The sequence below is a fragment of the Mastomys coucha genome, unplaced genomic scaffold (genome assembly GCF_008632895.1).
Source record: "Mastomys coucha isolate ucsf_1 unplaced genomic scaffold, UCSF_Mcou_1 pScaffold4, whole genome shotgun sequence".
NCBI lineage: Eukaryota > Metazoa > Chordata > Mammalia > Rodentia > Muridae > Mastomys > Mastomys coucha.
Genome location: NW_022196910.1, coordinates 37,822,102 through 37,894,190, shown reverse-complemented (window position 1 = coordinate 37,894,190; position 72,089 = coordinate 37,822,102). Strand labels below are relative to the sequence as shown.

Sequence of the window (72,089 nt, the reverse complement as noted above, 5' to 3'; positions counted from 1 at the left end):
TACAAAACAATCCTGTTTGAGTTTCCTCGGTCAGGTCCAGTAATGGCGTCATTTCTGTGTCTCTGGGACACTCACAGTGCTGAGTTACATGAAGGCGCAGTCTGCTACACTTATCTTGGAGACAGGAGGATCAATCACAACCAAGACTAACCCCAAAGGGGTATATTTCTCCTGATCTGCTTGCTGCTGCTGCCCTAAAGAGATGACTTATTCCTAAATTCTGCTTTGTGTTTGCCTTTAACATCCGTACCACAGACGACTGTAGGCAAGGAGAGTTAACTTGTTCTTTGGCTTCTTCTATTTTGTCTTCTCCTTACGCACCTCCCACCTGTGCCAGCTCTATGAGTCCCCACCCAGTAAGTGCCACTTCATGGCTAATGCCGACCAAGCACTCTAGTGTGTTTCCTCTTAGCGTCTTCTGTAATAGACTTCGCAATGCAATCATTAAGAGTGCTGGCTATTCACTCAGGCAAACTTGCTCTTACTCTGCGTTTTTAAGTATCAAATAAAATCCCCACGGTTCCTCTTGGGTCTGGCCAATATGGTTATAATTTGACTTTCAAGTTCATGAAAATCTTCTGTAACATTAAATTGTACCCCAGTGCACTGTTTTTTACTTGACTAAATTGGCACTGTTTGGATGTCACAGGGTGATTGTTACAGTATTTCCTGCAGGAACTTTACTGTTTATTTTATCTTCGGTGACCACTGACCACTCCTCTATCACTTTAACTCCAGTATACCCAGTACACCCATGCTTTGTCCTCCCTGTTTAATATTTTCCAATACCTGAGGTAGAAGGGAAAGTGGGTGTTGTGCAAATCACTGCTAATGATCCCAAGAAATGTTAGCGACTTAAATTTTCTTCTGAATTGCTATTAAACTAAAGTTTTAGTGGAATTTTTATCAAAGTTCCAAGTGGTTTGCCCTTTTAAAAAATTATTTAGCAATTTCTCAAATCTGTGGCAACATGTATATAGAAGGTGAATGCAAACTGCTTTTAAAACAAATCCCCCAAGCCCTTATGTGTGAGTGTCTGTGTGTGTCTGTGCGTATGTGAGTGTGTATCTGTTTATGTGTGTATGTGTGTCTATGTGTTTTGAGTGTGTGTGTCTGTGGGTCTATGTGTATTTATGTGTGTGTAGGAGTGTGTGTGCATACATGTGTGTGTGTGTATGTATGTATGTATGTATGTATGTATGTGTGCATGCATGTTCCTATTTTCTGGGGCTTCCCGTTACAGCAGTGAAGCTAATAAGGAAAGACTTTTTAAATTAAAGTGGGAACACGAATCACTAAGGGAGTGTATCCATTCATAGCGTTTACATATGGTATCAATGAGAAAGAGGTTTTTACTACTACCAACTCTCAGAAGACACGGAGCAGTTCTCCCTCTACTGTGGGCACTCTCATCCTGATACAGCTTCATCATTTGTTCATGGAAGCTTTCTCTTGTCACTTCATCTCTCTGTCTCTGTCTCTCTGTCTCTCTTTCTCTCTCTCTCTCTCACACACACACATACATACAAACACAAATCACACACACTCATACACATATTCACACAGCTCACACATTCATAGATACATACTCACACATGTACACACTCACATACATTCACACATACATGCTCATACACATACATTCACACACACATACATTTATATAATTCACATTCACACATATTTATAGACACTCATATTCACACACACGATGTCAGATCTAATTTTACTGTAAATGTCAAGACATGAGCCTGTGAAGCAGTAATCGCAGCAATCACTTTTTTTTTTCCCGAGACAGGGTTTCTCTGTGTAGCCCTGGCTGTCCTGGAACTCACTCTGTAGACCAGGCTGGCCTCGAACTCAGAAATCCACCTGCCCTAGCAGCCACTTTACAACTACTGGTAAGTATAGAATTACTGGTAAGTAAGAATAGTAGCCATGGCTTCACTATTAGGACATGTGGAACTGACCTCGAAAAATAATTTCATATTCAGAAATGTGTGACTGAATGTCTCCATTAGATTAATAAACATTCTTAAAATTCTTGATATGATCCACCATGCTATCTTGAAGAAGAGGAGGAAGAGGGCAAGGAGGGGGAGGAGGAGGAAAGAGAAAATACTAAAGACTTAGATAAAAGGAGCTGTTTACAAACCAAATAAGAATATGGTATCCTAGGTCAGCAGTGTATCCAGGGCTTAAGAGTCCAAATGAGAGGAGGACAGTAGGCTCCTTCTCTCTCCTTTCTTTGCCTCTTCTGTTTCTTGTCACTATTTCCTCCAAGTTCCAGATTCACTTGTCTTTGCTTCTGCAAACAGTCCCTGGTTGTCAGAATACAGACTCTACATGACTTCTCAGATTGACTAACCCTCCACACACTAGAACCTCCCCTTTCTCTCAGGTTGTTTGAGACAGGGTTTCTCTGTGTAGCCCTGGCTGTGCTGGAATTTAATATGTAGAACAGACTGGCCCTGAACTCAGAGATCCTCTTGTCTCTACTTCCTGAGTACTGGGATTAAAGGTATGTGCCACTACCGACTGGCAGAACCATGTCTCTTTAAGTGTGATCTGCCCCAGCATCTTGTGGAAGTACTTGTTGAAAATGGACAGACTCCCAACATGTGAAATTGGATTCTTTAATAATGAAAAGGGACTTCATAACCCTTAAGCTTGTAAAGTTCAAGAGGTCACATGATACATAATTAGAACTTATATACTATTTCTAGTGAGAGAGGGAGTATGTATATGTGTATGGGGGGCAGTGCTGAGGCAGAGGATAGAGGCTCTGATTGGCCTAGATAAACATATGCTACTCATCAGAACCAAAAGGAGACAGAATATATGGAACCAAAGGACCATGTCTAGAACAGAACACCATCGTTAGAAAGATGAATAACCTTTGCTAAAGTTATAACTGCTATGACATACATGGGAAGCTAGAGAATGCATACTGGGCTGTTGCTGTGAGAAAGGTCACATTTCCAGAACCTGTATGTCAGCAGCAACATCTTAGAAACACCAGAAGATGAATACAACAACCTCTACCTTCTACATCTCTCTGATATGTTGATCGGCAGAACTGAACTCACATTTTCATACATTAGACACCTGGGTCTTTTGTAAGCCTAAGTCATCTAAGCGATCCTAAGGCTGAAAGTCAGCTAAGTGCTGGCTGTGGCAGCCATCACACATCTTTTAAGAACCCAAAACTGAATTATACACAAATTTTCAGAAACTAAAACATACATGATTTTAAAATATTAAGTAACTTCCTAGGCATATGGAAAGTTTTATTCTTCTTTGTTTTAATTTTACTTATTTAGTGTATTAGTGCTCTGTTGCATATACATCTGTCTGCCTGAAGAGAGCATCAGATCCCCCTATAGATGGTTGTGAGCCACCATGTGGTTGCTAGGAATTAAACTCAGGACCCCTGGAAGAGCAGACAGAGCTCTTAACTGCTGAACCATCTCACCAGCCCAGAAGTTGGTATTCTTTTTAAGAACATTTTTTTAATTGGTTCTTTGTGAATTTCACATCATGTACCCCAGTCCCACTCATCTCTCTCTCCCCTCATACTGTCCATCCATCCTTGAAATCTGCCCCATAACAGAGAGAAAAATAAATCTCATTGTGAAAGCAGTGGTGTGTCACAGTGCATCCCCACTTCTTTGCTTGCAAATGTTCATTGCAATGACTTAATGATTTGGTACAAGGCCTCTGGCTTCTGCTACTCTATCAATACTGGAACCTCACTGGGATTCCTCTTGGATCCCTTTATTGCTCGGTGTCATGGAGATCTGTAGTTTTGGATCTGTAGGACTGCCCCCTTCATGCACTTCAACAGTTCATCAATGCAGTAGATGTTGGGGTGGCCAATTTAGAACCCTGGATCTGGGCCTGAGAAGTATCTGAGCTGGCCAGCCTACAAGCTCTTCCCCTATCTCACCCTTGGTGCCAGCTCACCAGCAACCTCTGCAACCAGGGCCAGCTCTACTGTGCTGTCCAGGTGAAGAGAAGGGCCTGCTCTCCCAAGTGCAGCAGCAGGTGAGGGGCAGGGCTGACTCTCCTGCTCCCATGACCTCATCAGGGCCAACCCTCCTTCCTGCTGCTGGTGGTGAGGGCAAAATGGAGGTGAGGGGGATCTCTCCCTCATTGTCACCACCACACATCAGGTAAGAGGCAGGGCTGACTCTCCCACACACTTGGGGTAGCTCACTGGCAGCACCTACATCCAGGGTCAACTCTACTGTGCTGCCCAGGTGAGGTTGCAGAGGATGCTCTCCTGAATGCTCCATCACTCCTGAGTGATCCCCTCCAGATGAGGGGTAGGGACAGCTCTCCTGCTTCCATGAACCCAAGGTCAGGCCCCCTGCCTGCTGTAGGTAGTGAAGGGTAAGAAGGGGGAAAGGCATCTTTCCTTAGTCCATGTCAACTCATGGACTGGTAGTGACATGGTAGGACCTACCATGGAGTGGGAGGGGCAGCTCTCTCATGCTCATATCCTCAGGCTGGGTCACCAGCAACACCTGCAATGTTCAAGGCCAATTCTCCTGAGTACTGCAACTGGCTAGAGGTGGAGTCAGCTCTCCTACTGTCCGGCTCCCCAGGATCTCCTCTCCCATGATACCTAGGTGGGGGGGTGGAGCCAGTTCGGCACATCTCTCAGATATCAATGTGTCCTAGGGTGGCAGCCAAGAGCAGAGACTTGTGCCTAGCCTTTGGTGGTAACAGATCTTTGCTGCTGCAGGGCCATGAGTCCAGATGTGGCCCCTGGTGGCAGCACAGGCTATGACTCCACCATAGTCCCAGGTAGCTACTCATATCAGACTGTTCCTCACTACCCTCTAGTCTCCATGTCTGCCTCTCTTCATTGTGCTCACATTCTTCTGTTTCACTTTCTCTTCCATTTCTCTACTACTTATTTGTTCCTCTTGGTGGTGCCCAGGGTGTAATGCCCTGCTCATGCATTACAAAGGGGGTCATCTTGGGGATGATCTACACCCCTAAGCCTGTACAATGCCAGACTGGGGGTCATCTCAGGCTAGCTCCCTGTTCAGGACCCATAGCTCCAGTTGGGTGGTCATCTTAGGTGTTCTCCTTATGGGATTCACACAAGTGGCCCCATGCAAGGATCACCAGTCTCAGTTTCACTTCCACCTGAGCCCGAGACTCTAGGTAGGTTCTTCGAGTCTCCACCTCGCTCAATGTCCATGCACCCTGGCAGTGGATTGATGTCATTTCATGCTCACTTATTTTCAGGGAATGTTAGGCTATGATCATTCAGATGTTCCCATGTCGGAGCACTGAGCATAGGCAGTTGCTTCTTTCCTCCCTGCTACCTACAGATTGAAGTTCTTGAGACACAGCAGCCACACCCACCATGCCTCTAGAGGTAGGCAAATTGATATCCTAATGTCTAGATTCAAAAACAAATATCTAAGAAGTGGCATAGAATGTTGCCATACCTCAGGTCTTTCCAGGTTATGCTATGGCTCATCATGTTCCTCAGAAGGAGCTGAGGCTCAAAAATGCTAAGTCACGTAAAAAGGCCACAGGGATCCTAACCCTGTGAGTCTAATTCCAGGGCCCTCTGAGAGTCCTTGTTTTCCTTTATAATCTAACCTCATCACCCTGAGCGCCCCCCCCCCCCAGGCCGTGTTTCATGCTTCGTTTCTTAGCCTTCTCTGAGGAAGGAGGTGTCCTTCATGAATTTTCTACTTTCCGAGTAGTTCTGTGGTAGTGCAAAGGTTGTCACATCAGCCCGGAAATACATTCACAACGTTTAGTTCTAAGATAGGCTGGAGCTGTAATTTTAGACTTGATTTTTACATTGGAGACATCTTACCATGATACAATCATTGCCTCCATTACACACTGGACATAAAACAACCGAAAGAAAATTAACTCAGGGGAAGTTCATTAAGTAAGAAAAGAGCTGCTGTGTTTGCTTGCATGACATAGATGGCTTCTACAGTGCCCTGATGAGCAGCGAACCACCCTAGACACGGGGTGGTGTTTCCCCTGGACTCGGATAGTCTTTCTTTTTTATAGTCTTGCTGAAGTATTTCATCATTAGTAGTTCTTGTCACCCCTACAGACTTACCTTTTTTTAGTTGCAGTGAGGCCTCCAGTTCCCTTGCTCCTTTGCCTTATCAAAGCGAGGAAAGGCTCATTAACGATGCTTTGCTGAAACACATTCAAAGTAAACATTACCTCATCTAGTCCTTTGGATCTGTGGCTTTGCATTTAACTATAAAGTTGAAAGATTATTCCTAGTACAGGAAACTGGCATCCACCAGTAAGGAAATGGGTGGAGAGACTAGGCAGAGAGGTCCTTAAAAGAAGAATGGGGCCTCTTCTGTCAAACTCTATGAAAATTCAGTTTGGTCCTTCTGGGGGTTTGCAGGGAATGGCAGGAAATGTCACTTGCTGATTTCTTGTCTTCTACGAGCTGCAGATCCTCAAGCAACCTCTGGAACACTGATCAGCTCCATTGTCTCTGTAGGCGCTGTCCCATTATCTGAAGTATCAAGTAAGAGCTGAGATTCCTTCCTTTGACCCCAGTCGGTGTCAGCAACACTGAAACAGGCAAGAGGTGGCCCCTGGGCCCATCAGTCCTGTGCCAGGAGCACGCCCCAGTTTTACACAGACATGGAACACGGTTCAGTTCACCAAAGCTGCCCAAGAACAGATTCCATCAGAACGACTTGAGGTACAGATTTCTGGACTTAGACAGTTTCAGCCTATAGGAATTGTACGTATCCCATCTTTTCCATGTAGATGGAATTAGCATCTCAGTTTTACAAATGAAGATTTATGAAATATAAGGTCAAGACAACTGTCCATAGACCTCTGTGAACTTTGCAGCATTTGCTGGCTTTCTATGAGCCTCTAACTAGTCCTGTAGTCTATGACTAAGGATGTCTAGTGCCACAGAGTCCTTGGCTAGGTTTTCCTCTCGCCGACATTCAAGGTCAAATCCTACAGTGTGTGTGTATGAGCATTTCTATCAGACTGTGTTCAAATCCACTTGAAACTGGGTTTATTGCTTGCTTTGGTTCTCCTGTCTACATGCAGGGATAATGGCATCACCTTTGTAGGGCTGTTGTGGGGTTTAAATGAATGACTATACAGAGTTGCTTAGGACAGTGTAAACAATGGGTGCAGTGTTTAACCTTAACCCAACTGAATGCCAAGCACTTGCATCTTTTGCAGGTGGCCATATTTGTTTGCCTGAGCTTTTGGCTGATAAGGGGCGGGTGAAGCAAAATGTCCCCCTCTCGGCTTGACTTTAAACAGCCTTCCCTCCATTATCCCCCAATCCTTTCCTGCTTCTAGCTTACCTGGGAGAGAACAATGCCTTAGGAAACCCTGAAGGTAGCATGCTGCAGATGGTAGAGTTGTCATTAACCTGTCATTCTGAGAGAGAGGGGCACTGTCAATGAGGGGAAAGCATTTGGGGTACAATCATTGTAAGATGATAACACTCTAATTAATACACAATGCTAATTTTCAAATCATGCCTGTGAGACCATTTATCTTCACTCTAACAGAGGTAAAAACCAAGGTCCACAGCCAGAGAGAAGATGGCTCAGCGGTTAAGGGCACTGACTTCTCTTCCAGAGGTCCTGAGTTCAATTTCCAGCAACCACATGGTGGCTCACAACCATCTGTGATGGGATCCAATACCCTCTTCTGGTGTGTCTGAAGACAGCAACAGTGTACTCATATACATAAAAGTAAAGAAATAAGTCTTTTAAAAAAACTCCAAAGGTCCAAGGCTGTACTAAACCAAACCACAGGCCCTCAGGCCGTTCCTGGAGGAATGTAAATATTCACTTCGTGCTCTCAGGGGCCAGGTACAGTGTATAAATTCTTACCCCATTTCACGTATTGGACAATGACTTTGAACAACAGCAGTTTCTGAAACATTCTGACTGAATCCAATATGAGCAAGAAGCCATGTGCTGTGTTGATGTTACTATGGCAATATACTTCTGCCACTTCCTGATTTTCTGAAGGACAAATATTTTAACTTTTGTGGTCATCATTTCTCCAATCAAGAGCATTAAATCAAAAAACAACAATAACAGCAATAAAAGGCCAGGCATGGTGGTGGTGCCTTTAATCCCAGCACTTGGAAGGCAAAGGCAGGCATATCTCTGAGTTCAAGGCCAGCCTGGTCTACAGAGCTAGTTCCAGGACAGCCAGGGCTACACAGAGAACCCTGTCTTGAACAACCAAAACCCAAAATATAAAATAAATAAATGTGCAGACAGGAGAGATGGCTCAGTAGTTACGAGCACTGGGTGATCTTTCAGAGGACCAGAGTTTAATTTTTAGCACCTATGTGGTACCTCACAACCATCTGTAACTCCATTCTTAGGGGATCTATGCCTTCTTTTTGCCTCCTTGGGCATTACACACACACACATGCACACACACACACACTGCACACATACACAGTGCACAGGCATACATGCAAGCAAAACACCTAGACACATAAAAGAAAAATATAAGAAATTTAAGAGAATAAATTTACCTCTGGCCATTGCTACAGGGGCATCTAACTCAGCATTTGGGAAGTAGAGGCAGAAGGATCAGGAATTTGATACCAGTGTGAGCTGCATAGTAAGGATACTATATGTATATGTTCCTGTTTATGCCTAAAATGGCTGTGTGTGCCAATGACTATTTGGGTTGTGGTTCCATTTTCCTTTCTCAAACTGCAGTGCCTTTCATATAGTCATGTTCTCTGCCTTCAGAAATTAGAGTGGAGTGGTAAATAATATTTTAATATTAGAAAAATATACATTTAGTAAAGTCCCTTGTATGTAATATGTGCTCAATAAAACTGTGATCTTGTTTAGGCAAAATGTACCCTGAGCACACTGCTTGTATACTCTGTGCAGAGTGGTGCATGCGCTCCGGATTTTCTTCTCTTGCATTTATCCATTGTGATGTGACTTACCATGGTATTAGCATAAGTCATACATGTCCTGCTCTGGGATTTTACAAAGAGGAGGTGGAATCTGGGCTGCAGCCATGTTCTGGTTAGAGAAAATAAGAACCGTTAAATGCTGATGTTAAGAAAAACAAAGCTCTTTTAGTTGCTTAGCAGCTGGAGTTGGGGAGTGAGCCGAGTGTGTAAGCACTGGGGAAGAGAAAGGCAGATATATTGTATATATTATATGTAATGTATATATTATATATATAATGTATATATATTATATATATAATGAATTTAATGTCCAGATTTGTCCCAGGTGGGTGAGAAAAGCCCTGGCATTTATAGAATTTGTCACATGACAGGAAAATTTAATAAAATACTTTGAGATTTGGCCGTTATTCACTCTAGATATGTCATTATATAATTCAAGGGCAACATAAAATGTTTATTTAATGTATTGGTTGCAAGGGAAATGGTTTGGAAACATCTGGCTTTGGAGAGCTGTCATGCTGTGTGGACGCTACCGCCACCTTGTGGACAGTACTGGGAACCCATGGGGATTAGGAGGAAGCAGATCCTGTGTTCTGGAGTAAATTTGAAAGGTTTCCATAAGAAAGATACACTTTTGTGGTTGTGATGTTAATATTCACAAATGTTAAGATAAAACTAAATTACTCTTTTCTTATACACCATGCAGTGCAAAGAGAATAGCGACTAAACATACATCAACTATTTTAAAAGTACACAGTATTTTCAGATGAGAAATCTTCATATTTGTCTCTTTCATCCTTGAGCCTATGTACGAATCTCAGTTCTCCAACAGACTACGTTCTCATGTTTTATACAGCAAATGCCTCGTGCTATGTACAAAATGGTGTGTTTGTAAAAATCTATGCATACATTTCTCTAACAAAACAACCAAATTAAGTTTTACTTTTTTTTTCTTGATCACGAGGCTTTACCTATGTACATTTTATTACTCATTAAAAACTCAAATATATTTAAAATTTTGATCAATAACTAAACACTCAAATAAATATTATATTTTGAGATTTTAATAACTTTACATACCCATGACACACACTTGTTTTTGCCTCAGGACAGGAACCAGCATTGCCTCGCCTCGCCTTTCCTATATATTACATTTCCTATGTATAAGCCTCAAGAAGTATCAAACCAGAAATAAGTCATGGGAATGGAAGAAATTTTATGAGGAAATGTTAGCCCAGTTTGAAAAGATGATTTTTAGTTTCTTATCCCAAAGGACTATGTACTTTTAATAATTTTCTCTACAACCTGGGCCTCTGAGGTCCCCACACCCAGGCAGCACACTTACCCAGCACAGCAGAGGAAGTCTGTACTTTTGTGGAGGGAGAAAGACTTAGAGATAGAGGAAGGAGAAGCAGAGAACAGCTCACCAGAGATTATTTTAGAAAGAAATACAAATGCAATTCCAGAATGTAAAGAAAATGATTTAGATTTTTACAGTCCTTTCAGAAGTGACCCTATGACAGGCAAAGTCACTGGTTTACCTGCAAAGCCAGACTGCACTGAAGCTCTCCAGGAGGTGGTGGGGGCACGATTCAGTTTCCAATACTGGGGCAGAGAAGATGGTGCGGATCTTGTGCAAGTGTGAGGACCTGAGTTCGAATCCCCAACACTCACGGTGTGGCCGTACCTCCTGTAACTGTTCTGTGCGGGACAGTGGCAGAAGGTTCTCTGGAGCATGCTGGCTTCCAGTCTAGCTCCAGGTTCAGCGAGAAACTCTTTCTTAAGGGAATGAATGCCGGGCGGTGGTGGCGCTCGCCTTTAATCCCAGTACTTGGGAGGCAGAGGCAGGCAGATTTCTGAGTTCGAGGTCAGCCTGGTCTACAGAGTGAGTCCCAGGACAGCCAGGGCCATACAGAGAATCCCTGTCTCGAAAAAACAAAACAAAGAACAAAACAAAAACAAAAACAAAAAAAACAAAAAAGGAATGAGGTGGTAAGTGCCTATGCATCCTCAGTCGTCTGAGTACAACATACGTACACACGTGCATACTCGCAGACACACATGCGCGCGCGCGCGTGCGCGCGCACGCACACACACACACACACACACACACACACTCACACTCAGTCGTCTGAGTACACCATATGTACACATGTGCATACTTGTAGACACACACGCACACACACACACAATTTGCAATGTTGAATTTACTAAATTCTTTACTTTTAACGTCTTATGAGTTAAAAAAAAAGATGTTGTGAGATTCACAACCATTCTGAAAACTTTCATTTTCTGAAACATCACAGCAATTGTGCCATGTTGGAAGCCATGCTTCCATTAGGCTTTGAAATTGTGTCAGCCAAAATAGCCATAAATTCAAGGTAGCAGGCAACCCTCAATCTCAGAAGCTCGAAAATGTGTTTTCTGTCTGCTCATCTGCAGGCTCCCTCCAAGCTGATCTGGCATGGATCTCTATCTTGTTCCAGACCTGCGTGACCAAATGACCCCGGTCTGGGACAACTGGTTTCCTGGCTAAGGTTGAAAAACAGACATAGAAAACCATGAGCCCTACCTCACAGCCTCTGCTCCAAAGGAACACATACCACTTCCTCCCATATTTCTAGGGACCGAGTAAGCTGTGGCATCTCGGAACTCTGTGTCTGAGGATGTACAAACATCCTGCAGAAAGCTGCAGGAGATACTTGTGCCAACCTGATAACCAAAACCAATGTTCCCATCACACACACACACACACACACACACACACACACACACACACACATACACACACTGTATCACATCAAGTACTCAGCAGCACTGGAGTCTCAGAAATGTAGCTGTCAGGTTTTCTAGGTCTTATCCCTGGGATAAGAACTAGAAGGGGGAGTAGACGTGGGCCGGCAGTCAATAGCGGGTACCTCGCATGGCTGGCAAGGCAAGTTGAAAGCAGTAACAGACTGGAAAGCTTGTGCCCGTGAGTTACAGAGAGCTGTCTAGGATACGACTACAAATTACAGGCAGGACCGGCAGGACTAAATCCATTCTATAAGCATTAGATACACTGTGTAGCCCATTCTTCTGAAATAAAATGGATACACTATGTGATATAATTTTAGGTAAATGTCATGTTATAGAAGCCATGCAATGAAATGACTCTCCATCATCATTATCATCATTATTACATATATATATTAAAGGTTTATTTATTTATTATATCTAAGTACACCGTAGCTGTCTTCAGACACACCAGAAGAGGGCGTCAGATCTCATTAGGATGGTTGTGAGCCACCATGTGGTTGCTGGGATTTGAACTCAGGGCCTTCTGAAGGGTAGTCAATGCTCTTAACCACTGAGCCATCTCACCAGCCCTATTACTTATATTTTTTAATGGCAACTCTCTTTTAGCCCACTGTTTTGGAGATATGTCTTTGAGATGGTCATATAGCACAGATATGTCATGTCTGACTTACGTCCCTAGGAAGCTAAGTGCTAAGTTAGAGGTTTAGAGGGCTTGGGGGATTAATTCATTGCTTCTCAGAGCAACTTCTCCTAAAACTCAGTGAGAATGTTTTCATGTGTTAAGTTCAATACACTTACTAACTTAAGCCTATAATTTTGTAGTGAAGTGTGAACTGCAAGGCTAGGGAGTTGGCTCAGTGGGTGAAGTGTTGGGTGCACAAGCATGAGGCCCTGAGTTCAAATCCCTGGCACCCACATAAAAGCTGTGAATAGCAGTGTACATCTGCAATTCCAGAACTGGGGTAGGGGATGGCAGACAGGTGGACCATGGGAGCTGAGATCCCCCCAACAAGAACGTAGGAGGTGGTAGAGGAAGACACCGGATGACTTCTCTGCCCCACCCCCAACCGTTTATACAGGCACACAGGCACACTCCTTTCTAACAAACTGCTTAATTTTAGCAGTGCTTCCCACTTCTTAACCCATTAGCACCCGGGCTCTTCAGAGCACTTGTTTCCAAGAGCCGTTGAAATGAAGTTACCACTGGGCTACAATGTAATGATGGATTTAGATGTGGGAAAATGGAAAGCATTTTAGTTTGTGGTGTAGTTTCTCAAACCTGGAAGCATACAGGCCAGCAAAGACACAGAATCAACCTTAACACCCAAACAAATCAACCACCAGAACTACTCTGTTCCATGTGAAATATTAAGTACTTAATATCATCCAGTCATCTAGTGTTGTGGACATCCTGAACAATGCAAGGATATTGTAACAGGATATTAAAGTGTGGTGGCAGCATCGGTTATTACAGATGTTGCCTTTCAAAGACGCCGGGCTCTGCAAAGTGATGGAGATATTGGAAAACAAACAAACAAAAAACCCAAAAGAACAAAGAGGAACAAATCTGTTGAGTTCCCTTACTCTCGAGGTTGTGAAAGTGTGAGGAAATGGGAACTAGAAATAGACTTAGTGAGAATATCTGAATTATACACCCCTGTCCGCCTCCAGGAGCGAGGGAGTCTGCCTCTGCTTCCAGGCCTTCCTGAAGCAGGAAGTGACTCTGGTAACTGACTCACCGGGGAGATATTAGGCTGGGGTAGAGTTTGACTGGGCTTTCTTAGTCAGGAGAAAGGGCACTGGATGTGGGCTAAGGGGATGTGATCAGCCTGTGGCTGGTTTGTGTGGACTGCAGAGAAACCAGAGGCTGTGGGGAGGAGCCATGGCCCGAGGGAAAGGTATTTGCCTGTGTTACAGAGGTTCAGGGTCAAGCCCCCTGTGTGAATCAACTCAAGTCCCAGCTGTGTGAACTAGGCTGTCTCACCTAACAATGACAGCAGAGCTGACACCTAGGCGTCTTGGACCACACCCTCTGAGTTTGGAGAGTTGGGCGGAACCCAAGTTAACAGGCTTTGGTCTTACACTGAGAAGCCTTTTAATGAATGTCAGGAACTGGGAAGGTGGTCTCACTTTTGATTTTTTGGTGGCTGTACTGTAGACTTTCAGTCTCCTCTGGAAGCTCCAAACTTCCAACTGGATGGACTTCAGATACAAGGACAAGATCCAAAAGCCCAACTCCTCCCCCGTCCCTGCGCTTTCGGATCAGCCTGATGCTTTGTGCGTGTGTGCACCTGTGAGAACTACAGGAAGGTCTCAGTAAAAAGATTCAAGCATCCATGTGGCTGTTGTCGCTGCTGTTAGCAGTTTTACAATAAGCTGCAGCAAAGAACAGAACCAGGGGCAGTGAAATGGCTCAGCAGGCAAAGATGCTTGCCACTGAAGCTGACCAACTGATCTAATCCCTGGGACTCACAATTTAGGAGCAAACTGACTCCTACAAGTTGTCACCTCACCTCCACCCACACGCCATCTCACACACGAACACACACAGAGTGAAAATGTTTTAAAAGTAATCTAACATACATGTCTTACTAAATGCATTTATTTTCATTGCTACTTTATACAGCTTAGTATTTTTCTAAAAGGAAAGATCAGTTTACATGTAGCAGTGGCGTTACAAGTCGGTGGCTACAGATAATAGAGCCACGAGGAAAGAGCAGAGCCAAAACCCAGGACAATGAAGCAGCAAGCAGCAATAAAATTAACACCTACGTAAGCCAAGCAGTGCAAAGAGCTAAGCGGGCAGCAGCTTTACATTACAGTTACCTAAGTACAGAAATAGCACCTTACATTGAGCAGTGTAAACTTAGTAGGTAGGTTCAAGTATAAGCTATACCCCAACTCTTGTACCAGAATGCCAGGGTTTTGGAAACCCCGAACGGCATGGTGTGAGGTAGCACATCCTCTCAGTGCTGACTCAAAGCCCATGCCCTCCATGAACAGTTATCTCTTCTTGCACTAAACGGGAAGCCACTGCTTCTCCATCTCAGGCACTCAGATCTGGCCGTACAGCTTCAAAGGCCAGTCTTCTGGAAGAGCCGGGAGCCACACCGAGTGGGACCCTCATACAGAAGTAACTTTTGTTTTCTGAGGATGGAACTGCTTGATGCCTCCCAAGAATCATAAATTCTCTGAGGTTAATATGGTCAATTCACAAAACAGAATAATTAAGTATAATAATAGGAAAGTATAGCAAAAAGGGTTAAAATAAATGAAGACTATCCAGGAGCGAGAGAAGAAAAAAAGTTTGTATCAAAATGTGGATTTTTTTTTTTTTGATGGAAATGCTTTGTGGAAGTTCCTATGCATGACGGATTTTAAAAGCAAGCAGTGCATAGAAGACTCACTCGCTGCATGTCTGTCACTCCTGAAAAGGGGTTACTTTCATGTTCCAGCAAGGAGCCAGCAGTGTGGCTTTATAAATACCATGCAATTTTTACCTGACTCAAGAAAAAAAAAATTTTAAAAAGGGAACAATACCTTTTTTTTTTTTTTGCAACTTTATAAGCTTAGTGTTGAAGAATTTGATTAAGTAGCGAATGTGTTAAACAGGCTACCGATCTCAAGTTTCCCAAAGCTAGTGTTGGGAGTAGTAAGGCTAAAAGTATCCTGTAGTTAATATAAAGCTGATCAGACTCCCAGAGTCTCTTAAATTAATGTTTTTACCTTTTTATAACCTTCGCAGGGTACAGAAATACAGAGGAAAAATAGCCTTATATTAAGACTCTAAGATGTTTAAATAGAACAGACTGGAAGGAGAAAAAGGAAGTAGAAAAGTAAAGGTTGACTTTGAAGAGACAAGTGTGTGGTAACATCGGTGTACAACACAGGGGACCATAAGGCCACATGCACTTTCCAGAACTATTTGTTCAAACAGCCAACCCCTGTGCTCACCGCGCTTCTTCTGGGTGGACCACGGAACGTATGAATGAACACTCTTGGAAATGGACAGAATGCCCCTTCTCCTCCAAACACAAGGAGAATGTGTAAAAGAAAAAGAAAAGAATTGTCTATTGCTCTATATCTCCCTGTCATTGTGCTTCACAATTCAACCAAAACTCATATCCAGGTTCCGATGGTCTCCACTCCGCTCTGCCATCCTGATTCGTCTTATTATAAACAGCAACTGTGAGAAGGCCCCGGGCACTCTACAGTGAATATTCAAATTAGGATCCACGGGGCTTGGCAGCTGAGCATGGGAACATTTGTTTTGTTTCAAACAGTGAGACCCAACTGGAGGAGCAGCCATGAGGCACCTAGACTTCAGTTTTCATTCCCACAACTCCAGAGGGGTCAGCATAGTTCATTAATGGCTAGGTGTAGCATTCACAGTTATTTTGGTCTTGACATTTATCACGTATATACATTTATCCACATTATTAATAAGTTGTAGAATAAGTGCAGGGCAAATCATAACAACAACAAAAAAGTATAAACATTCAAGTCGCGATACCCTGAAGATATGTTAGGATGCTGTTGTAAACTTTGTGCAGTAAAGTCCCGCTTCCGGGACAAAATAAATAATACCGTAGGATTCCTCACTGAAGGTGGCTTCCTGGAGCCTAAGGAAGCAGTAGCGTGTTTAGGCTGCAGAGACAGTTCTCACTACAGACTTGCTCAGGGCAGGTGGAGAGGCACATCACCAACACCCTGGTTAAGTGCTAGGCAACCCTGCTTCAGAAAAACCACAGCAGTCACACAGCAATGCCTCGGCCACACCGAGAGCACAGCCTGGACGCTAGGTGGTACGAAACGCATAATTAGTAATCATTACTTCCAGGAAACTAGATGACTCATGATATCGGGCAGTTAGCAGAACCAGTGGATCGAGTGAGAGCAAGGACACAAGCTGAGGACCGGGGTGGCCCATGTTCCACTTAGGACATTTGTCTGGGACACAGGGAACGTCAGGTACTGAGGCCACCCCACCCGCTGAAGCATCAGGCTAGTCAGGTCCGCTGCTAGAGATTTCTAGTCTCCTCTGGGCTGAGCTAGTGTTTCGTGATTGGTTCCTTTCTCTTCTTCTAAAGACAGGATCGCCAAGGCTGCCAGGAGTCTTGAAGAATGTCTCCTGATGTCTCCGTTGGATGTTCTTGGGAGTTCCTGGTGCAGGAGACTAAACAGAGAAGCATAAGGGAAATGATGTTTTGCGCTCCAAGTAGGGGATCTTTTCCCACTGGACGTCACTAAGCTGCCTGTCTTCTCATCTACCCTACTCAGCCAACCCTTAGCACAATGCTGAGAATCTTGGGTACAGAAAAGCAGCCTACCAAAAAGTGTTACAGATGTGGTCAAGGTCTAGAGGCCAGGGTCATGGCCTCTGCTGTCACTAGCTCTGCGATACTGGACAAATTATTTCATCCCCCCCGCCCCTCATGTCCCTCAGTCTCTGCATCCCCATCAGGGATGAATATCAACTTCACGGGGCTAGAATAATTACGTGAGAAAATCCTGGTATTTTGGGAGATGCAAAGCAAACGTGTTTGTGGTCCTTTCTGCTAACATCCATCCTCATTATGTGCCCCGAAATAGAAGGGAGCAGGATGCTGCTAATGCTCTGGCTCCTACACTGCCCAGATCGGTGCTCGTAATTAGCAGTCAAAAGGCATTGTACTGATGAGATAGATGTCCGTACTGTACTGTGACAGTATTCATAAAGTGTACAAACTCAGGCCAGACAAAGATCTATCTCATGGGGGCTCAACACTAGACATAGTACTCTAGGGGACTACAGAGAGACTGAGAGTGTTAATCAATAGTCTTTCCCAGGGAAGAGCTTCCGAACTGGCTATCCAACAACCAAGTGGTCAGCCCTGAAATTATATACATACATACATATCTATATATATGTATATATATGTGTATATATATCTATATCTGTATATAGTGTGTATACATACATACAAACACATATATACTTAGGAATATATAATGCATATGTAACAACTATTAAAGAAATAGATGCCATTAATTTAAGAAGGTGTGTGTATATGAGAAGGGTTGGAGGGAGGAAAGGGAAGATGGTAAATGATGTAATTATAATTGTATTTAAAAAAATTAAAAAAAAGAATAAAACAATCCAGCAGGGACAGGAAGTGGGCACAATGTCCCACTACTAGCTGGGGAGTAGCTGCTGGTGGCTGACTGGGCTGGGAAAGAGAAAGGCAGTGTTCTTTAATGGGACACCAGCTATACTGACCACATTCTGGAGCAGGCCTCATGCCCAGGAGTGGCTGTCCAATACAAACTGAACTGAGAGGGCTTAGAAAGACAGAGAAAACAGCATTGGATGGTGAGGGAGGGAGGAGAAGCTCAGAGAGGAGTTGGGAGGAGATAAATAGAATCACAATACACTGTTTGAAATTCTTAAAGATTCAATAAAATTATTATTTTTCAAAAAAGTGTACGTTCAGGCAAGAAATATGGAGCAGTGGCAGAAGAGCATTTGCCTAACCTATGTGGAGCCAAAGGTTCGATTCCCAGCACTGCAAAACCAAACCAAAGCCAAATTGTGTCTAAAAATTAATGACTATTTAAATATGTAGCAAACTTCAGAGACTCTGCATAACTTGACTGAGGAGTTTCAGCCAAACAGAATGATGTTTTGGGGGGAGTAAGTAGTGACTGTGAGCGCTGTCTTATAAGAGTTTTTAACAGACTTTTACTGACAGGAGGACTACAAAAAGAATCCCACAGACTGTTGCAGAACCAACTACTCGGGCACCAGTTGCATGTGTGTGTTTTATGAGTGTGTGTGAGATCTCAGCTCCCAGGCGGTATGTTTTAAGAAATGGTGGGTGCAGAAAAGAACTTGTAGAACCAAGCGATGTGGAGCTGACTCAGGATGGCCTCCTTAAACAGCCTAAAGAGATGAACAACAGGGAGGCAGCCCAAGGATGATGGCCTCCTATAACCGTAAGGTTCCTTTTGCTGCTGGGAAGTGGGATGCCACTGTAAAGATTTGTCTGAAAGCATGACTTCTCTTGTCTTGGAGCCCAGTGCTTTATGGAATAAGCAATTAACACTGGGTTCACAATGAAAACCAGAGCCTGATGTAATACCTCTCTGTATCGGTCAAGTGGCTAGGAGGAAAGCTAACTATATATAGGCGCACTCCGTGACGGAACAAGGGAGCTTTGGGTCTCACCTGCTCTGCCTTTACCATCGATACTGGATGTCTCACGTAGCTTGGGGACTCGGGGTGGACGATGCTGTGTGAGCCTGGCATCGCCGGACTCAGGTTGAGTGAAGGCTGACACCGAAGTTGGGGATCTGCACAGGGGAGGGTGGATGACTTTGGATTGACCATGGCTGCCGGGCTGATGAGGAGATGAGAGGCAGATCCCAGGGTGGACAAGCCAAAGTTCATGGGTCCCGTGTTTGGGAGAGTGCCAGGGGCTGAAGAAATGGGCCCGGGTATTGCGGGAGAATAGAGGACTGGAAAGGGGCCCAGGCCTGGAGACGGTAGGAACATGCAGGGAACACCGAAGGATGGCAGCTGAGCCGGGGAGGGGGCCGCGGCGTGGGGGGTTTGAGTGCCTGGTAAGAGCATGTTAAAACCATTTAACCCTGAAAGAGAAGGAAAACTAAGTGAAAAACCACAAATACAGGATCCCATTCACGTTCACATCTCTCCCGGCCCCAGTGAAGTCCATGATGCGTCAGTGATGGAGGGCACTTTCTCCCTATTTATGGCGATCAGTCTTGCTGTGCTCCTGCAGCTGACAGGACAGCTACATCACATGGGTGGCAAGACTGTGTGCCAGCATTTCCCTGCAGGGTCTTTGTTTTTGAGACAGGTTTCGACCCTGTGTAGTCCTGGCTGCCCTGGGACTCACTCTGTAGACCAGTGTGGTTTGAATAGGCCTGGCTCACATAGAGTCTTGTGTCTGAATGCTTGTTCCACAGGGAGTGGCACCATTAGGAGGTGTGGCCTTGTTGGAAGAAGTGTATCACTGTGCGGTCAGGCTTTGAGGTCTCTTATGCTCACACTGCGACCAGTATAACAGTCTCCTGCTGCCTGCTCACTGCCAGGCTTCCTGCCATGCTAAGGGACTAAACCTCTGAAACTGTAAGCCAGCGCCAAATTAAATTTTTGTTTGTTTGTTTTACTAAGAGTTGTCATGGCTATATGGTATATGGTCTCTTCATAGCAATAAAATCCTGGCTAAGGCTGGCCTCGAACTCAAGAGATCTGCCTGCCTCTGCCTCCTAAGTGCTGGAGTTAAAGAGTGTGCCACCACTGCCTGGCTATATGCAGGGTCTTGTGGTCAGTGCCTGTGGAGGATTCTTTTTATTTTATTTTTCTCTGTGGCTCTGAGCATCCTGTGTGAATGTAGACACACACGGACATAAGAGGAACACTTTGAATGCTGTGTCCTCACCTTCCACTGTGAGGCAGGGGCTCTTGCTCTCTGTTGCACAAACTAGGCTAGCTGGCCCAAGAGGATTCACACCTCAGCTTCACATTTCCCCACAGGAGTGTAGGGGGTGTGGGCACATGCACCAGTGTGCCTAGCTTTATGTGGGCTCAGGGGATTTGAACTGAGGTCCTCAATGAACCAGTTCCCCATCCTCCTGTTGAGGGTTCTCAGGAGGAATTGCACTGAATCCAAAATGAAGGGGAAAATGAAATGTTAGCGGGGTGTGTGGGGGGGCCTATTTCTATTATTACAAACTTGTAACTAAAAATTTACGTTTTCCTCAACGATCACAACAGTATTTAATAATACTTTGTCAATATTGAGAAGTACAGATACAGGGCCCGGGGAGACAGTTCACTTGAGAGTGCTTCCCGCAAGCATGAAGACCTGAAGCTGACCGAGCTTTGTATACAAAAACAAACAACACCCACAGAAAGCCAGGCATGCTGGTGCATACTTGCAATCCCAGGGCCAAGGAGGTGGAGACAGGAGGACCCTTGGGGACATCTGAGGTTGTCCTCGGGGTGCCACCTATCCACACACGCAGCAGGTTCTGACTGTCGGTTGCAAGCCTTCCCACCACGCTATGTTCACCAGAGCTTTGAAAAGTGTGGAGACTCTTTGAACTTGCTACTGGTCTTTTTAATAGTGTGAATAACTAAAAATGTCCTTCCACCTTTAACCTTACTATATTTGTTATTTTGTAACCCTGTTTACTAAGTTGTTTGCTTTGTAAGCATTTTGAGGAGTTCATGTGTTTCCCTTAGACTGTTGAATAATGGTTTATGGTTGAGAAATAATAAAAAAGCCAAAGAAACCAACCAGCCCACCAACTAACTGAACTAACAAATCCTGTACTGTGCGCTATAAGTTCAGTTCAGCATTGGCTAGGTCTATGCTAACTCCTTCAAGCATCCCAACACCAACTTGTCCTAGACTCAACCCCCTAGGCTGAGGACACGACAGACAAATATTGTGAGAAACACCCATCTCCTTCGCCTGGCAGACCAGATTTAAGTCTGCAAGAAGCTGGAGGGAAGAAATCAAGTTGATAATGAAGATTAGCCACCAAATTTCTACAGCTGCTTCCCTCCAGAATGCTGTCTGTGTTTTGCCCAATCACTGACACACTCAAACGATCACTCTGAACCAGTGCCAGATTTGCTTGAATCAAAAGGACAAATACAAAAATCTAATCCCCACCCAAACCCCTAAAAACCCCATGTATTTTATTTCCTCTGTAGTTAGTGAATGGAGACCAGCAGTCTCACCTTTCATTTAAGGAGGCCAGGAGTGAGATGGGTATAACATGTCTATAAACTTCTCTCTGGTCAGGTGACACCAGTGAAGATGTTAGCCCAGTGTGAAGCAGTGTGAAGGCCTCAGGAACCCCTTACCTGTAGGAGACTGCACATAGAGATACTGCAGCAGGGAGGGGTCTTTGGTGATCTCATTTTCGTTGGAAGGCTTTTCAGTGTCTGGATTTCTTGCTGGGTTTCCACATTCGGATGCCACAAAGTAGTTTGGGGCAGCCTTTCCTGAAACTTCTTCCGTAGCAGGGAGCTGACCCTTAACACAGGCATTTTCCAGGGGTGTAGATCTCCCATTTCCCAAGGTCGCAGGACAGGCGAGGTCTGTGGAACTTGGGGGTTTCTAAGGACAATCAAACCAGAAGGCAGAAAAGCCAAGTAAAAATCCCAGTCATCAAGTTTAGAAGAGTTTTCTTAAATTATCTACCACATAGACTAGAGAACAGCCATGTGTCATTTGGATTAACGGCTCAGTTGTTTTGATTCTATTCATAGGTACAGTAGGGAAGCAGGTCTGTATGTATGTGTAGGCTTGTGGCGCCTAAGTACAGACAGGATAGAGGTTATACTAATGCCAATTTGACCATGGTATTCAGACTATGAAGGAGAAGCCCCTATGCTAGTAACCAGTAAGGAGTGTTGATGCTGAAGCATCTCTCCTAGGGTTAGAGTGTGACCTCTGGGTCAATTTGTAACAATGAAAATGACATAACAATTCATAACAGTAGCAAAACTACCATTACAAAGTAGCAACAAGAATAATTTTATGGCTGGGGGCCGGGGTCACCACAGCATGAGGGACTGTATTAAAGGGCCATAGCATTAGAAAGGCTGGGGACGGCTGTCTTAAGGTCTTCTAAGAGATGTGGGCTGACCCAGAGCCGCCTTGGTGTCTGACAGCACGTGCTTGTCAGGCCTTGCATGGTTTTTCTTCTCTTTCGGTTTATGAATAAACATTTGATTTGCTTCCCCCTAAGTTAGTTCTTTGACGATTTCACGCACGTACATAATCCACTCTGGTTACTCTGAGATGCTTCTACCCGCTTGTACCTCTCTCCACTGTGATGAAACTTACCGGCTCCTTACATTTCTAATCCAAAATGCTGGGCCGTGTGTGTGTGTGTGTATGTGTGTGTATAAAATCAGAAAAGCCCATTTTGGCAAGAGAAAGGTAGAATTAATTTTTTTTAATGCATGAGACTATTATCTTAGTTAATGGAGTGATTTCCGTGCCGCGGGCCTGGCCTATCCAGGCCCACCGGAAGTGCTATGAAGAAAGCACTGTGGTTGTCTCTCAGTCTCTCTTGTTTTTTTCATTCTGTAGCTAAGGAACCAGGATCTCTGCGCCGTGAAGAGAGCCGACCCAGTCCAGTCCCAGCCCTCCAGAGGCATCCATGTTCTTGGCTCAGGAGCCCCACTTTTTCCAGGGCCCAAATGATTTCTGTAATGTTTCCAAACTTGTTTTTTTTTTTTTTTTAATTTCATAAAAAAAGACTGAGAAGAAAGACACAAACATGTTAACAGTGCTTGCTACTCTGTACTAACAGGCAATATTTTTTCTTCTATATACATTTTCTAGGGGGGCTATTTTAGAAGTGTGACTTCTTTCCTTTAAATAAAAATCATTTTTCTTATAGTATTATCTTATGATGAGATTATTTTGGGAAAGCCAAGTCTGGTGCTCCATGAGACATGTGAGGAACACATGAAAATGTAGTCCTGTTCCAGACTATACCGATTGAGGGCGCATGATTTCATTAAACTCGTAGCTAACAAGCTGGCACCAGACACACTCACCCACACTCCCTTACCTTGGGCATAACTAGGGATAAGGGGCTGTCTTCAAATTCCTGACTTTGTCTTTTCGTGGCAGGCTCCTCCTCCTCCTGAGAATCCCTCTCCTCACACAGGCGCTTCTGAGCAGAGGGCATCACTGACAGGTCAGCTGGGACATCCGAGCTACCACCATCCTCTTCTGATCTTGACTCTGGGGACAGTCCCTCCTGTACACTCCCGTACAGCATGAAGAGTGGAGTGGAGGGCACGTAGACCAGGGGCTGGCTGGCGAGCAGACCTGGCTTTAAGCTCTCTGCCTCAGAGGCTGCAGAAGGAACGGGGACACCTACTTGTCCGCTCAGACCATTCTGTGCAGAGTAGGCGGGCAAATCTGTTTGAGCAACAGAAAATACGGGCTGGGCTAAAGGCTTGACACAGTACTCGGACTCCACGGGGAGGGTGGGGTCTACGACGCTTGCTGGAGGCACCGCTCTCTTACTGACAAAGGTTTCCCCCCTGAAATAAAAAGATACAATGTATACCATCAAGAATCTGAGCTCTGTCACAGCTCCCAATTCTCAGCTTTCTTAGGTAGAAGTGACATAAGACTGCTTAGATGATGTTCAAATGTCCTCCCTTGTCACACGGAGGCAGACTCTGGATGGGTGGCAAGGGATGACATGAAGTGCCAATGTGCAAGAGATGTTGGGGTTCTCAGGTGACCGCAGAAGCTGGTTCCTCCCTAGCTGTTTGGTTATCGAGTATCAGGCATTTGGTCCTGAAGCGTAAAATACTATATACTCATAGCTACTCTCGTTCCTGTTTATTACTGAGGAAAACCCAAACCAAGCTCAGAAGTTAATCCACCCTCTTAAAGATGTGAAGCTGAGCCTCGCGGCAGGTCTGATGGACGGTTAAAGGCCAGGTTCCCAGTGACTGGGAGAGTATGAGTAGACGGGAGTCTGGGCCAGCCTGATGTAAAGGAAAGCTAGTCTAGTTTGTCTAGAATTCAGTGTGTGTGTGGGGGCGGGGATTGAGCAACAAGGAAGTAAGCTTATCTACTAGGTTGGCACTTTGTTACTCTCTAAGTTTGCTCAGTATTAATAAAGTATGCTTAGGCAGTCCTTATTCAAAATTAAGTCCCAGTTTAAGTTGTTTGGGACTTCTATACATTAAAAACCCTCCCACATATTCAATATGCTAGTGGGCTTAGTTCATGTGTTGAACTAGATTAACCTCTGGTAAGCAGAGGATGTGGATTTCTGCTGGCTGTCACAGATCAGACACACTTTACCCAGGGTCAGCTTTGCAAAGATGAGTTGTTCTCTCCAACTGCAGTCTCCCTAGGCAAAGAACTGAGGTCTGAAAGTCACCAGGCTGCAGCGGAGTCCATCAACCACTGATGTGTTCAACGGCCACGGCTGTCAAGCCCTCCCTCTCCACCAGGAAGCTCACCACGACCCGACCCCCGATGCCTCTGACTACTAGGTCACCGTCTTACACTGTCCGCAGTCTTTCTGTGTTCAGCAGACATGGCTCCGATCTGCACGGGGCGGATGGGAACCACCACACACTCCTCGTTTGAGACCTGCACACCCAGAGACCGTGTCTGCTTCCCACTCTGACTATTAATCTCGGCCAGGAGGATCTCCTTTGTGGAACCTACATTAGCTCTTACTGTGTGTCGGGTGGATGCAAACCCTCTTGAATTTCAACACTTTCTCCAGTTAGACCTTTACGCAAATGCTTCCTTTTTATTCATATTTGGTTGAGAGACTTTTGAAATTGTTTTTATACGTGTGTGTGTGTGTGTGTGTGTGTGTGTGTGAGTGCAGGTATCATGGCCCATGTGTGAAGGTCATAGGGCAACTTTCGGGAACTGGGACTTGGGTCATCAGCCTTTCTCCTCACGATGCCCACCCACCCCTGAAATGCTTCTTACTAATGATAGTTCATTTAACTATCCTGCCTGCACAAATGGCAGCTACACTAATTAGCATTCCAGGTCTCTCCTCAGCCCTGCCATATAGTCTGTTTCTTCCCACACCTTCCGTTAAAACTCTCTCTTATCCCTTCTTTACTGCACGAAGATACCTTCAAAATCACATTGCACATTTAACTCAGAGGGGTTTTGATCAGCCGCCGCGTGAGCTGTATGAACTTGGACCACTTATTCAACATCTCGGGATTCTAGTTTCTTCCCTCTTTAATGAGGATAAATACCTCAGCCTCTGAAAAGGCTGCTGGTACAGAGGGTAATAAACACGAAGGCTGCTGGAAAAACACCCAGTGTTTATTAGATAACTGAGCTATCGGGAGGAGGAAGCAAGGCTAGTACTCGAGAGCTCTTCTCAGTTTGTTGGTTTCTTCCATTTTGCTTCCTTTAAGCTGTGGTAGCTTAAGGGCCAGTTTCCAGGCATCTGCGTCATATTATCTCAGGGTTGGCACATAGGGAAAGATGTGTCACTCCTTCATAAAAAGAGTGGCTTAAAAAAATGCATTTTGCGACAGATCGATTTCAGTATGGCCAAAATTAACACTAAGAAGTAGAAGAGAACACACTCTGGGTTCTTGAAGGCTACTTACTGCGAATTATCTTCTACTTTCTGTCTGTAGATGGCTGCCAGACTTCCAATTTCCAGGGAATAGGCTGACCCTGGAAGGGAACGTGAAGGTTAGCAAATACAGAAGGAGCCTAAGGTGCATGGATACACACAACAGAGACCATTCCTCACAGGGTAGGGATTGTGAAGGCTACCTCAAATCTGTTCAGGTTTTGTTTCAAAAAGAGCAATCTCCAGAAGTCAGCTGTTAATGACGACTCCAGGTCTCATTAAGAATAAGCAAGAAAGCAAAACAAGTCTTGTTTCCCAAGTCATAAACATCTGGGACATATCGAGGAGGTCAAGCACAGCAAGCCAATTGATCGAGAATGCCTGGATCGATTTCAGGCGTGGGGCTATGCTCACACAGTGTGAAGTCAGCATGTCTTCTGCAGCCAATAATTGTTTGACTTCAGGCAAGTGAAAAGTTGGCGCTTGCAAAAAGAAAAAAAATGGCCTGGTCTAGAGAGATAATTTGAAAATGCCTGCATATCGCCAAGGATACTCCTCCATGGCAGCCAACGGACTCCAAGGGCTAAACGAGGGTAGATACCTTGCTTTCCTCCCTGTGGGCTGCTGGGTTCGGAGCTCACTTTTCTCTGTATCTTCTCAGACGTCTGAACTGTGTTGAAGGAACCATACCGCGCCAGCCTCTCTTTTGCACACACTTGGATCTGGCCGTATGTTTCCCTCTTCAATTCCGGTAAGACGGATGCAGAGACGTCCAGCAGTTCTTCATCTAGAGGGAGAGACAGAGAGCTAGAGTGCCACTATACAGCTATGACCTTGGGCCATCTCTTTAAGGGATGTTTCCAGGGGGCTGGAGAGATGGCTCAGTGGTTAGGAGCACTGGCTGCTTTTCCAGAGAATTCAGGTTCCACTCCCATGAGGCTGCTCACAAGTGTCTGTAACTCCAGTTTCAGGGCCTCTGTCACCTCCACACAGACATTCATGCAGGCAATACACATCATTGCATATAAAACAAAAATAAATTTAAAAGAGAGAGAGATGGCTTTGAACTTAAAATTGAAATGCAGTTACCCCATTAAAAAAAAAGTTAATGAGCTATCTCAAACCCTAATTTCCTTCCATGTACTGGAAAAAGAAAAGTAGCTAGCTATAAAATGAGAGTGAACCCATATGTATCCTAAAATTATTCTAACTGCAATCAAAGTGGGGCAAGATGTTCTTCAACCCAAATTAGAACAGGCCTGGCATTTTAATGCTCGGTTAGGGTCCAACAGCAAAGGAAACCCAACCGTGTTCAGCTCCACATGCGTGTTTTGAGATTCACTTTCAAGATGAATCCTCTCTTGCCAAAGCTCCCGGGCAATGCAGAAACGAGTCTCAATTCCCCACTCTGCTTTTTTATTTCTTTCTGATGCAGGTCGAGGCCTGGTTACCAAGTGACCAAAGGAATAATGTCGGCAGCCCTTAGGGCTGAAGGCTGGGGATGGAGACCGTTTTATGCTTCATGGTGCCAGTGTGAAGCCAAGTTGGAAAGTTCCGTAACTTGGACAGCCATCCCTGCAGTCCGGATCACCATTCCTGCCTTGGCTGTTTATTTCTTATAAAGCTCAAAGCATACCTATTTTAATTATAAATCTGATTTAACCCGCTGAAAAGTCCAACTAGACTTTCAGAAAATGCACTTCCATCTCATACAGCTTTGAAACTGAGTGAAAAAGAAAACTTTATGGCTTTCACTTTCCTATAACAAAAGTCCAAATATATGTTCCTTTTATAAAATCAGAAAATAAAACAAAGAGAACAAAAAAAAAAAAAATAGGTCAAGCCAGTCTCAGGGACCATATTCGCCTGCTCTCCTGAATCAAAATGCGGAGCAGAAATGGACACACAGAAATGGCTCTTAGGATCTGGGAAGGCAACGACCCTTAAAGCAGAAATAAAATTAGTTGATCTTTGACTGCACTGACTGAACTGCCTGGAGGATGTTTTTAGGTTGGGGTGAAGGAACCTGATAATTTCCCCCAGCCAAGGGCCTGGGAAGGGCTCCCCAAAGTGCTCAGTATGAGAAGTCAGAGCAGTATGTGAGGTCAGGGAAGGAAGCACTGGGAAGGGAGAGCCTCCTGGAGCTCACACAGGGCAGACACAGGGGGAGACTGTTGACTATAAGTCACACCTCAGTGGTGGGAAAGTGGTCTAGTCTCCTGTTCACACAGGCTAGGTTTTCTCTGTTTATCTGATGACAGACAGATTGATTCCACAGTTTGGCTGCTGGGAACAGTGCTGTGACAACCCTGAGTGCTGGTACCTCCTCAACATAATGGTTTCAGTTCCCATGGCTACTACTGGAACTGGTGGACGACGCAGTAGCTTTGGCACTCATTTTTGAGGAAGCTCTTCCACATTGCCTCCTCTTATGGTTATACTACTTTGCAATCCTAGCAGTGATAAGGCGTCCTCTTTCTCCATATCCAAAGAGAGTGTGTTTGGTCTTTTGGATAAACAGTCATTTAACTGGAGTGAGACACTGCCCTGTGGTTTTGATCTCCGTTTCGCATGTGACTAATGCCACTTGGTCATGTAACTGTTTTTACCCATTCCCCAGATCTATTGCTTAAGTTTCATAGTCTGGTAATTATTTCCTTGCCAGATAGTTCACAGCCATCTCCCCCCATTCTGTAGAGTCTTCACTGTTTGCTGTATCAAGTTTTTTTTTTTTTTTTTAGTTCGATGTATTCTTATTTTCCGATGTTATTTATTGACTATGCTTTTGGGATTGTACTAAAAAAATTCATTGTCCAGATTAATGCCCTGAAGCATTTCCCCTGTTGTTTTCTAGAAGAACCATGGCATACTTAGATGGAGATCCAGTCTTATGAAAATGTTATTGTTCTCTTGGAGTCATTTATTGAAGAGACTCTTGTCACTTTTGTCAAAGATGAGTTGGCTGTAAGCAGGACTTACTTCTCGGTCTGCTACCCCGTTGGGCTGACTAGCAAGCCGAGTGGTTCTGTTTGGATGTGCTAGCATGTTCAGAAGTCAAGGAATACCACCCCATCTGGGTCCGCACTCTGCAGGAAGGCTCTGAAGTGAAGAATTCTAACGCTTCTGGTTTGCTGGTATTAGCTCAGAATTTTTTTTTTTCATTTTGTTTTAGTCCTGTCAACCCTCGAATTCATTATGTAGACCAAGTTGACTTATAACTCACAAAGATCCACTTGTCTCTGTTTCCCAAGACCTGGGATTACAATTTTGAGAAGTTGTGGTCAATTCCTTTCACCAGGTTGGCAGTTTGTTGTAGATACATCCGCCCTTCTGTGAAATTTGCTTGTAGGCACTTTATTTGTTGCGAATAGTGCTTCCTTGACTTCTTTCTTGTTATCGTTGAGTGCAAGCATGACTCATCTTTGTCTGTTGGCCTGCCATCGATCTGAATCCACTTGCTTCTAACAGCTTTGGTGGGGATTGGGCTTTTTTCCTCTCCCTAGAGTCATGCTGTTTGGAAACTGGTCATTTCACTATTCCTTCCTTTCCGACTTACGTCTCAGTCCTGATAGTCTAAAGACATCCAGTGCTATGCCGGGCAAGAATGGTGAAGGATTTAAGAGGGTAGCTAACATTTCTTTCTGTTCAGCTCTTCTCTGGCTTTTACTTGCCTCATTAAGATGTTTATTTGAAACACGTTTTTGTTAAATATAAGTGCTTAATTGCTATAAACTTCCTTCTTGTTACTTCTGCTCTATCCCACAGATTTTCATGTTGTACTTAATTTCTGTTTTTTAAAAAAAGTTTAACTATCCCCTTCGATCTGTTCATTGATGGAATGTCAAGGGAGTATTGTTTAATTTCAGTGTATTTGTACGACTTACAAATTTCTTTTGTTGACTTCTAGTTTGATTCCTTTGTGCTCAGAGGTGATACTGTCTTTATTTAATTACAATTGCTGGGACTTGTTTTGGGCGTGGTACTGACCTTAGATAAGTTTCCTCACGATGATGTGCCCATGTGCCTAGCTGTCAGATGAAATGCTCTGCAAGTGTCTGTTTGACCGTTTACTCTAATAGTATAGTTTCATTTTGATGTTTCTTGGTTGATATTTAAAATCTGGCTGACATACCCATTGCTAAAAGCAGTGAAGCCTCCACTATTCGCTCATTTCTTTGACAGTCTCTCTACATAGCCCTGGCTGGCCTGAAACCGACCTTATAGACCAGGGTAGCTTCAAACTCAGAGTTCACCTGTCCCTGCCTCTGAAATGCCGGGCTTAATGCCACCGGCCACTACTGTTGCCACATCGCCCATCTCTCCCTTGGGATCTAATGATATTGTCTTTCTCTACTTGGGTACTTTGGTAATGGGCGAATACATTTACATTTCTGGTTGAATTGATCCTTTTGTGATTAAATACCCATTGTGTCTTTTTACCATTTGTGATACAAAGCTTATTTTATCTGATGTAAAAATATAGCTACTCCTTGCCTCAGCCCCTGTCTACATGGCGTATCTCTCTCCTCCTCTACTTTGCTCCTCGCTGCCTCCATGTAACCATTCAGCAGCGGTCTTCATCTTGATGGGGGTGGGGTGGGGTGACATCTTCGTGCATTGCCCGTCATTGCTGGACATTCTTTTATCATCCTCTTCATTCATTTTCTGGTTGTTCTGAGCATCTTCCTCTCTTCCTCTCTGAGGTTTGATTCTCTCTTTTGTGAAACTGCTCTGCTAGCAAGCTTTGAATTATCCTTTCGCTCCTGGTGTGAAGACTGCTTTAGTCATTTCAGTTTTCTTTATTTTACAGTAGGTGTGTGTGTGTGTGTGTGAACAGAATGCACATGGAGGTCTCTACTTTGGGGTGAGTTCTGGGGCTCAGGCACAAACCGTCATCAAGCACGGCAGCAAGCACCTTTACCTGCTTAGTCAACCTCACCAGCCTGAGGATTTCCTCACATCTACAAGGCTGTTCCGGGTGGGGATGATTTTAACCAGTTTTTGCTTTGTCTTAGAAAAGACTTTAGCTTCGTTTCTCAAGGGTTACTTTCTTGGAAATAAGAATATCCCAGCTAATATTTTTCCCTTTTAGGATTAAAGAAATTATGTATGCGATCAGTCATTGACATTCACGTAGGTGAGAGTGCTCGTGGGCCCCGTTGCCATTAGACACTGGATCCCTCGAGCTGGGGGTTAAAGACGTTTGCGGTAGAGGTGTGGGTATCCTCACTGGGTCTCCCTCTCTCTCTCTCCCTCTCTCTCCCTTTCTCTCTCTCTCTCTCTCTCTCTCTCATACTCTCTCTCCCTCTCTCTCTCTCTCTCTCTCTCTCTCTCTCACACACACACACACACACACACACACACACACACACACATGCAGCAAGCGTTCTTATCCACTGTCTGACTATATCATTGCATTCTCTCCTGGTGTAAGACCCTGGTTGAGAGGTGGGCTGGTCCAAACAGGAATGACACTTAATATCTTGTGCGTTTGGATCTGATGATAACATCCCTGAGAGGTGTTTTTGTGTTGTTGGGTCTCTTAGATATTGTGCGTGTGCCTGAGTGCTTCTTGAGATTGGATTTCCCTATCATTCTCAAGATTTGAAAACTTTACGGCACTTTCCACAGCAGAGTCAGGTTCCCAGGCCCTGCCCTGCCCTGCCCTTCCTAATGCCGTCCGTCATGTGAGTGCTTGCTTATTTTCTTATTTTGAGTAAGTCTCAAAGTCATGACGTTTTTTCTTTTTCTTCATTTTCTTTTGTTTTTAACCTGTCCTGTTCAAAGGATCTCGAGTTCAGAAATTCTTTCTGTGTAATCTATTCTGTTGTTGGGCCTCTTGACTTTTTTTTTTAGTTATTTGGCTCGAAGATTTCTCTTTGGTTTTTACTTGATCTCCCACTCCTTGCTAAGTTTCTTATACACATGATAATCTAGTTTCCTAATTCCACTGAGTTGTTCATACGCTTACATGGCTCATTAAATTTTGTGGAGTTATACTTTTGAATTCTGTCAGGTAATTAAGTTCCTTTTCTTTGGAGTCCACTGCTGAGTTTACTATGTGGTTCCATTACATCTTAAAGATGTTTCTCGTGTGTTGCTTTGGATGTCTATCCAGCTTGCAGAACCACTGACTACCAGTTTTACAGGGTGGTTTCTACAGTCAGGCTTTTTCCTGGCGATCTGTGCAATGGCAGTCTGCAGCCGGGCTGCCTAGCTTAGGCTCCGGGAAGACGTTTTAGTCATGCAACTTCTTCAGTTGTAATCGACATCTGCAACATCTGTGGGTGTCCTAGAGGTTCACGCTGCAGAGCATGCAGAACTAATTCACTGCCAGATGACAAGCGGCTATCCTGGAGGAAGCTTGTTTGCTGGCAGCTCTGTAGTGGATGTGGATGTGGGGTGCCCATACATAGGGTCAGGTACAGACTTTATAGAATGCTGCTCCCATATGATTATATTGTCTAGTGACCTTTTGGGTGTAGGTAGACTCTGTCATATTCACATAAAGATGAAGGTGCTTAATGGCATATATCACAGAACGCATGCCTGCCATTAAGGACGGCACGAGTATTTTAAGCGCCAAAGGGGGAAGGCTTCACAGGTGAAGAGAAGTCAAAGGCATTGAAGCAGGACAACGATGAAGTCTTTTCTTTCACGGGGCAGACTGCCCTGCACACAGCTTAAATCTCATAGCATGTGGTACAGTACTTAGCCTGCAGTCCACACACTCAGTAAATACTTGCTGGGTCTGAAGTAGTTACACTTGATTTTAAGTGTTTTTTTTTTTTTTTTTTTAAATCTAGATCCTAATGTTATCAGGGAGACTGAGAGCGGTATCTTTTATAAGTCCTCCTTATAAATTTATGCCACTAACGCCAACATTGAATAGGCAATTTAAAAATAATCTTAAAGGCTTGTGCCCAGGCATCAGAGCTACACGGAAAATACCTTCTACAGAAGACCCAGCCCCCGACTGCCTAGATGTTAACTGTGAAATAAACACCAGGTAATACCTATGATGATGGGTTAGCAAAATCGTGGTCTATTTAACCTTTTAACTAAATGACATAAAAGCTAGTCACTATGTCCCCACTAGCCTTAGAGGCTACCGGCCTTGTGTCATGTAAGTAATTGAGTAATTGATTGTAGCTTTTTACTGTTATTTGTGACTACCCTGTATAAGGACGGTTTGTTTTGCTCATGTAGAAATAACCCAGATTCAGAAGTGTCACTTTACAACTTTTGTTCCAGAACAAAATAAAAATGGGTACACTTTAACAGCTACAGAAACCCATAGCCTAAACTTCTGGTATTTTTCTTTCTGATGTATACATGGCAACCCACACGGATGCTTTCTGGATTGTAATTACTGTTCCAAGAGTGAGGTCATTAGTCTAATGTTCCATGTGACATGGAGAACAGGAAAAGGTCAGTTTTGCTGTCTAAATGCAGAATTAGGAAAAGGAATATACAGGAGGTCCTTATCAAATCCCACTTCCTTACCAATGGAGCTGAAGTCCACGGGCCCGATCCATTTGAAGGCTGGTTTACGGCCTCGCTCTTCTGTTACGTGAACTTTCTTTATCAGAGCCAGGCTGGTCAGAACATTGGCTATGTCATAGAGTCTCCGTACCTTTGCTTGAAGATATAAAACACAACTACCGTCATGCCATGGGTAAATGCCACATTTTAATTTAGGTGACAGGGAACATCCCTTGGCTACTACACAAACCTCCAGAGGTCAGGCAGTATGAGATTAGTCTGTCATGATATCACTTAAGATCTATGTCCTTGAAGCCTCTGCAGACTCACAAGGCATATGTAAGGATTGAACAACGTGTCCATCCCCTCCCAGGACTCTGCATCTCAAGAATCCTCTGCTGATAAGCAGGGGGCTCCACTATAGCAAGACTACTGGGCAAATAGGCTGAGATTGAAGGCTTAGTGAATATAACTCTGGTATGTGGGCAGCACACGCTTGTCCTGAGTGGCCCCTCTATCCCCCAAACCCCCGCCTCCCCAACATGAGGTAGTGGCACCTGCCTCATAGGTAGCTGGCCTGTGAAAATGACAGGGATTCCCTGGGCAACCAGTAAAGCCACACTCCTGGGTCCACAGAACGCCCAAGATTCAAGGTCATGAGGTATAGTTGTGAAAAACAGCAGCTGCTCACCTAAAACCCTAGCCAAAGGGGAGAGGCCCAAGGGGCATCTGAATACATTCTAGAAAAACTGTTGGAAATCTCATGTATGAAAGTGGAGAGACACAGAAAGACAGAGTAGGCATATTTAAAAAAACAAAACAAAACAACCAAAAAACAGGACAAGATAGCGGGCCTACTTTTCTATTCAGGAAATGAATAAAGGGTCAGATGTCCACTCGGTGTCAGGGCCGCTGCCAGGGCTGGAATTTATCTTAACTGTCTCACCCACAGGATGGCTATTATTCCGTTAAAAACCCAAAAGCCAACTGGAGAATTCACTAGCGCATGGCCCCTGCAGCAACGCTCTCAGGGGAAGGAAGGTGTGTGGGTGTGACACCAAGAGCAGCCCTGTCCCCACCCAGACCCCAACCCTGAGCATTTCTCGCCTGCTTACCTGTAGACAACTTTCATCTCCACCCTTCAGAGAAGTAGGCGGGAGAGAGGAAGAAAGGGGAAAGAATACTCAGACAGTCCGCTTGGATGTAGTGTCAGCATAGAGAAACGCACAGCCACCACACCCTCCCTGGCCTGCGCTCTCCGGGTGCATTCTGCCACCCTGTCCACGGTAACCTTGGTGGTGGGGGGAGGCTTCTGACTTGAGTTGGGTGGGGGTTCTAGTAGATGATTGACCTCTTAAAGCACAGAGGGCTTTTATGAGCACAAGGAATACATTTCTCCAAAGCCAGCACCATCAATAAAAACCCTCTTCTGTACATATTTACTTCAGAGGCGGGAAACAGCATCTGCCGTCTTGTTTTTCTGTGTGGATACATGGATTAGGTGAAGGCTCTTACTTTTAAATTTACTGTGGTCCGGGGCATCTTGGCTTTCTTCTATGAGGATTTTGGCAGCTACGTCCAGGGTGACAATCTTGGTTTTGGAGACGAGGAACAGCATGACAAACTTCTGGCTCATAATTCTTAGAGATTTATCTTTTCGACTGTTTGCAGATGCTAAAAAGGGGGAAAAGATAAAAAAAAAAAAAAATCACCACGACACAAATTTACCACAAGAAAGACTTCGCTACCAGTTTTTCAGAGCTATCTTGCCCCGCCAGCACATAGAAGGATCATCCAGTAACAGGCAGAAGCCTACTGGACGCACATCACAAAAATAAGCCCATAAAGAAATTGGATTTTGTGCATCTTGTAAAATGCCTATCGCAGGCGCAGACTCTGAGATGGTGAGTTTTCTACTGCTCGTAACACTTCATACTCACGTCACATGATAGAAGCCACAAGGCAGTTTTCCTTAAGCAACTTTTTGAAAAGGTTAATGCAGGTAAATGAAAAGAGAGAGCTAGGGTTCAGTTGTTTTCTGAATACTGACTTGTCTTTCATAAGAACCCCATTTGCGCGTATGGGTGGTGCATGCACACATGGAACCCAGAGGTCAGACATATTGAATTTCAACTGCTTATCTATCTTATTTTTTGAGACAAGGTCTCTCACAGATCCAGAGCTCGATGATTCAGCTGGATTGGCTAGCCAGAGAGCCCCAGGGATCCTCTTATCTCTGCCTCTCCAGAGCTAGGATCAGACACAGGCACACACCATTGCGCCTTCTTTATTTGGGTACTGGGGCTCTGGATTGAGGTCTTTAGCTACTTCCCTAGCCTAAGAACCTCATTTTTCTCTGTTATCACAATGCCTAGAACAAACCCTAACAGGGTAGGTATCTGCCTTTACCCAGAGAGGAAACTGATTGTCGGTGTTTCTGTGGATGGCAGGTAGAGAATCCTGAGAGATGATTGTCTCTGGCTGGACAGCTAAGAACTTCCTCGTGGGGGGGGGGGGGGTTCGGTTAAAAGGCACGAAGCTGGGAAGCTAAAGAAAACCACTCTATTCTTCCTTCAGTGTTGAATACTGCAAGGTAGAGAGCCAGTGATGCCTAGCAATGTGCCATCCTCACAATGGGGAGGATGGGAGACTGATGGGCACCAAGTTTACAGCGAGAAGAAAAGGCATGTAAAGGAAGAAAAAAGAAAGATATATAGATATTAAAAAAAAACCAAAAAAACAAAAAAGCAACTAAATGACACCAAAGGCAGGCAGGGGTTGTCTATCCTTAACAGATTCAGCTACTGAGGCTGCTTTCCTCGGTCATTGACTCTAACAAGAAACTGCATAAAATACTTTGAGAAGCTAATGTCTTTCGTGTGACGTCTTCAAGGCAAGCAGTATGTGGCTATCAAATGCAGCTCACGCATTCTAACCAGGAGAGAGGTCACAAGGGAGGCAGAGTGGACAGCCCAGCCGGGAGCCCTCTGACCTTCAGCAGACAGAGTGAGAAAGCCTCTCTCCCCCCCGAGGGCTGTCACACTGACGGTTTGCACCGTCATCCCCTTGGCCATTATTCACGAGTTTATAACAGACTCACAAGAGGGGTAGTCGGATTCAGAGAAATCAAGTAGGTGTGGATCTCGGGGATCCGGAGACCCGTCTTTCCTGCGTTCTCCGAACCTATACTCCATCAAGTCCAGCTCCTTCTGCTGGAGGCAGGCCATCTGCTCCTCGTACTTTTGCTCCTCTCCCAGTCTCTGTAGGGTCCTCAGGGTTTTGGGAAGGCTGTGCCGACCATGCCAACCATACTGATTCTTAGCCACCCGGCTGACCAGATGCAGTGACTCCAGCACATTTACAATGTCATAGATGCGTCTCCTTTCCACACCTGTTTGTGGAGAAGAAGCCAAAAGACATCACATGAATGAGCGTTTCTGAGTATCAACTCCTGAAGTGTCTGTGAACAGGTCTGACGTCCAAGCTAATGCCCAGCAATTGCGGATAACCCATGAGTCCGCCTGAGGAAGATTCAAACAGACCCTGCTTGTTCTTCTTGGAAGCCAACTTTCAAACCCGTCTAGGGTAGCATACTCTGGAGATGGCCAGACGGCCACCTGTGTGACAGTGACAGCATAGGATGATTAAGCAAACCGCCCGTGCATGGTGGTGGAATGCCAGTATGACTAACGGCGTGCCTACCTGCTGGACACAGCAGCTGGCTGGTGGGGACCACATTCCTAACTTGTAGACGTGTATTGGTTACTTAGTCTCGTTGTTGCAACAAGATACTTGACAAACGCTATGTAAGGAGGGGTTTACTCTGACTCATAGTTTGAGGAGACCGTCCATTACGGTGAACAGTCATGGTGGCGGGACAGGAAGCAGCAAGTACAGTTATAGTCAGAAAGCAGATGAGACGAAGCTGGCATTTAGCTTGTCCTGACTTCTCATTTTAATCAGCTGGGGACCCTACCCCATAGGATCGTGAGGCCATGTCCTGGATGGGTCTTCCCTGCTCAATTCAGTCTTTCTGGGGCATAGCCTCATAGGCTCACCAACAGTGTGTTCCTGTAATGATCCTAAATCCTGCCACACGGACAGCAATTGCTAACCATACATTAGGCTGTGCCAATGACGATCTCCTCACCCGACAGGGACAGCAACGGCTAACCATACATTAGGCTGTGCCAATGACGATCTCCTCACCGGACAGCACTGGCCTTTCTTGGGAGTTCGAATGATTAACAATTAATATACAAACTGATCGGTCTGGTAAGGAAAATGGATAATATCGCCTTCCACTTTGAACTGGAAACCCCAGATTCAAGAGTTTGGGGTCCCTTCTTGTGTGGCTGGAGAAGCACGGGTCGTTTGTTTGCCACGGTTGGCAGTAGCTCTCCTTGTCCTCTCAGTCACCATTTGCCAACAGAGAGGCACAAAGCTAAGTGCAGGCCGCTGTGAAACTCGCCTCCTTCCCCTGCGTCCTCCCAAGTCGGATTTTTTCCTCTAATTACTGAGAATATGGATGCTAGTTAAGGGTGGAGGACTCTAGAATCAGACTCCCTGGACATGAATCCTCACTTTGTCCCTTAAAGTGTCCCACCCTACGAAGTTCTTTAACCTTTCTATAGTATAGTACTTATCCTATAAAATAATTGTTGACATTAATATAAAGGGTCCTCAACAGATGTTAACTTTATCTCAATGTTACAGGATTTGGAGCTACCTAAAATCCCCGCTAACACTAAGAGTCAGGGTAGAGGCAGAGTCTAACCATCTCTAGTTTGTGACTCATCCTGTGGTGTAACAGGCCCCAGGCCTGCTGTCCCCTTTGCTCTCATCTAAGTAGTCACACAAAAGCCCCCAGGAGCTTTGTAGAAAACCCCACCGTCTGTAAAGACGCTCTGTCTGTCTCTCCCAGTGAAGGGAGTTTGGGGCTCAAAGATATAATGGGAGAAAGCTACCAAATAACAGACACCTCTGGGACGAAGAGCCATTTCACGGTCAATCACAACATGGCCACTCACAATCCTGATGGGCTTGTTCCTCACCCCAGGCTCAGTGCCGGCTGCCCTGCCGGAAGGTGCCGGCTGCCCTGCCGGAAGGTACCGGCAGGGGCCTCTGGTGCAGAGCTGTCTGGTTCTTTTCTCCAGCCTGTTTCCGCATAACAACACATCCTGTGTAGCCCACACCATCCCACAAACCTTCCCATTAGAAATGTCAAGAGAATGCAACTGAGACACCCTGGGGGCGGCCATATGCCTGCCTGTTGTGCTACTCCGTGCTTGATAAATAAGCTGCTCAGTATCCACCTAGCGGCCAGGAGTCCCAAGTGGGGAAAAGGAAGGAAGATTCTGCCAGCTTTGAGAATAAGAACTGTGTAAACCACATAATTCTGTAGTTGGTAGGCACTTGGTAGGTCGTTTTGGTAAGTGCCAAACGTGGCAGCCCCTCAACAGCTTAATCACTTATCATCCCGATCACGCCTAAGTCTCGGGGTTTACAGGGCTGTGCACACAAAGTTCCGCTTGCAGGTCTCAGGACCTACAGGCTACTCTGGGGCTTGCTGTAAGGAAGGCTTTCTTATTTGTAGGACCATCCCCTTCACATACCCCAGCACTTCTATGATAGAGTAGATGTTGGGGTGGGTCAACTCAAAGTCTTGGATCAGAGCCTGGGTGGTAGGGCTTTCTTACGACAGTCTGTCTCCTTTCCTTTTTTGTTCTGAGGAGGTCTTATTAATTCTACTTATCGTCCTAGTTGTACATACAAGGACTTAGCGACTACTAAATGGGGGATCTTACAAGTTAGGAAGGAGCAAGGGGTTCAGACTCCCCAAGGAAAGCAGTTCCTAGGGAGAGACACTAGTTCTCAGCCTCACGTGAGAAGAGACAGTGCGTCATTTTACTTAGCATGTCTGTGTCATCAGAGGGCATTGGGAAGCTGTTGTGCTAATCTCTGGAGTTTGGTTCTAGGAGCTATAATGTGGCTTAAAAGGTCTCCTCTTTTATCCTCCCTGAGACTATAAACTCCCCCTCAAATGTGTCATCTTTGTGTTCTGCAACACTAAGACCATTGCAAAACCTCTAGGGGAAAATGAGTATATGGTAGGCAGGTGGGAACAGGGGAGACTTCACAAACCCTGATGAGGATGCTGGATGATCTGGTAGTTTACCCTCATTTTCTGCAAGACTGGTTTCTGAGACTTCTGCCAGGACTGAGTGAAGCTTGTTAATCTTATTCGCCCAACTCTGAGACCTCTCTCCAAGTTTATGTTACAGACAAGAAAAGGTTCTCTCAGTTAGTGCAAGCTGGGAAAGTTCAGAGCCAGGCCCTCCCTGCCTACCTAGCCCCCAGTCTTCCTTAGCTACCAGTTCAGGTGACTCCCACTGGGCTACGGAAGATACAAGCTATTGGCCATTCATTTAGCTTCCTCCCCTCAAATACTCCTCCTTAGGTAAAAGGTCCTTGTTTTTTTAAGTGGATACCCCCTAAACCTCCAGATTGGCAGGATTTCTATGTAATGACTGTCAGCAAGTCGATCATCCTAAAACCAAATGCAGTCCCTGTCCACTAGGGGTCTCTCTTCCAAAGCAGCTGTGTACATGTTTACAGCTGTGCAGGGCAGCACACTCCACACGTGCTCCTGCCACGCGCACATGTGCATTCTTCTTTGTTAGGAAGCTCAGCTCTTTGAGTTACATCCAGCTGCGCATCCCTTGTCCTAAAAGGCTCTCAGTGGGGCTCACAGGGAGGCGGTCGAGCACTGTGTTCTTGCTTTCCATTCTATTTTCTACAGGAAGTAACGCTAGCTCCAAACTCTTAGAGGCATTGTTAAAGAGCAAGATATCTGCAATTTTCCTTGAGATGGGGGTTCCCGGAGTACTCTAGGCTGGCTCCAAATTTATAGTCCCACCTCTGTCTCAAAAGTACTGGGATTATGGGTATGTACCATCACACCCAGCTTCTATTTTTACATCCTGAAATAAGAACTTAAGATGAGACTAATCTGCAATGTAAGTGTAAAAATACTACCTTTTACCATTAAACACATTTTCCTCCTGTAGGATTTAGTGGCTAAACCCACTTTGTACATGTTAAGCAAATTCTCTACCACGAAGCCATAGTTTTGATCCCCACATTTTTAAGGTTAAAAACGCAGAGTTCCTGCTTGGCTCTTTAGGTCTAGGCTTCCTTGAATTCTACGCACGATGAAGGGAGATTTGGTGGTGATGGGGGCAGCTCTGCCCCCACCCCTGTCCTTATCCTCTTACAGGGCCCCTCTGTCACTAAACAAGGGTACTTGATGTCTCTGGCCCACCCGAGGTAACCGGCTTCCCACCGTCACAGACAGCAGGTCTCCAGGCTATGGGGTGATACATACCAAGACTGACAGCGACCTCATCTAGGGAGATGGTGGTCTTCTCTGTTGACAAGGGGTAACTCGGATAGCGAGCTAGAAACTTCTGGCACAGCAGCCCCAAGCTCTTCTGTTTCCTGCTTGGCCTTTGCTTTTCATACTCATCCACAGCCCCGTCACCAACCACGTCAAGCTGCAGGGGGCAGACAGAAGGAAGTGGGGGGAAGATGTCAAGGTCACCACCCTAACTGCTGATGCTGGAAAGCCGTTGGCAAAGTGACCCCAGTACAAGCTGGTCAAGATTCCAGTGAAAACAAGATTCGACCATTGGTCTAAGACTACTCAAACAGCAGTCTCATCTCTACCTACACTTAAACAGGTCTCTGTTGAAAATAAAAAGGCTTTCAACAAACAGACCCAATGAGAAACGTGGTATGATTATCTCAATAGATTCAGAAAAAGGCGCTTGATAAATTTCATGCTGCACATTCATGAAAATACAAAAGCTATTATCTGGCTAGCTGAGAAACTTCAGAAGTATCCTTTTAAAACCGGGAAAGCAATAAGGATACCGTGATGATTTGTATATGTTCATCCCAGGGAGTGGCACTATTAGAAGGTGTGGCCCTGTTGGAGTTGGTGTGTCACTGTGGGTGTGGGCTTTAAAACCCTCATCCTAGCTGCCTGGAAGTCAGTATTCTGCTAGCAGCCTTCAGATGAAGATGTAGAACTCTCAGCTCCTCCTACATCATGCCTGTATGGATGCTGCCCTGCTCCTGCCTTGATGATAATGGACTGAACCTCTGAACCTGTAAGCCAACCCCAATTAAATGTTGTCCTTATAAGAGTTGCCTTGGTCATGGTGTCTGTTCACAGCAGTAAAACCCTCAGACATATAGATACCCAAAGTCCCTGCCCTTTTCTGGGTTATGTGGGAAATTGTAGTGAGTATGTTAGGACAGTAAGCAGAAACCGAGGCAAAGGACTGGAAACCACAAACAAACCCTCTCCATCCTGAGAAGAATATGACCGCTCCCTCAAAAAAAAAAAAAACCTAAAAAATTAGAGAAATTATCAAGATAGTTGAGTATGAGAAGAAATGTTTTAAACCCAAACTGCACACCTTTAATCCTAGCACTTCAGTGGCAGTGGCAGGTGAATCTCTATGAGTTTGAGGCCAGCCTGGTCTACAGAGAGTTCCAGAACAGTCAAGGCTACACAGAGAAAACGATGTTTTGAAAAAACAAAAAACCCAATCTAAACCAAACAAAACACACAAAAGAATCCAAATAAACAAAACCAACCAATTAAACAAAAACCCAAACTGCATTCCTGTATAGCAGAGAAAAATAACCTCAAAAGATTATATATAACGTCGATGAAAATGATAAAGGTTCTAGGAGTAAACTGAATAAATTTTCAAGATCTTAGAGTAGGCTGGGCAGTGGTGGCGCACGCCTTTGATCCCAGCACTTGGGAGGCAGAGGCAGGCAGATTTCTGAGTTCGAGGCCAGGCTGGTCTACAGAGTGAGTTCCAGGACAGCCAAGGCTACACAGAGAAACCCTGTCTCAGAAAAAAAAAAAAAAAAAAAAAAAAAAAAAAAAAAAAAAAATCTTAGAGTAGCAGTTTTTAACCTCCTTGGCAAACTTATATCTCTAAAAATATTTACACTGTTGTTCATAACAGGAGCAAAATTACAGTTATAAAGTATCAATAGAATAACTTTATGTTTGGAGGTCACCAAAGCAGAAGAAAATAAATTGGAATGGAAAAAAAAATCTTAAAAAAAGAGAAAAGGCCCTAATATAAAACCATGTTAAACTTAAGAGCTTTGTGAGCTGAGAACTAACAGAAAGGAAACAAAACAAAACAAACCCAACAGAACCAAGATATATGTGTCATATATACCACAAGTAACTAGTGATAGTTTAGTGTCTAGAATATAAACCATCTCCTAGAAATCACCATGAGAAAGGAAAGCAACCCAATTCAAATAGGCACACACAAAGAGGCATCACAAGAAGAGGAAGAAATCCACCGTGGCTGGCCATCACCTGGACCATCTAATCTAATGAGCTAGAGTCAAGAGAAAACCAGTGGATGCCACAGAGAGACACACAGTAAGTACCTCGACAGACTAATAAATGACAATTGCAGAGGAGACATGGGTCAATCAATGTTTTACACACCTAGTGGAGACAGGCAGGTGCCGGGGAAGCAATGTGGCACCAAACGCCCCATGAATGTATACACGGCCAATGACAGCCCGTCCACTAATGGGGGATAGATATAGTAATTCTCACACTTTGTGCTCACAGGATCACTGTGTGTTCCTGAAAACTACCGAGGACCTCACAGAGCTTTCTCTTCATGTGAGTCTTTTGATTTTTGTTACTGTTGTTGGTTTTGAGAAAGGGGTTTTCTGTGTGTGTGAAGCCCAAGATTTCCTGGAATTCACTCTGTAGACCAGATGCTAGCCCTGAACTCACAAAGATCTGCCTGCGCCTGCCTCTGCCTCCTGAGTGCTGGGATTGAAGGTGGTGGCCGGAGTGAGTTCCATCGATTGATCTTTAATATAGTAGAAAATAAAGAGATACCTATGCTGCTGATAATGTGCTGACTAAAAATGCAAACTCAGCAGGGGTAGTGGCACAGGCCTTTAATCCCAGCACTTGGGTGCAGACATAGGTGGATCTCTGTGAGTTTGAGGCCAGCTTGTTCTACATAATGAGTTTCAGGATAGCCAGAGCTACATAGTAAGGCCCTGTCCTGAAAAAACAAAATAAAACAGAGGGAAAAAAAACCCCCAAAACATAAAAACGCAAACCCAAGACGACCACGCATTATAATAGTTTCAATTTTACAAAGCTTTAAACCCCAATAGAATAGCCCAAGCAAGTCTTGCAAGACTTGCAGATATAACAGATTGACTTAAAGATGGCACTTAGCCACAATCACTTGTGATTTGTGAGCTGGGCTTCCTGTGGTTGTCAAAACACATAAAATCCAGAGAGGAGGCCAAGGAGCAGACGAGACACAAAGAGGAATTATGAACCATTTCTGGCACCAAGCATAAAGGAATTGTTCTCAATTCTGCATTATTTGTATCTAGCTACCCAGAAGAATTCACTGTAGAAGCATGAATAGTAGATTAAACTCATTTTGCTCTGTTAGCTTCAAGTTATAATTTGAGATATATTTTCTTCTTCTTTCCCAATTTCTGTGTTTCTGGCAAATTTTACAGCTTAAAAAAATCCAGCAAAAAGGGGGGAAAATAGCTGAAAAGACTCCAATTTGCAAGTCATTTTTTCTTGGGAGAGAGGTCTCAGAATAAGTTTCGTGAGAGTGAAAATGACTGATTGTTAAGTCTTTTAAAAACAGTATGAATATGCTGTTTATTGAGCAACCCTACTTCTTCATGGGGAATGTGATTTAAAGATGGCCTAAGAACCTCTGCAGTGATGGCTGGGCATGTGGCTTGGTGACAGAGGACTTGCCTACTAATTATAAAGCCCTCGGTTAAATCACTAGGCTATGGAGGTTTGAACGAGAACAGTCCCCATTGGCTCACATATGAATGCTTAGTCATCAAGAAACGCAGCACTGTTTGAAAAGGATTAGGAGGCATGGCCTTGTTGGAAGTTTGTCTCTGGGGGTGGACTTTAAGGTTTCAAAAGCCCACACCAGGTCCAGTGCCTCCCTCTTCTCTAGAAGATCAGGGTGTCCCTCTCAAGTTATTTCTCCAGTGCCATGTGCCTCCGTGCTCCTCTTGACGATAATGGACTAAGCCTCTGAGACTGTAAGCAAGTCTCAATTAAATGCTTTCTTTTATAAGAGAAAAATAAAAATAAGAGGGTAAGACCTCATCACCTCCACCATTCCTTTCCTGCACATTACAGTACAGCAGAGAGTCGTGATTGCTAGATGGCAGCCAAAATAGGTCATTTATGGCATCTATTCACAGCAAGAGAACAGCGATTAAGACAGCAGAGTGCACACACGCTTGTGTTGGTACACACCCGTCCTACCTCCCCACATACCCACACTCAACTAATCAACCAACAACAAAATAGCAGTGCTTAAAAAAAAAAAAAAATCCAAGTGGAGGGACAGGGATATGAACCCACAGTTAAAATTCCTGACCCAGAATTGTTCCTGTCTAAAAGAACTGCAGGGACAAAAATGAAGAGACTGAAAGAAAGGAGGTCCAGTGACCGTGTTCCCACTTGGGATCCATCTCATGGAGGTAGGTGCACCAAGGCCTGACACTGTAACTGATACTATGATGTGTTTACAGACTTTGAGAGGCCCTAGTAGCAGCTGACTGAGACAGATGCAGATCCTTACAACCAACCAGTGATCTTAAGTCAAGGACCCCTAGAGTTGAACTGGGGGAAGGATTGAAGAAGCTGAAGGGAAGGACAACCCCAAGGAGGTCCCAGAGACTGAGCCACTGACCAGCAGCCACGGGCTGGTTGGTGGCCCCTGGCACAAATATAGCAGAAGTCTGCCTGGTCAGGCCTCAGTAGGAGAAGACGCACCTAATCCTCAAGAGACTTGAGGGTCCAGGAAAGGGGGAGGTCTGGTGGTGGTGGGTGGGAACATCTTCTCAGAGGCAAAGGGGGAGGAGGAATATGAGGAACTGTGGGAGGGGAACTGAGCGAGGCCCATGACTGGAATGTAAATAAATAATTTAAATAAAAAAAAATCCAAATTTCTCTATTAGATCAAATTTCTATTAATTATTTTTTAAGATTTGGTTTGGTTAAGGGAGGAAAGCAATCAATTATGAAAAATAAGAATCTGAGCAAAAATCCAGCCGTTAACAAACGATGCCATTTAACGAACGCTGTTCGACCAGACAGGTATGGTGCGACTTTTAAATGATCACATAAACCTGTGAAGTTTTACAGAGCCCTCCGAGCACAGCTCATTACCTGCAGGGAGTTCGAGAATGCATCCTCCTTATTCTCAATGGGTCTGAACAGCTCCTTTTTCTTCTCCCGGTCTCTTATGTCTGGGCTGGCTGCACTGATGAGCATCTTCAGGTTGGCTGTGGGTGTCCAGGGCTCCACCTGCGGCTGCCTGTCCACAGGCTTTACTGGAGTAATTGGGTTTCTCTCTGGAGTAAAGAGTCTTTGCTTTGATAGGTCGATTGGCTCGTTTTTCATTGGTGTCTTTGGGGTCATCCTTGATCGGTCGACAAATATATTTTCCTATTTCAAACACAGAGAACTCTTTAGCAAGGGCCAAGAAAGGGCAGGTATCTGTTAAGGGTACAGAGTATGTTCCACTTAGACTTGGAAATTCACGTAGACTACACATTCAAGGTCGGAAAGAACCGACGCTGGATAAATGGATAGAGAGCTCCATGGGCATTGAACACTGGCTCCAAGGAAACTCATTACATCTGCTACTTTTTTTGCACATATTTTTCATGAAGTGTTGGTAAGAGAAGTCACAAATGTATCCATCACCAACAGATGCTTGTAATAGCTGAAATGAGAAGGCCAACTGAGTCTTTTTCTGCTTTACAGGACCGTATTTTTTAAAACCCTACTTACAAGTTTGCATTCACCATTGAAGAACGATTATGCCTTGGTAGTTCCATGTTCAAAAGCAACCTGTAACAGGACTAGTTAAAGGGAGAGCAGCCAACAAAATACCATTGTAAGCTACCCTGAGGGCCGCCTGATGTGTTCTGAGCAGTGTTTCTCCAACCATTCACAGCGAAGGACTGGTGTTTTGCTTGTTTATATTGCTTTGTATTTCCTGAGTCCCGCATCCTGCCAAGTGACCCTTATCTCACAGGACTAGTGTGGAATTTCCACCACGCATGATTGACCCTTTGAGTTTGTCACTTAAACCAACCTACAGCCTCTACAACAAGTGAGACCTCCAGTACGTCATAAGCTTAGATGCCCCAAAGGTAGTATCAAATTGCTCCGTGCCAAGGTTTTGCCTTTCAACTTTTGCAATCTTGAAACAGTTTGTGTAGAACCACCTGACTTAGACAATTATAAAAAAGGGTTCAAAATGAGCCCATGATACAACAAAACAAAAAACCCTCAACAGCATAAAGAGCCCACATTTGGATCCAAGTAACGGAAGCAAGCATCTTTCCACTGTTTTTCACCATTCGAAAGCAGGAAGATTCTTCCCTTCCTCTAGTGGAATTCTCTTCCTGTCAATAGTGACTCAGATAATGAAAAAGGAGGAAGAGTCAGCATCTCACACTGGCTGATCAGTGCTTAAAACAGTCCTGTTCTGAACAGAGGTAGAAGACTAGGAGAAACTGGTGCTTGTGTCCAAAGGCTCTGGTCGGTAGAAATGACAGTGGCCCCCACGGACTCTTAGGGAGTGGCATCACTGGAGGCGTGGCCTTGTTAGAAGACGTGTCAGTGAGGGGTGGGCTATGAGGTTTCAGAAGCTCAAACCAGGCCCAGTAACTCTCTCTTCCTCAAACCAGGCCCAGTAACTCTCTCTTCCTGCTGCCTGAAATCTGGATGTAGAACTCTCAGCTACCTTTCCGGCACTATGTCTACCTGCACTCCACTATGCTTCCTGCCATGATGATAATGGACTAAACATCTGAACTGTAAGCCAGCTCCAATCAAATGCTTTCCTTTGTAAGATTTGCTGTGGTCATGGTGTCTCTTCACAGCAATAAAAAGCCTTAACTAAGTCACAGGCCAACCACTCTTGTTCGTTGGGTCAGCAGAAGCTGTGGATTAGCTATGGTGACAGACATTCTCTTGTACTATAATGTGCCAGGAAGGAGCAGTGGAGCTGAGTTAGCAGCAGCAGGCAGTCAATGATCCTAGAGAGTCATTCAGTTCGGCTAACAAGTCCCCGCTAGTGAGCCATTGTGACGGTGCCCACAAGGGAACCCTCAAGAGAAATGATGGGAGTGTTTAGTACACGTCACACCTGTTTCCTGGACTTGTATCAATTCCTAATCTAATTCTCCGACATAGGTACTATGATTGTTTGTATATGCTTTGGCTAGGGAGCGGCACTATTAGGAGGTGTGGCCTTGTTGGAGTAGGTGTGTCACTCGCTGTGAGCATGGGTTTAATACCCTAGTCCTAGCTGCCTAGAATTGAGTCTTCTCTTAGCAGCCTTCCGATGAAGATGCAGACCTCTCAGCTCCTCCTGCACCCCTTCCTGGATGCTGCCATGCTTCTGCCTTGATGATAATGGACTGAACCTCAGAACCTGTAAGCCAGCCTTAATTAAATGTTGCCCTTATAAGAGTTGCCTTGGTCATGGTATCTGTTCACAGCAGTAAAACCCTAACTAAGACAGATACTATTGTTTATTCCAATTTATGGATGAAGTTATACAATCACGGGTATAGAGGTTAAATAAGTTGCTTGGAGTTGTATACAGTAGCCTGTGTGGAAATCTGAGCACATGAAAGGCGGCCAAGAGAAATTTCTAAAAATGGTGTATCTATACAGGAGCTCATTCTGGGTGTAAATTAGAAGGAAACTATCTTTTTCTAAGTTCCAGAAAAGGTGCCCAGTGTGCATGGAAAAGCATCATGGGGGAGTGGCTATGCATGCAGGATCTCAGGCCAGCAGGCAAGCTCCTCCTGTTTCAATTACAGTATTTCAGCTAAATGTATTCAACTGAAAAAGTTCATAAAAATACCAACCTCAAGGGTTCAACTTAGCTATCACCTCCTCCCACCCCTCTGGTTCCCATTCTCTCCCATTATTTGCCTGGGCACACAGCCCCAATAGAATACAGCAGCACACTGCATTTCTCCTTAGCTTCCTGAATGTATGTCTTGACTCAGCAATGAGCCAGGTGTTGAATGAACTCTATGTTTTGCCAAAAGGTACCCTCAAGGCACAAGGTGTGTCCCGGGCTTATGAGTAGACAGATTTACCCTCCTTCCCTTCTGTTTCCGGGGGTACATGTCCATACAGGAATGAGTTCTTAAGTTTCTCTGCAGTGACGGAGCAATTCAGAATGAACAATTTCTTCATAGGCAGATGCAGTTTTAGTAGAGTTTATGTGAGAAACTGTGAGTGAAGCTGGGTAATGTGGTGGATTAGGATTGTATCACACCTGTGCTGGCTGGTCTTATGTCAACGTGACACAAATTAGAGTTATCTGAAAAGAGGGAACCTTGAGGAAATGACTCTGTAAGATCCAGCTCTAAGGAATTTTCTTAATTAGTGATTGATGGGGAAGGGCTCAGACTATTGTGGGTGCTGCCACCCCTGGACTGGTGGTTCTGCTTTCTTATAGAAAGTTACGGGGAGCAGGCTGGTAAGCAGCATCCCTCCATAGCCTCTGCATCAGCTCCTGCCTCCAGGTTCCTGCACTGTTTGATTTCCTGACTTATTTCAATGATGAACAGTGACATGGAATTGTAAGCCATAAACTCTTTCCTCCCCAACTTGGTTTTTGGTCATGGTTTTGCTGCAGCAATAGAAAGCCTAACTAAGATAACACCTCTACATCAACATTTACTAAAAATTGGAAAAAAGAACTGTGTTGTGAGGTCTTAGGTGGGCAAGAAAGTGAGCTATGATCTACTTTACACTCTGTGTTCCCTGTCTGTACTGCTGTCTGGACACTGTGCGGCAGAGCAAAATGGGATTAGAAGAGTTCAGACCTGGTTATTCGTTCTACTTGGTTCCATGTTTCCATATACATACATGTATATATATGTATATATGTATATGTGTGTGTGTGTGTGTGTGTGTGTGTGTTTGTGTATGTGTGAATATGGGGCTCAGACTAATTACCAAGGGTTTCTAGTAAGGTGTGGCCTACTCATATGGTAAACTCTGTTTGTAACCAGGTCTCTTCAGGAATGACTGAGTCATTTTCCCAGCTGTTGGAAGCCATGCCAACAACACATGCCCTTGGCTGGATTGCCTTGGCTAAAGAGGGCCCATGAGCCCAGGACCACACCCATTCCTGGGAGGCCAACACTGAACTCAGTGACTGGTAAAAGTCCTCCTAGCAAGCAAAGATGTGGTGTAACTGCCTCAGGACCACTCAAAGGGGCCACCTTGAATTCCCTGTAGTGTAATCTCAGAATCCCATGACTCACCTGTGCAGCTCAGTTCTGCTCCTTTCCACTCTCTTCCTTCCTTAGCTACAATCCTGGGCACTCACAAGTCTCCTGCCCATGGAACTCAAGTGGGATCTGGTGGCTAGGAAATCTAACCTGCACCATCTTGGCCATCACTTCAGTCAGAGAGCCCAGAGAAACGTAAGCCATGAAAAGGTTTCAGAGCTCTCAGATATGAAGGAGGCAATAAACCTGGGTTCTGCCACAAAGTCACTGTGAGTATCTCAGATAATACTCTGAGCCATCTATGAAACGCTATGTAAGTGCACATCTTTATTAATAAGTACTGGTGTTATGACTATGGGGAATTTTGCTGTATAGTGCCACAGTGAAGTCTTAGACGCTAAAAGACCTTGGTTTTCAACTTGTTCGTGTCTCTATAGAGCTTTGACTATGCAATCTCAAGTCACATGTGGCCATCAGCTTCGTCGAGAACCTTGATAATAGCTGATTTACCTCCAGTTCCCTCTTCACACACAGCTCACGCTATGTCCCATTGGTTTTCTGCCCTCAGTTATACCCAAGCTCTTCCGCCGAGCACCACTTTCTCTCTAATGCCATACGCAGACCCTTGCCTGATGAAGCCCCACCTGTTGTTAAAGGCTCACTGCAGAGACGCCATGTTAGGAGGTGTCTGGCTAACAACTCTCCTTCCTCCCAGAATACACTTCCTTGAAAGAGCGATCCACACTTGAGGCCTTCCCCCTATCACCTTCCAAGAGGTTTGGCAGTCATTAGTCTCTTCTCATTCTTGGTGTTCACTTGGGTCAGCTCTTGGCTGCCAAATCAAACTGATGCTAAAACCATCTTGCTGATACCCACTGAAGTGGTTAAGGTTGGCAGTGATTCTTGGCTCTATAGAATCTAGACCACAGCTTCCCAGACACTACTCATTCTTTTTTAGCTCTCTCTATTTCTGACTGTACCTTCTCAATCTCCTTCATTGGGCTCCCTTCCCTTCACTCAAAAGAGTCCATATCCAGACTTTCAGCCCCCTTTACTCTCTCTGGACTAGTTCATAAAACTCATAAAGTGCGGCTTTAAGGTCAACCGACATGCTCACAATCCCAAGTTTGGGTCCAAGGCTGTAACTTTTCGAGAATCTACTATCAGGCCATCAGCTGTCTCTTGCACAGAGTCATCTGTCTGGGTAGCACACAGGTACAAGCATATTCCAACCTAAATCCACCTTCTGCCTTAGCTCCTCCTTAAAGAACACACTTGGAAGCTGGGCATGGTGGTATAAGCCTGTTATTCCACCCTCACAATTCTCCTGCCTCAGCCTCCACAGTGCTGAATCACAGGCATCCACCATCAGGTCCTGCACGGTTCCACTTCTTTGTTGGTTTCCCCTCTCCTCACATTCCAGGACCTTAGACGCTTTCCCCCCTAAGCCCAATGCATGGATCAGTAATTTCACAAAGTCCTCTTAGCAGCTCCATCCTTAACACCCACTTCTCTGTCCCAAACTATACCCTTCCTACTTTTGACATTAGTGAGTACAGTGGTCAGGACATACACCAGAACTAAGAACAGTAAAACTGTGTGATAATGTGAAAAAGTTCTGGTTTTGAAACAAGCTTCTCCATGAGTGGTCAGGAGGTGTGTGGATCATACAGTGCATGCAGATCGGGACCACTGTATACATCAAGAAAGAGGTCCTCTAAAGGACACGTGATCCAGGGATCCCTTCCAGGTATCCTCCAGAGGGATCTTAGGAAGGAGTAGCTTTGTCTCATTGGCTTCTGGCCACTCTGGATTTCTCAAAGGCTCAAATCTTATTTCTTTTGTCTGAAACGTTCTTCTCACTAACTCTTTTAGGTAGGTTGAATTTCCTTACTCAATAAGGCTTAACCCAAATCTTACCTCCCCTTGAAGCTTTCCAATGCCTATGCATGTATTTTTCTCCTCTATTCTGTGAGTATAATGTAGTTGGCTACTTTTGCATCTGGGTCTCTGAAAGCCCCTAAGGTGACTAAAGGACAAGTTAAACGTGAAAAACGTATAAAGCTGGGCACTTTAGAAAAATCCAATGGATGAGATTCTAGGCATTGGCTCTGATTTATAAAGGTAACCAACGAACTAAGACAGGTCAGGCGATATTTAACCTTCTTATCCCCGACTTTTGGAACACAAATATTTGCCAAAAGACCTTAAAAATGTATTTATTTGGGGTCATGTAGCTGATAAGTGGCAGAGCAGGAACTCAAACCCAGGTCTCTGTGACTGTAAATTCCATGTCCCCACCATCCTTAGGAAACCTCTGTATCCTTCAGCAGTGGGGAGAGGTCAAAGGGAAAAAGGGAACCCCAATATCCTGAAAAACCACTCTGTTCTCATCTCTTGCCTCCTTTCTGAGCTAAACCCCAACTAATTCATTCTAGTTGGAAGAGATAACCACTTTACCAATCTCTTGGGTCATTTGAATTTCTCTGTACTCTCCTAGGAGAAAACTCATCAGTTACTGAGGCACACTAGAGGAGGGGACCATCAAACCTTGGGGACAGTACTTGGTCAGTCACTGACCAGAAAGAGAAGTGGAGTACTGAGAGGGCAGGCTTCATATATTACACACACACACACACACACACCCCACTTTCTAGGCAGAACTTTCCAAATTACAAAGCAAAACAGAAAAGTTTTTATTTGGGACTGCCAAAACCAAAACTTTGAATATATACATAAGGTGGTAGTCTTAGGTAAATTTTAAAACACTCTCCTTAAAACAATAATGTCTTGGTATACATGTCCCACTCTAACAAACATAATAACTTCCAAATATTGTATAAAGGCAAGTTCTTTGTCAGCAGGCAGGTTCACTGTTGATGCTTATCTAAAACTAACACCTGAAATCCAGAGAGGTTTCAATGCCCAAGGAAGTTTCTACTATAGATTTCTACTCAAGGTTTCTGAAACTGGTTTGTGACATCTGTTTGCTTTTGCTTAAACAATGCTCAGATTACACAGCTATACCTCCTCAACAGGACATCTGCTCTGCATACCCGTGCTGATGCAGGCCAGGGTGGTTTAGACATTGCTGAGTGTGACTCAGTCTATTTGAAGCAGAAGGGCTGTAAACTATTCAGAGTAGCTGATGAGGGTCAGTCACACTGACCCCTGTGTATAGTAGACAAGACTATACAACTCTTGGGAGAAATCTCTGCACTTGGTTCATTAGGAGGAAGATGGTGTTTCTCAGCATTTGGACATTAAATCCGGTATTTATAAACTACAAATTCTGTTCCAGGGAATCAATGTTTCTAATTTCTGCCAAGCATTAGCTTAACCTCCTTGGGAGCTCTAAGCATCACAAACTTTTGGTCACTGCATCCAGACTGTGCCTTGGACTTTAGGAGAGGGTCCCAACACTAATAACTTAATTGGAGCTGAAACAAAGGTTGAAATGGCTCCCTTCTCTAAAAACTCCTCTATCATGGCCATCACAATTATGCTGTATATAAGACGAAAGCTAGGCATCGCCATCCAAAATACGCTAGAGACTATCAAGTATTTATTTGTGCTTACCTTTTGTGCAGTCTCTGCATCTTCAATTGCAAAATCTAGTCTTGTCTGCCTGGGGCTGATCAAGTCTTTTAGTGTTAAACAATTTACCTCCATCTGGAACACACAGTTATATCAGAAAATGATTTTACATTTATTTCCCCCTACAACAACAACAACAAAATGCCACTTGTGAACATCAACGTTCCCTTCCCTAGAGCATTCCGGGATTTTCCAAGAATGCAGACACCCTCCATTCCTTATTAAAACTCACACGAACAAACACTTAAAATATACTTGAAATCACTGGAAATCTGGGAAGTAGAAAAACTGAACAAAACAGTAATCCTTTATGAAAAGCAACAGGCAAAATAGTTACCAAGTAAGGAAGGTGTTAGGCAAATGTCAAGAAAGTTACAGGGTCTCCCAGGTCAGTTAATTTTGGCGCAAAGAACCGGGAGGAATTCAGCTTTGAGTGGGTTTGAACTAGGGGGTAGACTGAAACCCGATCTGGAGACCAACCCATGTGGGAAGCGCTCAGCCCCTCCCTAGGCATCTAAGCACACCCCAAGTGAAACTCTTCCCAGGGAACCCCTAAATCGTGGGAGGGGGAGGGACCAAACCCCTTCACCCAGCGCTGCAGCCAGCACAACCCCGGGGGCACTCGGACCCGGGGCCCGTGGGACCGCAGCCAGGGCGGCGGGTAACCCTTCTCTCATTCCCGCCTCCCCATCCGAGGGGGCCGCACGCTCTCTTACAGTCGCTGCGCGATGGAGGCTCTCTCCGGGGACGCCCGCAGCCGCACGCGTGAGCGGGCAGAGCGCGTAGATCTCAGCGGCCGCCTGGCGACATGGGCAGGGCAGGGTAAGGCTCGCAGATCCTCCGCTCCACCCGCGGTGTCCGCTTAGCGACAGCGTCTCCTACCCGCCTAAGCCAAGCTCCCAGCCCGGGATCGCGGTCCCCGCTAAAACACCTCCTCTGGCGCCTTGAGACTGAATTTGAGCATTCACCAATGCGCGGCGGCCGGCGGGGCGGTGCCGACCAATGGCGCGGCGGCACGGCCCGAAGCCCCGCCCCTCGCTGTCTTGGCGCTCGGCGCCGCGCCTTTCCTCCCCTCCGCCCGCCCGCCCGCTGGATTGTTGTCGCCTCGCCCCCTCCCCCTTCCGGGTACCTGGAGGCGGTGACGCCGGAGCGTTTCCCGCGGGGACGCGGGCGCGGACGCGGGAAGCCAGGGCGGGGCGGCGCGGGCCGGCGCGCTCTCCACGGGGCGCCCTTTTGTTGTAGGGGGACCGACCCCCGCGGGCCCCCGCGCAGCAGATGGAGCAGATCCGCACGCGTAGGGTGCTGCGGACGCCGCCCTGCCCCCAGCAACCTGCGGGAGCGGCGTTGCCCAGACCTGCCAGGGCGGCTCCCTAGCACCGGGCGCCGCCGGGTGACACGTGAACCCTGGTTAGCACCTGGGCTGCGAGCAGATGGCACGCCCGTTAGCCCTGGGAACAACCCCGGCCTCCGCACCAAAGGGTTTTTTTGCAAAGGTCTCCTGGTGTTTCCTTCCCAGAGCTTTAGAAATGGTCTAGGATGTGTTATTAGATAATTTCTGGTCAGGACTAGCTTCGGGGGTGGGGGAGCCGGCAAGACTATCTGGAATATTACTGATTTCTATTAGACCTTTCACTTCCTACGGATTCTTACTTAAAATATGAACCTAAGGAAAGATTGCTATTTTAAGCCCCCCCCCCCCAAACTCATGTTTAGCACCGTTTTGGATTTGCACAAAAACCAAAAAGATTCTTTAAAGAGTTCACACCGCACATCTAGTACCCACTTTAAGCTACTTAAGTAAGTACAGAACATTTGTTAAAGTCACTATTTATTCAGGTTTTCTTTTTACCTAATGCCTTTTATTTCCTGTTCGAGGACATCGCTTTTGTTCACGTCTCCCAAGCTCCTGGTTGAGTTTCTTGTATTGATCCCCACACTTTCCCCGAGTACTATTATTTTGTAGGATTTATAACGGCCTCTTTAACACATGTCCACCAGTATTTCCCCACTTGGTAACTTCAATGCAAAACTATCACTTAACTAAGAATGCCTTCTTAGCTGTTCTGTGCAAAGGCTCCACCCTTCGCCTCTCAGCTCTCAAATATGTACAATGAGCCATCAGAAGAATTCAAAATATTCACTCAAGTCCTTCAGTTTTTACTCCAGGCTGCTGGTAAATACAGCCTAAAAATGGCCACCACAGGACCATACCTTAGAAAAGCCAGAAAACATGTAAAACAATCAGCAAGGACAAATAAACAATAGTAAAAATACGTCTATGGCAAATAACAATTTAAAAACTATAGGGATGGCTCAACCAATAAAGTGCTTGCTGTGCAAGAAGGATCAGAGTTCGATCTTTGGTGCTCGTGCTGGTCTCCTGGTGCCTGTGCTTCTAGCACCAGCAGGCTCAGACTGATCCCTGGGGCTTGTGGGCTAGCCTGTTTAGCCTAATCAGTAAGCTCCAGATAAAGGAAAGACCCCTGTGTCAAAAACAAAAACAAAAAAAAGAAAACAAACCCAAGGTATGGGGCTGGAGAGATGGCTTAATCAGAAAGTGCTTGCTTAACAAGCAGGAGGACTGAGGTGGGATTCCCAGTACCCATTTTAAAAGCTGGGGGTGGGGTATTCTATAACCCAGGCTGTGGACCGCTACTTCCAGAGGTCATTGGCCAGTCAAGCTATCCTAGGTTAGTGACAGTGCCTGTCTCAAAGGAATGAATTAATGAATAAATGAATAAATAAAATGTGTAGAGCTATTGAAAAAAGACATCTAGCATCTGCCTCTGGTCTTAACACTGACATTTACATGTATGTCTCCCAATCTCTCCCCCTTCTTTCTCTTTCTCTCTCTCTCTCTCTCTCACACACACACACACACTCACACACTTACACACACATCAAAAGAAAAATTTGAACTGAAATCTATCTTGTAAATGGTTAGAGAAGCATAGGGGTATGGAAAGAGAAAAACTGAAATTTACTTTATTTTTTCCTCATGCAGATGCAGAGAATTTGGATGAGGAAATACATTATTCATGACTGTGGTAGTTTTCTGTGTCTGCTACAATAATTTAATCACAAAATGACTGTCTTAAAAAAGCTTATAATATAACATATATAAATATTATATAAATACTTATATTTACTATATAAATTTAGGGAGTCATCTAAATAAGGTAATACCGTGGGCTCCAGAGTTTATTACACGGATATACATTTTCAGGGGGTACCATTCAAAACCAATACACCCAAATTAAAGCAACAAATAAAGTCCATTCATTTCTCTGACATTTCAAAACTATATGCTTTGTTTCATTGAGATTACAGTTTTGTGTCATTGACTTTTTTCTTTTCTTTTTTTCTTTTTTCTTTTTTCTTTTTCTTTTCTTTCTTTCTTTCTTTTTCTTTTTCTTTTTTTTCTTTTTTTTTTTGAGACAGGGATTCTATGTGTAGTCCTGGCTGTCCTGTTTTTTTGTTTTTTGTTTTTTTTCTTAAAAACTTTTTCTATCAGTTTCAATTCAAGAGTAGCATCTATTGAGTTAAGAAGAACTGGATATGTAATTTTAGATTGTACATTTAAGTAAGAATGATCTTAGGTCTGGAGAACAACTGGAAAACTTATAGTTTGATTGCTATGCTCAGAGAGATATTGTTCTAACACACTTATTAAGTGGATTATTATTAGGTCCCAGAATTCCCACTCTGCCAGTGTCTTGGATGATCAGATGGGAAAGAGTCTGTGGCGGCCCCTACATTTGGCTTCTGCGTGTGTCCTGATCTTCCCTGAAGCTTGGGAGCTCCAGGAAGTTGGACTTCTCTGTTGGGTGCCCTCAGGGCTCTAAAATGAGTCTCAGCTAGCAAAGTGGATAGCCTATCATAACAAGCCTAAGAAGGAATCCTTTTCAGATGCAGTGGGCCAAAGTTCATCCATACTCCAGGAGAGAAGACACATACTCTTACCTCTCAACAGGAGAATCTGGGACCATTTGAAAAGCAGATACATCCGATTTCATGCCAGAAAGTTATCGTCTAGATAAAAAACTGCCACATCAGATTTCGTGCCCGTTGAAAAGTCTCGGACTAGACTGTCCTACAATCACATATTTGGTATCAGTCCCAGATAGCCATAATGCGCTATTCTGAGCGTGTAGTTCTCAACCTTGTGTGTGCTTTAGCATCCACTTCAGGAGATGCCTGAATATTTCAATACTTGTACCCCACACCCAAGTATTCCCTGTCCACTTGATCTTGTATTGGACTTGAGTACTGAGCTTTTTAAAATGCTCAGTGCTTGGGTTTCAAATTGTGCCAGGTGTATGCTTCTTTGTTGGTTCCTGTGGATTCTTCTGATGCTGGGGTTCTACAGAGGACCCACAGATCGAATCAGTGAGATCTAGGGTTAGGTAGATGTGCCACTCTCTGAAGCAGGCACAGAGGGTTTGAGGTCTTTCTGTTCCAAGGATGAAAGAGTTGTGGTTGTGAATAAAAGCCTTTGATGGGTGAGGAGAGTGGGTGAGAGGCAGGAGGTCTGCAGAAGCTATGCAAAGCAGAATTCCTACAGACGATGCCTCACATTCCTCTTTCATGTAACATATTTGACTCCAGGGGTTCCCAACCACCCTAATGCTGCAACTGTTAATACAGTTTCTCATTTTGTGCTGACCCCCCCAAACATAGTATTATTTTCATTGCTACTTTGTAATGTACTGTTTGCTATTGTTATGAATTGTAATGTAAATATCTGTATTTTCCAATGGTCTTAGGTGATCTCTATAGAAGAGTTGTTCAATCTCCAAAGGGGTCATGACCCACAGGTTGAGAACCACTGCGTTTTTCCCCCAAACCTGAAAATTTACCATTTTTGGGTTTTGTTGGGTTGTTTGTTTGTTTGTTTGTTTTCTTTGGGATTCTAAACAAGATTTTCAGAGACACAGTATTAATCACATTTTATAGAAAGAATACATGGTAGTGAAATAGAGCAAGATGACCAAAATTGCCCAGTCAATGTATGATATTTTCCTCTTCTTTCACTGCCATGAGCAACGGAAATCAATTGCTCTTAACATGACATCTGTGCTTCAATGTACAGTTGCAGGTTTCAGGTAACAGGGAATTGGCTTTGCATCCTGGCAATTCTCAAGCCTTGCTTAATGGGAGTGTATAATAGCTGGATTATAATAGTGGAAAGATACTTAGTGTGTTTATGTGTGCATCTACGTGTGTTGCTGTGTAACCCCTGAAGGAGGGATGAAGGAGATTGTGCTGAAACCCCCTAGATCTAGACTGGATGACTGGAGATGAGTGGTTGTGGGATTAATCCCCTGTACTAGATAGAGCAGTATGGAAGAGGAGAGAGGCATTTGCTCAAGCTGAACAAATACTCCACCATGCAGCTATATCACCGATCCTTCATGTTTGATATTTAATATTCATATACTATTTATTTTATTTTATGTTTGAGGGTGTTTTTGTTTGTACCACTTGTATGCCTAATGCCTGCGGAGTCTAGAAGAGGCATCAGATTTGCTGGTTCCTGCTGGTTACCAGCTATCACTTGGGTCCTTTGGAAGAGTAGCCATCCTTCTTAAATTGTAGAGCCATTTCTCCATTTTAATTTTGAGACAGGATCTTGCTAAGTCACCCACATTGGACATGAACTTGCTCTGTAGCCCTGGAGGCCTTGAAATGGTGGCCTTTGTGTTTCAGCCTCTGTGGCAGCTGAGTTACAGACCTTTATCACCAGACCAGGCTAACTGTTCTTCTTAAACTGAGAATTGCTGGTTTAAATGGCCTTTAAGCTGGGCATGTTGCCTCATGTCTTTAATCCCAGTACTTGGAAGGCAGAGGCAAGCCTGATCAACAAAGTAAGTTTCAGGTTTGCTGGGGCAAATAAATAAATAAATAAATATGAAAAAATAAAAAAAGAACCTGATGAATTAATTAGCTCCTCTAACTAGAAAGAGGTCAGAGAAGGTAAGCATTCGTTTTTTGATAGATTCTGAGCAACCCAAGGAGCTGGAGTCCCTGACTAGCTCATGATAATACAAAGAAAATAACAGCGAAGGCCGGTTATGACTCCCACCCTAAATGACGTCTAGATGTCCAGCTGTTCCAAGGGAGGTGCCCAAACTGTGAGTGCATGTCCCATAGGGAACAGAGGAATTCATAGACTCCTAGAATCATTAGCCCAATGGAACAAGGCCAGTTTTCTTAGAAATATGAGTTGCACTCTTGGTACGTGGAAAGATACTTGGCGTGTTTATGTGTGCATCTATGTGTGCTGCTGTGTACTCACTGAAGTGGGGATGGGAGGAGATCGTGCTAAAACCCTCTAGATCTAGACTGGAGTTGAGTGGTTATGGGACAAGAGTCGGAATGTGTGTGTGTGTGTGTGTGTGTGTGTGTGTGCATGGCACCTCTCTACATCAAGCATCGTTTATGCTGCAAGCCTGCTCATGGTGTCTGGGGGCACCACGCTGAGTATTAACGATGGACTGACTACTGCCCTGGAACTGAGATTCTGGAGAAAATGATGAACAAACTTCTTCTGAATCTCCAGTCTTCTCCAGAAAGTAAAAAATTTTCTTTGAGAAAGCAGAGGTGAATGTGTTTCAGATTAAGGCTGGTTGTGAGCTTTCTCATGGAATAAACGGTTCCATATTGTCCTTAGGGCTTAGTTTCTCCTATGTGGCAGGCTAATTTGGAAGACCTTTGAAAAGCCTGAAAAAATGTTATTTTAAATATTCCTTGGACACTTAGTTTAGCCTCTGAAACCACTTGCTGCCTCTTAAAATTATTTCCTACTAACTCCTAGTGAGTACTTGATTAGGATCAAGTTATTACTTGATGCGGGACACATAAGAGTATTTCTGGAATCACATGTTTTATTTCTATATTTGATCAAATGGAATATATCTCTATTCATTATCTCACTTTATGAATATTTATGTACACACATCCAAATTTTAATATAGCTTTTAAAAAGTCAGACCAAATACTATGTGGCTTTCTTGTTTTTCAGTTTAAAATTAAATGTCTGGGTATAATTTTTTAATACCCATGAAATAGTAATACTTAGTAGCACTTAATTACTATAATATTTTGTAGGATAAAATAGGAATATTTCCACTGTGTGGCAGAAAGATGAGTTTGTATAGCAAGGGGTAAAGGAGGCAAGACTGGGATTAAACTTCATTTCAAATAAGAACGATACTGTCTTTTAAAAATATGTACATAGCTACTTTCTATGATACCATATAATGAATATTACACTTACATATATTATATTTTATGTAGTAAGCTATAAATTACAAAATTAATATGCATGCACAACCTATACACATTGTAGCTTCTTTCCTCCCTCTCTTTCTTTCTTTATTTCTTTCTTTCTTTCTTTCTTCCTTCCTTCCTTCCTTCCTTCCTTCCTTCCTTCCTTCCTTCCTTAAAGATTTATTTATTTTCAGTGCTCTTAACCTCTGAGCCATTTCTCCAGCCCACATTATAGTTTTCTTATATATGCTTTTATTTATCCTTCATTAATCTCTCCAACACCACCATTTTCTCCATGTGTCCCCCTGTCATCTTCCGTTCCCTTCCGTTCCCTTCCATTCCCTTCCCTTCCCTTCCCTTCCCTTTCCTCCCATCCCCTCCCGTCCTCTCCCTTCCTCTCCTCTCCCCTCCTCTCCTCTCTTCTCTTCTCTCCTCTCCCTGTCTCTCTGTCTCTGTCTCTTCTCTCTCTCTCTCCTTCTCTCCTTGCCATCAAATTCATTTAATGCTGCCCACATGTGCATGAGTATCAGGGCATCTACTGAAACATGGGAAACCCACCAGTGACCACATCCCACAGAACAATAATTCCCCGCTCCCTGCCACTGTCAACTGCCAATAGTTCTTCAGTTAGGGGTGAGTCTTGTGAGGTCCTCCTCCATCTATATGGGAATTTTGACTGGCTTGTCAAAAGACTGTGCTGGTCTTGAGCAGGAAGTCAAAGCTGCTGTAAGTTCCTGAATGAGATGGCCATGTTGTATATCCTGAAGAGAGCATCTCACAGCTCTTTCCCTGTCCCCTGATTCTCATGTTCTTTCTGCCTCCTCTGCCACAGCACTCTCTAAGCCTTGGTTTAGAGGAGGGAGGGTGATTGGCAGAGAGTCACTTTATCATTTGTTGGGTTTTCCTATCTTGAAAAAAGCTACAGAGGTGGTGTATTGGGCTCAAATGGATATATTGTAGTACAGGTTGTCATCTTATCATCTTGCTTTAGTTAGGGTTACCATTGCTGTGCTAGAACACCATGGCCAAAAGAAACATGGGGGAGAAAGAGTTTATTTCAGCTTATAGGTCCATATCACACTCTGTGACTATCAATCATAATAGGAACTCAAACAGGGCAAGAATCTGGAAGCAGATACTGATGCAGAGGCCACTGTGGAGTGCTGCTTACTGGCTAGATTCTCCTGTTGAGGCAACAACCATGAAACAGAGGGGGGTGAGAGGAGAGAGAGAGAATATTAGCAGTAGGTAGAATGGTATGGGCTTTTGAAATCTCAAAACCCACCCCCAGTGACACTCCTCCTCGAGCAAGGGCAGACCTCCTAATCCTTCCTAAACAGTTCCACCAACTGGGAAGCAACCATTCAAACCTATGACTCTACAGGGGCCATTCTCATTCAAACCACCACATTTTGTGGTGGGGTTACACGATGAAAATATCTGAAGTGAAGATGCATGTACTGCACCGATCTCACACAACCTCTTAGCATAGGTTAACTTACATTGAACGTGCTCAGAACACTTACAGCAGCTTACAGAACACTTACAGTAGCTTATAGTTGGCAACCCATCTAATACAAAGCACATTTTATGAAAAAGTTTTAGATGTTTGATAGCATGTATTGAATGCCTAGGCTCAAAAGACGACAGGCAATAGAGTACACTGTAGAGTATCATTCGTCTGCTGGTTGGGATCTGTGGTGCAGGGAGCTGCTCTGCATGGCAAGATGGGCTCGGATTGCACAGCACCGGCCCAGGAAAGTCAAAGATTCAGAATATTAGTTCTACTGAACCTGTATCACTTTTACACTGTTGGAAGCTCTCAAAATGTTAGCCAACCCATCAAAAGTTGAGAAGTGCCTACACCTTCTTTAAAGACATCCTTCTTTCTGAGGGAAATCTTAAAAAAAATCTTTTTGGACACGTGTTTTATTTTTTATGAGTGTGTGTGTGTGTGTGTGTGTGTGTGTGTGTGTGTGTGCCTGCAGGCATGTGTACCATGGAACAGATGAGGAGGTAAGAAACAAATTGCAAGAGTTGGATCTCGTCTTCCACAGTGTAAGTTCTAGGGATTGAACTCAGGTCATCCGGCTTGGTAGCAGGTAGCCTACTGAGCCATCTTGCTGGCCCTTACTGAGTGAACTTTGTTAGTTTTCTGTCACATATATTCCTAAGAAGTCTTTCAACCTCCCAGGATACCTAAACCTTCCTGGACCAAGTGTTGCTTTCCTCTGCCCTCACTGGTGTTATAAGGCACTAGGTGTCTTCATGTAATGCAGCTCTCTCTAGCCAATGCCCTCAAGTAGAAGGCCAGAGATGCTCTTTGATGCCACTGTGCTCTGCATCGAGGGCACCAGCTGCTGCTATTACTAGCAAGTGAAAACACATTTGGATCTTGACTGTTTTGACTGTTTTGAGGATGCATCTTGTTACTGGTCCTGCAAGGTGCCAATGACCAGAGCTTAGGGGATGGAACTTGGACTGCTTCCCCTTCTCCCATATCCAGTAAGACACATCAGGCCCATGCCTTGTATTAGTAAGGGTTTGCTAGAGTAATAGAACTAATAGAATGACTCTTTATATATATATATATATATTTGCTAGAATAATATATATTCTAGCAAATCCCAGAGGTATATATTATATTTAGTATATGTTGATATATAATATATGCTGGTATATATAATATATGTAGACATAGTATATATAATATGTGTATATTATACACATACGATTTATTACATATATTAGAATATTTATTAGAATATTAGAATATGTTATTTATATATATTATATTATATATAATTAGAATGTTATGCTATTATAGTTTTAAAATATTAGAATATATATTCTCATAAATACCATATGTATACCTGTATACATATATATGTATATGTTCTAATAAAGTCTCTCTATATGTACAAATATACACAGATTTATTAGTATATATTGTATCTATCTATATATTAGTATATATTATATCTATTGTACACACATATATATATACACATAAATATGGAATTTGTTAGAATCATTTGTAGGCTATTGTCTAACTAATCTAGCCATAGCAGACTATGAAAGGAAAGCCCAGGAATCCAGAAATTGCTCAGTCCACAAGGCTGGATGTCTCAGCTGGTCTTCGGTAGATGCTGGAACTCGGAAGAAGTAGGCTCTAATGCCATTAAAGGAATGGACTTGTTAGCAGGATGAGAACAAGCCAGCAAAGAGCAAAAACTTCTTTCTTCCATGTCCTTATATAGGTTTCCAGCAGCATTTGTGGTCCAGATTAAAGGTGCGTCTTCCTGTCTTAAACAGCTGATGGGAGCCTGTGCAGGGACCCACAGCCAAACATCTGGAGCTCCAGGAGACCCAGGGTAGAGGGAAAGGAGGGATTATAGCAGCCAGAGGGGTCTAGAGAACCAGAAGAACACAGCTACAGAGCTAACTAAACACGGCTCATAGAGGATCACAGAGTTCGAAGCAGCCATCACAGAGCCTAGCATGGGTCTGTGCTAGGTCCTCTGCATATATGTTAGGGTTGATTAGCTTGGGCTGTTTGTGGGAGTCCTAACAGTGGAAGTGAGGGTGTCTATGACTGTTGGGACTCTTGGATTGCCTCGTCCAGCCTTGGTATGAGGGTTTGTGCCTAGTCTTATTGTGTCTTGTTATGCCATGTTTGGTTGATATCCCTGGGAGGCCTGCTTTTGTTAGAAAGGGAAACAGAGGAGCAGTAGATCTGAGGGAGGTGAGAGGTGTAAGGGGGAAGTAGAAGAAGTGGAGGGAGGAGAAACTGAGGTCAGAATGTATTGTATTAGAAAAGGACAGAAGTATTGGTGGTGGCACATGCCTTTAATCCCAGTACTTGGTAAGCAGAGAACAGGTGGATCTCTGTGAGTTTGAGGCCAGCCTGGTCTATAGAGTAAGTTCCAGTGACGCTCAGGGCTACAGAAAGAAACCCTGTCTTGAAAAACAAAAGCAAACAAAAAAAAAATGGAAAAGAATAAACAAATAAAAAGATCCAAGTCAAAGGCACGTGTCTTCCCATCTCAATATCTGGATCAAAGGTGTGCCTTCCTACCCAAGGTCTGGAATTGAAGTGGATTCACCCATCTCAAACCAAGCAAAAAAGCTCTTACAGGTGTGCCCTTAGTTTCTGGATTATAGTTCATACTAGACATAGTCAAGTTAACGGCCCCAAATAGCCTCTGTAGTGTTTAGTATTTGTTGCCTTAATTTCTTCCCCTTTAGACCTAGTTCATTTTAATAAACTGATGGTATGCATATCCTTTATGTGTCTAACTCTTCTTTATTTCAGTTATTCAGCCTTCTCTTAGTGGAGGCAGTGACTTTGGATCTAAAGCAGGGTGTCTTCTGATTCGCAGCACCGGTCTGCAGGACTCCCTGCTCAATAGCATTCCCATGTGCTCACTGTTTTCTTAAGCTCACTGACATTTACTCTTGGAATTTGTTTTTTCAGTTTACTGGTTAGTTTTCTTGCAGCTATTAAATATTTTATAGATATTTGCAATCACAACAACATGCTAGAATATCCCTTAGAGTGAATTGTTCTTTTTCTCAAACTTTGTGTAATTGTTTGATCTTTTTAAGTGATTAAATATCTCAAATATTAGACCACAGTCAGAATCAATATAAATCAACCAAAATTTCTGATTTAAGAACAACACGGTTATGTGAACATCTTGTCATTTGCTAGTGCTTCTCTTAAGAGTGAAATGTTATAAACCTGCCAGATATATAACTGAGTACATAGAAAGGGAGACAACATAAGGTGCTGTATTACCTGTGGGACTAAAACGGAAACAAGAGCATGATGTCAATTAAAATTTCTATAGTAGTCAAAAATCATTGGGCTCTTATTGCCTAACGATTTTACTAAGTATTATTGTGTATGTATGCTTGTAAACACACGCACACACACACACACATACACACACACACACACACACAACCAGAGGCCAGATAACAACTTGTGGCATCGTTTTCTCCTTCCAGGTTTACATGAACTCTGGAGTCCGACTTTAGTCACTGGGCTTGCCTGGCAAGTACCTTGTGCAATGAGCCATCTAGCTGTACCCCCCATGAGTTTGGTATTTCTTCTTTCTTTCTTTCTTTCTTTCTTTCTTTCTTTCTTTCTTTCTTTCCTTCCTTCCTTCCTTCCTTCCTTCCTTCCTTCCTTCCTTCTTTCTTTCTTTCTTTCTTTCTTTCTTTCTTTCTTTCTTTCTTTCTTTCTTTCTTTTTTTTTTTCAGATCTGAGGACAGAACCAAGGGCCCTGTGCTTGCTAGGCAAGCGCTCTACCACTAAGCTAAATCCCCAACCCCGAGTTTATTATTTCTTAATATTCAATTAGTCCTTCAGAGAAGGAAAACTTCATGTACTTGTTAGAAATAATTGTTGCTGCGTGGCTGCATATTGCAATGTTCTATTTTAAAGCGTCCGTCCGATAGACACGCAGCGTCTGATAGTTCATCACCCGTCTGCAACTCAGTGCCCAGCTATTCCACTAAGCTTTATTCCAGCAGTTCCTGTGAAGGTGCATCTCGGAGATCTTCCTCACGGAGCTTGGAGAGTAAGTAAAGCAGAGTACGTTCCATAACGTACAAGGGCCTCGTCCAAGGAGGTGAGGACATAGAGCCAAAGGGGGACGCTCTTCTAAGGGGAAAGCCGTCGTTTCCCCAGCACATAGGCTTCACACTTCCTGGGCCCAATCTGCTCTCCCTGGTTTGAGGTGTACTGCCTTTGGACTCAAGCTGCAACTGTTTCTGGAATTTTCCACCTGCCTGCTGCTCCCTTTCTGAATTGCTGGCCAATTCTTTTAGAGCGGTGTGTTTCTATAAAAATGTCCTGTTCTTTCTGGGTTTGGGAGACCCCTGACTAATACAGGTGGCCTAATTCTTGTTTTTCTAGGAAGTGGGCAAGGATCATCACAGGTGGCATTTTGATCTGCCCCAAAGTCCTGTCTTTTAACTCACTGGCAATCTTTATTTTTTTTAAAGATTTATTTATTAATTTATTATATGTAAGTACACTGCAGCTGTCTTCTGACACACCAGAAGAGGGTGTCAGATCTTCTTAGGAATGGTTGTGAGCCACCATGTGGTTGCTGGAATTTGAACTCAGGACCTTCAGAAGAGCAGTCAGTGCTCTTAACCCCTGAGCCATCTCTCTAGCCCCCTCACTGGCAATCTTATTGTCACAAAAGATTAATATATATAATATATGTATAATATGTTATATATATGTACTGACTGGTTTTGTGTGTCAGCTTGACACAAGCTGGAGTTATCACAGAAAAAGGAGCCTCCCTTGAGGAAATGCCTCCATGAGGTCCATCTGTAAGGCATTTTCTCAACTAGTGATCAAGGGTGGGAGGGTCCATTGTAGGTGGTGCCATCCCTGGGCTGGTAGTCCTAGATTCTATAAGAGAGCAGGCTGGGCAAGGCAGGGAAGCAAGCTAGTAAATAACATCCCTCCATGGCTTCTGCATCAGCTCCTGCTTCCTGACCTGCTTGAGTTCCAGTCCTGACTTCCTTTGGTGATAAACAGCAATGTGGAAGTGTAAGCTGAATAAACCCTTTCCTCCCCAACTTGCTTCTTGGTCATGATGTTTGTGTAGGAATAAAATCCCGACTAAGACAATATATTATTAAATCTCAATAAAAATATTTATGGCCTGGGCAATTCAGTGTGCATTCATAAAAGCCTCTGCTGGTGTCATTTGTTCTTTAGGCATTAATTATTAATGCTCATAATGAAATAATAATACTATCATGTATTTTCAACCCAGAGGACACCCTGTACTTTATGAGCAGCTGGGAGCTACTTTCTGCTTGTGTAGTGTGTAGTTTTAGGTCATCTGCCCCCTGTGGCTGGCCAGCAGAAAGCCAGCTACTGCTCACTCAGATCCCCTTGGTCCTGTGAAATGGAAACACTAGAGACTTATAAAATACCAGCCAGATTTATAACGGTAGATCTCCAACCCCCAAATGCCAGTGCAAAAGAACACAAAACTCAATTGGTATAAATACAAGCTGCACACTTAGTTTAGGCAAATGTGCCATACACTACTTTACTGCTAGTGCACACAGGTCTCTGACTTAAGTCAGCCAGCCATATAAAAATAAGTATCCTTTGTGTTTGAATTTTAGACAAGAAGCCTTTGGCACTAACTATCCCAGACATGGGTTATGCCCTCCACTACCCCACTTGATTGTAAGCATGTGGTACCAAACTTCCTGGATTTTAATAGGCTCAAAAGCTTTCTTTACATGGAGTCCCTCTGTGACATGTTCCTGAAGATCAGGTAAGGTAAGTGTACTGGCTAGTTTTGTGGGTCAACTTGACACAGGCTGGAGTTATCACAGAGAAGGGAGCTTCAGTTGGGGAAGTGCCTCCATGAGGTCCAGCTGTAGGGTATTTTCTCAATTAGTGATCAAGGGGGTAGGGCCCCTTGTGGGTTGTGCCATCCCTGGGCTGGTAGTCTTGGGTTCTATAAGAGAGCAGGCTGAGCAAGCCAGGAGAAGCAAGCCAGCAAGGAACATCTCTCCATGGCCTCTGCACCAGCTCCTGCTTCCTGACCTGCTTGAGTTCCAGTCCTGACTTCCTCTGGTGATCAACAGCCTTGTGGAAGTGTAAGCTGAATAAACCCTTTCCTCCCCAACTTGCTTCTTGGTCATGATGTTGTACAGGAATAGAAACCCTGACTAAGACAGTAAGCCAATTAAAATGTCATCCCGCATCTCCCTTCTGCCCCAAATATTCACGCAAGGATAAAGACAATGCTATAGGGTGGGTTATAGGTGCTCAGAGAAATGGCTTGTAGACTGCTGCTTTGCAAATCTCTCCTTCAGATTCCTCTCCGTGTTTAATTAATTTCCGCCTTGCTCTCGGATCCCCTTGAGTCCACAGCCCCGCTTCTTATTCTGCCCACCTTTCAAGCACACAAAGACTGCTATCTCTGATGGGACACTTTTCAGTCAGAGAGGTGCAACGGTCTCCTTCATATTGTTCAGGAGGACATCAATTTTTATACCAAATGAACCTCTGAACCCTTAGCAAGGGAATTTTATTTCTAACTCAAGTCTGCTAACTGTTCCTGGATGGTGGGTGCCTTCCCTGCGGGTGGAAACTCTCGGGCCTACCCTTCTCCTTCCACTGCCATATCCTTAGGCAGAGCTCCGAGCTGTCTGTTTCTGCTTAGAGCACGGCAAGCCAGTAGAGGAACCATCTGTCACTCTTCTCACTCTCTCATGAGGGAAGAAGCAGAACTCCGTGCTCCCCGGACTCAAGGTGGACAGTGATTTGTTGCCATTGTGTTATAGTGAAGAGTGGGAACTCTTGGGGGCAGCTAGACATTTCTGTCTCAGACTGCACTCCGGCCACCAGGCTCCTTGTTTTAAGAAGGCAACATGAAGATCTACTCAGTTACTGTATCCAGGATAAAGTCCAGGACTTCGGCGATTTAGTGTGTGTGTGTGTGTGTGTGTATATACATATATACATATATATATCCATTTGCATAATATAAGATTTCCTTTTAGAACTATAGAGGGTTCTGGTAATTCAGTGTTTTATAATTTTCATTTCATTCTAGGGAGATTTTAATTTTCTCTCTGAATTCTTCAATCATCAATTGGTCGTTCAAGAACTTACTGTTTACTTCCCATGTGTAGTTTCTTGTAGGTTTGGTTTTACTCTCTCTCTCTCTCTCTCTCTCTCTCTCTCTCTCTCTCTTTTTGCATTATGTGATAAGATATAAGAGATGATCCAAGTTTGGATTTACTAAGACTTGGTCCAGAATGTGGTTAGTTTTAGGGAGGGGCCTATGGGTCGCTGAGAACAATGTGTCTTCTCTTTTGTGGGGTGGGGTGTTCTGCAAACACCCATTTAGTCCATTTGGTCTGTGGTGTAGTTTAACTCTGAAGTTTCTTTGCCGGCTTTTAATGTCTGTGACCTACCTAGAGGAGGGATACTGAAATCACTCGCTACCATTGGATTAAGACCTACCTGGCGTTTTATATCCCTTAGTGTTCATTTTATAAGGAAGCTCAACATTTGACACATACATTGTTACATCGTCTTTGAGGAAGTGTTTTCTTTATCATATAGTGATATGGTATATATTTTAGCCATTTTTTGGTTTAAAACTTCAAGTCTACTTTATCAGACACCATAATCCTATGTCATTTTGTTTCCAGTTTCTGTTTGTTTGTTTATTTGTTTATTTTCTTCTTTTAAATGCTTCCCCCCACTTGACTCCTGTGGGAGTCTTTATACTACTGAGGTATGAATCTGGCAGACAACTGGAGGTTGGGCTTAGTTATTCTTTTGAATCCAGGCTTGTGTCTCTTTATTGATGAATTATGGTTTTTTTACACTTAAGTGAATTTTAAGAGGCACTTATTAATGCCTGTAATTTTGCTGTTTTTCTGATTGGTTGAATAGTTTTGTTATTTGCTTTCTTCCCTATTAGTATGAAGAATCTATTGATGCTCTATGCTGGACAAAATAGATTGCTTCCTACCTCCTCTTTGTCCCGACATTGCCCTAGTGGAATGTAAACTTTCTTGGGTTCTCACAATCGAGGCTGCCTTTCTTCTTCCTCCGTGTTTAATATCTCTTTAAGCATCTTCTGGACTGCTGGGGTGGTGGGGCAGGGCTCATAAATTGTCTTGTTTATGTTTTTCTTGAGATGTCCTGATTTCTCTGTCGATTTTAATAGATAATTATATAGATACATATGTATGATATAATTTTGCTGGATATATCTCTTGTCTGGCAGTCACTTATTTTCAGGGGTTGAATATGTGTCATATTTTATGCTTCCTGCATTTGAGGCTGCTAAAGAGAGACTTGATAATGTTCTGAAGGTCCTCCCTTTGGAAGTAACTTACTTGGGATTTTCTTTTTTTCTTATAGCTTTTAAAACTTCTTTGCTTTGTATTTTTGACATCTTTATGGTAATATGCTACCAAGCAGTTCCTTATTCATGTCTGTTTGGGGTTCTGAATACCTCTTGTGTTTGATTTTCTCTTTCTTTCTCTAGACTTGGGCATTTTTCTGCAACAATTTCATCTGCTATGTTCTCTGTGCTTCTAGTATTTCTCTCAACTGGCTCTTCCTTTTTTCATAGATTCTAGCACAGTCTTTGATACTTGATCATGTTTGCTCTTCCTTCCTCCTCCCCTTCCTTCCTTCCTTCCTTCTTCCTTCCTTCCTTCCTTCCTTTCTTTCTTTCTTTATTCCTTTCTTCGTAGCCCTGACTGTCCTGAAGCTCACTTTCTAGACCAGGCTGGGCACAAACTCACAGAGATCCACCTGCTTCTGCCTCCCGAGTACTAGGATTAGAGAGAGGCATGTACCACTATCAGAACTTTTGTTTTCTTATAGATGCTTCAATGCAACTCTCCTTCAGCCTTGTCCTCTATTTCTTATCACCTTCCTTCTGGTTGGTCAGATCTGTTGATGAGCTTTCCCACACTCTGGAGGCAGAGGCAGTGGATCCCAGTGTGAGATGAATAGCTAAAGTACATGCATCAGTGAACTGCTGGTCCAAGTGAAGGAACCTGTCTCCCTGTATAAGGAAACATACTACATCAATCTCTGTTTTTTTTTTTACATGTATGCATAAATCTATTTACCCCTTACATATGTCTCTCCTCATATGTACAATACGAGTGTGCACATACACATGCAGACACTGTCATGGTTTGAATATGCTTGGCCAAGGGAGTGGCACTATTTAGAAGTGTGGCCTTGTTGGAGTAGGTGTGTCACTGTAGGTGTGGGCTTTAAAACCCTATCCTAACTGCCTAGAAGTGAGTCTTCCACTAGCAGCCTTCAGATGAAGATGTAGAATTCTTAGCTCCTCCTGCACCATGCCTGCTGGATGCTGCCATGTTCCAACCTTGATGATAATGGACTGAACTTCTGGACCTGTAAGCTAGCCCCAATTAAATGCTATTCTTATAAGAGTTGTCTTGGTATAGTGGTATCTGTTCATAGCAGTAAAACCCTAAGACAGAAGTTGGTACCAGGGACTGGGGTATTGTTGTGATAGGCCTGACCATGCTTTTGTTTGGAGGAATGTGGATTTGGGGACTTTGGAAAGCAGTGGAATGCTTTAAATTGGACTTAATGGGCTATCCTAGTAGGAATATGGAAGACTTTGTTGCTGAGTATGATTTAAACTGTGTAGACCTGGCCCAAGAGGTTTCAGTGGAGAAGAATTTCAGAATGTGACCTAGAGAGTATTTTTGTGGTAATTTGGTGAAGAATGGGGCTACTTTTTGCCCTTGTCTGAAGAGTCTGCCTGAGGCTAAGGTGAAGAGACTCAGATTAATTGCATTGACAAAGGAAGTCTCAGAAATGCCCACCATAGACTTTGTTCTCTGGTTAAGACTTATGAAGAGTACTTTAAACAAGCATAGCAAGCTTAGAAAG

The 72,089-nt window shown here is 44.0% G+C and overlaps 1 protein-coding gene and 1 non-coding gene across 3 annotated transcripts; both read right to left on the bottom strand.

Annotated features, from left to right (window-relative positions):
• Window positions 1-5,264: 5,264 nt before the first annotated feature.
• Window positions 5,265-5,400, bottom strand: LOC116076617. The gene has a single exon (XR_004113025.1). It is a non-coding gene; the product is annotated as a small nucleolar RNA SNORA17 (small nucleolar RNA).
• An 8,927-nt stretch (window positions 5,401-14,327) lies between these two features.
• On the bottom strand, window positions 14,328-54,418 carry E2f7 (E2F transcription factor 7). Of its 2 annotated transcripts, none has more exons than XM_031349235.1 (13): window positions 54,073-54,418; window positions 53,339-53,431; window positions 45,654-45,932; window positions 40,740-40,908; window positions 36,453-36,743; window positions 34,868-35,026; window positions 33,374-33,508; window positions 26,469-26,654; window positions 25,899-25,968; window positions 23,348-23,828; window positions 21,624-21,879; window positions 18,951-19,075; window positions 14,328-16,919 (listed from the first exon to the last, which is right to left on the bottom strand). In XM_031349235.1, the coding sequence occupies exons 2-13, from the start codon at window positions 53,429-53,431 to the stop codon at window positions 16,749-16,751; spliced, it is 2,415 nt and encodes an 804-aa protein (XP_031205095.1). In that variant the 5' UTR covers window positions 54,073-54,418; the 3' UTR covers window positions 14,328-16,748. The 2 variants fall into 2 exon arrangements, with proteins under 2 accessions (XP_031205095.1, XP_031205094.1); XM_031349234.1 differs by having other exon boundaries at window positions 18,951-19,372; window positions 54,073-54,417.
• Window positions 54,419-72,089: the final 17,671 nt, after the last annotated feature.

Excerpts from the sequence above, each read along its gene's own strand:
- E2f7 (XM_031349234.1), bottom strand. The coding sequence starts at position 53,431 with ATGGAGGTAAATTGTTTAACACTAAAAGACTTGATCAGCCCCAGGCAG. Across the intron at positions 19,373-21,623 it reads CTATGTGCAGTCTCCTACAG|GGTTAAATGGTTTTAACATG; the intron begins GTAAGGGGTTCC and ends CTTCTCTTTCAG. Across the intron at positions 16,920-18,950 it reads CGATGGTAAAGGCAGAGCAG|TCTCCTGCACCAGGAACTCC; the intron begins GTGAGACCCAAA and ends TTCTCTGTTTAG.